The following is a 72,089-nucleotide window of genomic DNA, read 5'->3' as shown; positions in this document are numbered from 1 at the left end:
GGGTCAGGCGAGACTCCGTTGGCCGACACAATATGTCCGAGGTATTTCACCTTGGGCAGGCAAAACTGACACTTGTCGACTGAGATCTTCAGTCCAACCTCTGCAAGACGATCAAGGACTTTGAGAAGTCGCTCTTCATGCTCTTCCAGAGTTCGGCCAAACACAATCAGGTCATCTAAGTAAACTAGGACCTCCAGCAGGTTCATGTCACCCACAGCCTTCTCCATTAATCTTTGGAACGTGGCTGGGGCTCCAGTTATTCCCTGTGGCATCCTTTCGAACTGGAAGAACCCCAGTGGGCAGATGAATGCCGTCTTTTCCTTATCTTCCTCGGCCATGGCGATTTGATAATAGCCACTCCGCAGGTCGAGTACGGAAAACCATTTGCTTCCAGTCATTGAGTCAAGGACATCGTCGATGCATGGAGTTGTATATTGATCTGGGATTGTTCGGCTGTTGAGCAATCTGTAGTCGATACACATCCTTACGCTCCCATTCTTCTTTCGAACAATCACGATTGGGGACGCGTAGGGACTCCTTGACTCCTTGATGATCCCTGCACGCAACAGTTCTTGAAGGTGCTTTCTCACGTCTTCCACGTCTGCAGGAGGCAGACGTCGAGAGCGCTCCCGGAACGGTCTTGTATCTGACAATCGGATCGTGTGCTCTACGTCCTTGGCTAATCCAACATCCCATTCATGGAGTGAGAACACCTGAGACCTTGTGGACAGCTTTTGACGGAGTCTTCCTTTCCACTCTTCTGAGACAGGTGAGTCTCCAAAGTCGATCAGATTAGCATCCAACTCCGGTGCTGTTGTCTTGGCAGGAGTGAGTGGAGTGACAGCGTCAGTCAGGTACATGTGTCCGATGACAGTTCCAACTGGTATGATGGTCTCTGTCAGCGACTCATTTTGGACAAGGATTCTGAAGTGGTTGATGTTCACTTCTTCGCTGGGCACCACCATAGGCTGCAGCAGCAGACCAGCTGGGAGTGGAGCTGTAGGCGATGAGTCAACCATCAGAACTTCTTTGTTAACTTGGTGCTTGAAGTCGACTTTGCAGACTGCACTGCAGTCACCACCAGGAGGTATAGTCAGTGGGCCTGGGCCTTGCCATGTCACATAACCAATATCATCCTCCTCTTCAATGGTTGTTGCAGTACCATGCGGTCTTAGCTCAGTCTCTCTGCGACAAGCTTTAATTCCCAGTGTCTGGGTGATGTCAATGCCCTTCTCCTTACATTGCTGAACCAGACGTCGGACATGACTGGCATTAGTCCCCACGATGACAGGAGTTTGGTCTGCAGTTCGGGGGCTGGGGCAGATAAGAGCGAGGACTGTCACGATCTTGTCAGCACCTGCTACTTTCGCTGGGTATTCAAGATCAACCACCACATAACCGCGGTAGGGGTAGCTGAGGTCAGACTCACTTAGGCCCCAGAGGGCTAGACCAGACACTGGACGTATTTGAACATCAGACAAGTAGGTTTCATACCAGGACTCGAATATAATGGTCACCTGAGAGCCACTATCGAACAAGGCATCACAAGAATATCCATTCACTTTCAGCGGAACAATGCTTGGTGGGCCAATCAAACCTTCAGGGATGCCAGCAGGCTCGGATGTGGTGACAGCACCTTTCTTGACACCAACTTCACTGGTTGTAGTCTCACCAGACTGCTGTTTGGTCACCTTCAACGCCTGAATTAGCTTCTTTATCACCTTGGCTTGATTCTCAGGGCTCCGGCACTTTGTCGCGTAATGCCCGTTCTCACCACACCGATAGCAGAAATTCTCCTCCGACTTCTTCGGTGGTCTCTTTGGGGAGTTGGAGAACTGGTTAGAAGCCTCCACTGTCGAAACTGCAACTGCAGCATCTGGCTCAGTTACTTTGTTCTTGACTTTCTGTTTCATTCGTTTCATTTCTTTCTTCAAAGCAGCTAGTTCAGAGTCTTGGCGGTACTCTGGACCAGGTGGCGTACTCATGTGTGTAGCCTCTGCGTAGTCTTCTTTGAAGTGGGCTTGTTTGGTCACCACTGATGCAACCATTGACTTTAGCTCTTTTAGTTCAGCCTTTAAGTTCTGGATCTCAGTCTGTTTCACATCCACTTCTGGGTTGACATGTACTTGGCGTACTGAAGCACTGAGCTTCTTCCTAGATGCCTCGTATTCCTCTTCAGTGCGAATCTCACTCAAGAGCTGTAGAAATGTTGGCGGAGCAGTCTTCCTTTCACGCAAGCGCAGCTGAATCAGCATCAAGTCTGAGGCGGTAGCACCCCTCAGCAGTTGCTCCAGTCTGGCTTTATCCATGCAGCTAGCAGGAAGGCCTCCTCTCTGTATCACCTTCGCTAGAGACCGCTCTAAGCGTCTGAGGAAATCAGATAGCTTCTCTCCTGATTGCTGTTGCATCAGTCGGAATGCGAAGTAGAGATCATCGCCAGACTCAGCACTTCCAAACGCACTTTCAAGGGCTTCCAAGCACTCTTTTGGACTGGCGTCTGGGCTGGCGTGTCGCACTGCTTTCACTATTTCTAGGGCTGGCCCTCTCAAGCTTCCCATTAGTCTTCTTCTTTTCTCTCTGTCAGAGCAGTCAGTCTCCTCCACCATAAGCCATGCTTGCTCTAGCCAATGGTCAAATGGTTCTTCTCCTGGTGGGGTTGGTAGGACTCCTGAGAACATGCGTAAACGAACATAGTGTCCCCCATCAGACGGTTTGTTTGTCTTGTCCAACAAATCACCGACGGCGCGTAGTATGGATTCAGTGGAACTTGTGGGCGGTTCTGTACTGGGTATTAGTGATTTAAGGTCCTCCATTGTCTTTCCTTCAGCCTGTAGTAGCCCTTTTAGTTTATCATTAAACTCTTCAGCAGCCGCTTGTGCTTCTCCTATGATGATAATAGGCCACGCCTCTCCACCATCAATAGGCACAACTTCAGGAGGGACACTCGGATCCTTAACTGTCTCTTTGGTCTCACACAAGACCATCCGACGGTTCAGTCTTGCACTGAAATTCTTCCCTCTGACACGCACCCGTCCCAAGCACTTCACAGTTTCAAGGGATTCCTCCACTTTGTTGATCTCCACATCTTCTGGGACGATGGTCATCAAGGCATGAGTCACATCTAGGCCCTCGCCACGACACCAGCTCTTTAGCTCTGATATAAGTGCGGTTTGATCCATTTTAATACTGCTTGTAAGTAAACTTTGAACTGTAGCTTTTTTTATTTTTTTAATACGTTAACTTTTTAATTATTAATACTTAGAAATCCAAAATCATCTCAGCAGTGCCTCCATTTTATGTAGCGGTCCCCTCGGTAGTCATGCAGTTGAGGGGAGGGCTTTTGAGTTATTTTAAATAAATTAACTTAACTCTGATTAACTCAGTTTTAATTATCTTGGATTTCTTTTACTAATAAAATGCTCAAGCTGTTTTTAAAACCACACTATCATGAAATGACCTTTTTATGCAGTTTTAACCCAAAGCATATAGTAATAAGCCTTGTTTAACTTCAGTTTTACCTTAGTGCTTACTTGTAACCAAATGGACCCTCTATTCTAAACAGAAATAGGCAATCAAATGAATTCACACAAGTCAGTATATAGAAAAATAGTTCTCAATTATTTAGTTCTGTTTGTGCAAAGATTGTGCAAAAATAGTAAATAGACAAATACAAATACAAAATGTAAACAAGTGCTCTGTGAACACTATAGGTTCAAAACCTTAATAGAAAATACCCCTCTTCTTTCAGGAATATAAAAAGACAACAATACTCTCAAAAATGTAAATAAATACCTTCTCAAAGATATGAATTCAATGTAAACAGTAAACACTCTTTAAGTTACCCTGAGTCACTTAAGGACACCTATGCTAAGTTGTGGGCCCACACACACACACTCACATACACTCACACAAAGACACAGTCCCTTAAAGCCGGCAAAACTATGCTAAGTTCCCCAAAACCTTTAAGTTGCAGGCCTGTTTGTTGCTTGTGTGCGTTGTGGCCTCAAACCAGCAATGGTCCCTTCACTCCTCAGTGATCCAAAAGAAAGATGACGTTTCTGTAGCTCCAAGCTCAGTCACTCACAGTTGTAGGTACAGCAGCAGCATAACATGTGTGCAGTCCAGACAGTCTTCTCATCCCACGTTGCCAGAGAACTTTGAGTGAAGCTCTGGTTGTTCTAGCTCTAACTGGAATGTCCTCTTTGTGTCTTCCAGTCGAAAACAACAGACTACCACATCAACAGTCCAACTGTGGAAGTTAAACTATGTCTAGAAACGTCTGTCCACGTGCAATGAACAGGCACTAAACACACTGAGCTAGCGTTAGCATTAGCGTTAGCATGTCAACACAAACCAGTCACTGAATTTCGTGTAGAACATTCAGTTGCTTCTCCAAACGTGTCGATTGTCCTCTCATTCTGACTGTTGTGTAAACACTCTTGAGACACAACATATACACGCAGGTTTGTGCACTGCAACTTATAATATAAACAGAGTTTATCTGAATAATACTGCTCACTCATTCCGCCTCTTGCGCAACATCTCTCCTCCAACCGTGTCTCTTTCTCCCGTCCGTCCAGCAACACACTCTCTCACTACGTTCCCATACAGAATGTTAACCCCATGAGTGCTGGTATAGAAATAACAGATTCACGTTTCTTTTAAAACAAAAACAAACAAACTCCTATAGAATGTCATAAAGTTACAAAACGTTTTTAAACAAAAACACATCATACTTTTATAAAGGCTTTTAACACTTTTTAAACAAACCCTTATTTAAATGATTTTAATAATAGTTAAGCATAACATATTTCTTAACTGGGTTACATAAAGATTTATTTTCCACCCAAAAACCGGAAGTACACCAAAACAGCTACAGAAACAGCAGAAAGCTCTGAGTCCACAAGACTATGAGGAAATTGTATCATATCATTGCTCCCTATGACAAGTTACACATTTATACTTGTTAAAATCCTAGAAAAGGTGATATGGGGTGTCCTGCCCCTTTAATCACATTCGCATATCAATAGGCCTATTTGACCTGAGCAGTGAGCTTTTTTTTTCAAATGGATTTGGATATGAGTGAATCAATGAATAGTGACTACATAAGCATAGGCAATAAAACAAGTAGTAATAATAATAGTGATAATAATATTATTTATATAATGCTTGCCGTGTAAACGCAGCAGCGAGTGTGAGGGGCTGGGGAACGGATGGAAAGTACATAGTGTTATTAAGGAGGACTCCTTCTAACTCCTAACTATATGGAAGTTAACCTAACGTTAGATCCCATGCTAGCTACTAGCTAGTAGCTTCCCTCGTCAGACAACAGAACACCACCACAGATCGGGTGGAAGCTGCTGATATCACTGCTTGTGCCCGTGGATGGGAAATAAGATTTAAAAGGCTATGGAAGCGTGGATGAAAGCACAGATGTGTGCAATAAAGTTGTGTCGGATCTGCCTGTGCCTGTGTCTGCTGCTCGTGTGTTGTGACTGTCCCTGGCTGCTGATGCATAGTTAATGAGCGTCATAAGCATGCGCCCTTACTGCGCTGGAAGTAGCAGATCTACACGTTATCTACCCGTCGCAATGCACAGCACTTTGGGCTTGTACATCTGTGTTTTTCCCGCAGTTAGTTGAATTATATTGATTCACAACTTTAGGATCGAACCAACGTCCGATGCAGACGCTATTTTCACCGATCCAGACTTGACAGATTTGACACCACTAGTGATTAACATTCCCATGGCCGATGGTTGTTAGAGTCTATTGTTCCGTCGTTGACGCAACAATAGGAATCCTGCAGCTCAGTAGCTAGTGCTTTCGGGCACACCTGGACACATCAAACGGCACAGTAAAGTGCCGCGGCACACAGGTTGGGAAACACTGCTAGTCCTTTGGTCTCTATATAGTCTATGGTAGTCCTTATTTGTGACACATGAACAGCCTTATTATTAAAGTTAATAATGTCACATCAAAGTCTTTATTAAAGTGTTTATTACAGTATATGTCTTCATTCCAGACCAGTGTGTGGAGTCCAGTCTGCAGGTGAAGATCAGTTCTCCAGCCACGACTTTTTCTATTAAACAGGAACCTGAAGACCACCTTAAACAGGAACCTGAAGACCACCTGGATCTCAGTAAGTTTAAATCACTCTGTCTTTATTTGTTTTATTGGTGAAAGTGGGTAGTACTGAGAGTGTAGACATGAACCGATATGACTCTGTTATCGATTGTAGCATTAACAATGTGACTACATTGATCAAAATGTATTATGAATGGGACGACGGTTCGTCAGTAAAAGTATCAATGGGTTCACTGAAGCTTTTCAGTACTACTTAAGTATTAACAGTATTAAATTCAGTATTAACTAACCTGTATTAATCCTAGACTTTCTGCACGTTCCTGTGTGTAAAGAGGAGGTTCCACCTGAAGAGGAGAGGAGCTCCAGTCTGGTCCAGGAGGAACCACAACCTCCACAGATTAAAGAGGAACAAGAGGAGCTACTTCAAAGAGAGGCTGGTGGGTCAATGACTGTTGACTTTTTTCAAATACACAATAAAATAATACTACTTAAAGGACCACTTCACCACTTTTCAACTTATCTTCATTTAATTGGTTCTCACTAATGTTCATGATAAAATATCACCATTCTTTTCCTACTCAGTCTGTGTCTCATAGGAGGGCTGTGGGCAGTTCAGAAACCCATCCACCAGTGATATCATCGATGAGGAATCCAAACTAATAGAAACTGCAGGCTTTCTATTCCTGAAAAGTTGCAATGAGAAAATGATTTTCCTTTGGTCTCACAATAATACAAATCAAAATATTTTCTATTTTAAATCTTGTTTAAAAACAAATCTGCCACTGGTGGATGGGTTTCTGAACTGCCCACAGCCCTCCTATGAGACGCAGGCCAAGTAGGATAAAAAAAGTGGTATTTCATGAACATTAGACCACCGGAGAGACTGTTGACAGGAGGAATGTAGACGGCACCTGGGAGCAGTATGGGTTGGCGCCATAGAGTATATAAAAGGATAGAGACTGATCTGGCGCGAAGCTCCGCCCCCTCCGCTATTCATGTCAGTGGAAGTTGCTCAGTGGTGTTTTGAAGCACCCGGAAGGACCGTCTAAAAACGTCTACTTCCGCATTTGACCACCACATTTTGGTGGTCAAATACGGAAGTGGAACCGAGCGCTCAATGTTAAAGCCCAGCTGCACAGGGTTTCCCGGTCATGAATCCACGGGTCCGCCTGTAGTCCCTCCTCTTACCACTAGGGCCCAGTGCTTCAACGTTGGAGTGCCTCACTGGCCCCTTGGTTGGTGCCCCAGCCTGTGTCCTCTGTGAGCTTGTAGATTGGCTATGTGTGTTACTTTTTGACCTTTGTTTCCCTTTTACAAATTCAATATCATTTTTATTTTCATCTGATGTTTACATTAGCACCTTTTTTTTTTAGCAGTCACAACTAGTGACTGCTCCTTTCAACTGAACAGGACATGGTAAGTTTGATTTGATTATGTGGTATAATGAAAGGTCTTTCTACTGGTGATTTCCACAGAGCACCACAGGGAGGGCTCTACAGTATCTAGAGAGATGGCCTCCAAAAGACATCCAACGTTGTCAGAGGAACAGCCAGAGATGGACCAGAGACATGGACTGTTTGATGCAAGGATGCAACCTGTAGTAAAATTGTACAAGATAGGTATGTAGTGTTTTATTTACTGTGGTTTAAACATGTTGAAGTTGAATACCATTTACAATCAGTGTTGGGAAGGTTACATTTAAAAAGTAATCCCCTACAGTTACAAGTTACTTGCTATAAATTGTAGTCGGTAACGTAATCCGAGTACCACAATTTAAAAAGTAACTGGTTACTTTCAGTTACCTTTGGATTACTTTAATTAGATAAACAAGTTTTACCATTGATAACCAGAGCAGAATGTTGAGCCTATATGAAATTAAGAAAAAACTACAGAAATATTGTTAAATCAGTGGTTCTCAACCTTTTTACAAGTTTTCAAGTACCACCTCAGAAAATATTTGGCTCTCAAGTACCAACATTATGATTATGATTGTGAACGCAGTGAGCACTAACTATAGAAGCTGGCCTAAACTGAACATAACTAAACACATACACACACACACCAAAAAAAGATAACTTAAAAAAACCCTTAAAAAAAGTAGTTAATGTATTCTAATTGTTATTGCAATTTACGAGCTGCGTTCGCTTCCCGCGTTCGCGCGTCTTACTTGTTATTAAAATGTAGTCCTATTCAGCTAGGCACAGGTTCGCACAAAAGGCAAATTCATTCCTAATCATTATAATAATAATTCCTAATCATTATAATAAATATACAAATATAAAGAATATATGTATACAGCCAAAGGCATGCTGTACAAATTGGTAGGCCTATTGAGAAAAAAAAGAAAGGATTTGAGACCATTCTGATACCGATATGGCATTTTTATGGCCGATATTTTTATGGGCCCAGGCCCATTCAATAGTTTTGGAGCCAGAGGGGAGAAGACATGGCCAAAGCATTTCCGGGGGTCTCCAGCCAAAAACATTGAGAACCTCTGTCCTAGACCATAAGGGTCGTAACACATTGTATTATTTTTGTAGACTTTCTGCACGTCCCTGTGTGTAAAGAGGAGGTTCCACATGAAGAGGAGAGGAGCTCCAGTCTGGTCCAGGAGGAACCACAAGCTCCAGAGATTAAAGATGAACAAGAGGACATACTTCAAAGACAAGAGGCTGGTGGATCAGCGTTGACATTACTAGCAGTGAAAAGTGAAGAAGATGATGAGACAGAGCCTGTAGCCGGCACCTCAACTGTACACATGAAAACACAAGCTGATGTAGAGGACTGTGGAACATCACAACCAACTAGTGACAACCAGCTCCTCTCTTCAAACTGTTCTGAATCTGACACTGAAGACAGTGATGACTGGGAGGAGACTAGGGGAGATCAGTCAGCTTTAAACACACTGAAATCACAAAACACACAAAATGTGGGAGGACAGCACACGCTGTCCCAGGACCTGAAGTCCTGGAGTCACACAGGGAAGAAAAGTTTTAATTGTACAGTGTGTGGCAAAATATTTAATCTAAAGGAGAGTTTAAAAACACACATGAGGATTCATACAGGCGACAGGCCATTTTCTTGTACAGTATGTGGTAAAGGCTTTACTCAGGCGGGTAATCTAAAAACCCACATGATGACTCATACAGGCGAAAGGCCATTTTCTTGTACAGTATGTGGTAAAGGCTGTGTTAACACCAGTAATCTAAACACCCACATGATGACTCATACAGGCAAATGGCCATTTTCTTGTACAGTATGTGGTAAAGGCTGGGTTAACACCAGTTGTCTAAAAACCCACATGATGACTCATACAGGTGAAAAGCCATTTTCTTGTACAGTTTGTGGTAAAGGCTGTGTTAACACCAGTAATCTAAAAACCCACATGATGACTCATACAGGCAAAAGGCCATTTTCTTGTACAGTATGTGGTACAGGCTTTACTCAGGCGGGTAATCTCAAAAGACACATGAGTACTCATACAGGCAAAAAGCCATTAGTTTAAGACATATGGTCAGTCTAATCCACTAAAAAGTATTTACATTTTTTTCAGACTTTTTAGCCAGTCTTATTAGTCATATTTTGGAGCGTCGCTTTTTCCATTTAGTTTGTTTATGATTTAAGTTATTTTCAAAGCTGAGCACCCACTGCCTTAAACAAAGGGCAGTCTCCAGAGGAAGCACACTTGTTCTTTCTTTATCTGAATTATATGTATAATCTGACAATATCAACATGACTGAATAAAATACACATTAATAGTTCCTTGTGATGGAGCTTAATTTTATCTTGTGTATGGATCTTATTTTCTATTCAACATGATGGAACTTCATTTTATCTTGCATTATTCCCTCCAGCTCATATGTTCTGGTAGTACAATATGAGCGTCAGTCTGTGTCCACATTTGTCAGTATTTAACAAGTCATATGCATTACAATTCATGCAATAATTATGTTCATTGATATGCAGTAAATGATGGTGCAGTAAAGTGCTCACAAGCTGCTGGGTTTGTGTAGATCAGGGTGTTGCTACATCTTACATAATGTACCATCGGACCATGAAGCCACATATGCATCACATTTAAACGATTCTATTTAATCGTCATTTAATATCAATGCTCCTTTGTCAGGTGTGTGCTGTGAACAAAAGGAATTATTTCACATTACCAAACCAGACATTTGAGGTAAAACTAATATGGCGGGTTATATAGGTTTATATAAATTCCATGCAGCCGAAGCTCTTAACTAACCTTTCGTGCTGTCCAGGCTGCTACACACAGCCTACGTTCTTCCCATCATGATGAAAGTTGTTGTTTTTTGTCCAATCCGCCAGAGGTTTTTGCTGCTCCTCTCGCTGTGTTGGGCTGTGTGCCCCGGAAGTAGTTGGCGCAAATTCACAGATATTGCCTGTCTGCCTGCGGTAACATCACATGAGGGCGATGAAAGTGTTAACAACATCCGTGGCCCTTTTCATTTTGACATGGTAATGAGAACGTAGGCCACTGACATGGACCAAGTTATTGTGGAACACCTTTTATTTCCCCATTAGAAAAATAAGGCTCTATTTTTGTCCATGCTAAACCCCTTATCCCTAAACTTATTTGCCTTTTTTTTTTTTTTTTTTTTTTTGCTATTTTGAAAACACTTTTCTTTTTTAACTATTCAAAATGTTTTTCAAAATGGTAAAAACATAAATAAACTAGAAAAAGTGCCCTTCTGGGCACAGGTCTCCACCAGGAGGATAGGAGGGTGTGTGTGTGATGCTTGGCCTGTTGTAGCGCCACCATGAGGCTGATTTGAAAACTGTCAAGTTGCATTTCTTCCAAAGCCTAGTGGGAATATGCATGCACAGTTTCACCACAATCGGACGCTGCGTTGAGTAGTTGTGGCGATTTGTACAAAACGGGTACAAAGCGGGCTACTCCTGAAAAGTTTAGAAGCCAATCGTAGCCAATGAGGGTGGATTATGAGAAATCAAACAAACCAGTCTTGATCACATGACTATGGAGAGCATGTGTACCGATTTGCGTGAAATTTGGATAAAATCTGAAGGAGTAATATTACCACCTCCTGGTGGCGCTATAAAGAGCAGATGTGAAAAATTCCAGGCAAAGGTTTTTCCTTGGCCTCTAGGGAGTTGGCATACAAAGTTATCCACAGATCCGTGCAGTTAGAGGTAAAAACACTTTTCGGCCAGTTATAGCGCCACCATGAGGCTGAGTTGAAAATGTTCACGTGGCATTTCTTCCTCGGCCTAGTGGGAATGTGCGTGTACAATTTCACGGAAATCACACGATGTGTTCATGATTTGCAGCATTTTGTTTTAAACGTCCCAAACTCTTCTCCCTTCTGGCCCCAAAACTGTGGAATGCACTTCCCGTTGCAATCAGAACTGCAGCATCACTCCCGATCTTCCGCCGTAGTCTGAAAACCCACCTTTTCAGACTCCATCATGGCCCATAGCACTTACCCTACCCCCCTTAGACAGCACTTCTTAGACTTATATAGCATTTGAAACAGACTTATAGCATGTCATGTAGACAGCACAATAAGTGCATTGTATGTAGTCATAGCACTTCATAGTATATAGTGTATAGTAGTCATAGCACTTCATAGTATATATGTACAGCATAGTATAGCATATATGTGTAGTTTATATGTATAGTGTCATTATATAGATATGTTCTAGTTATAGTTTATATGTATAGTGTCATTATATAGATATGTTCTAGTCACGTTCTTAGCTTACGCATGTTTCGCGATAAATGCTTTTTACATATGTGATGTATTCCCATGCTTTTTGTTCTTGCTTATTGTAAGTCGCTCTGGATTAAGAGCGTCTGCTAAATGCCTAAATTGTAAATTGTAAATTGTAAACTGAGCACTCCTGCGAACTTTGGAAGCCAATCTTAGCCAATCAGGATGGAGTCATTCATTGAATGGCTCTAGAGAGACTGTGTACCAATTTGCGTGATGTTTGGACAAAATCTGTAGGTGTACTGTCCAAAAACTTGTTTTGCCCAAAGCGGCCTCCTAGTGGCGCTATAACAGGCCGTTCTGGAAGTTTTGGGACAGAGGTTCGTCATTGGCATCCAGGGAGTGTGTGTGCAAAATTTGGCATCGACCGGGTTAACGGTGCCGGAGATTAGCTGTTCACAGACGGACGGACGGACGGACACACGGACACACGGACTCTCTCCCCATGCCTTCGGCCTGGTGGAGACAATAAAAAAGGCAAAGAAGTTTAGGGAAAAGGAGTATAGCATGGATGAAAATTGAGCCCCCAATGTACAACATTTCTGGTGTGAAATGGCACAAGGTATTCCCACAAAAAGACCACCCCAAAAACCGACAGATGTGCCCTTTTGTGGGATTTGAGCACCTGCCCCCTCAGTGCTCTCTGCACGGCCCTGGCACGCACACATATACACGCACACACGTGCGTGCGCGCACACGCACGCATGCACACGCGCGCGCGCACACACACACACACACACACACACACACACACACACACACACACACACACACACACACACACAATGTTTGCTCTGCGGATATAGGCAATCTACAAGGTCAGAACACATTGCATCGCAACATGTTGTGAGCTTGTAGATCAGCTATTTTCACGATTTGACACATGAAGTAACTAGGGCTGACGATATTAAAAGATGACACAGTTGTAGCAGCTAGATGTCAGTCATTAAGGTTGTTCGTTCCAGAGACTAGGACCATAGGGACTAAATCCACCTTCAGCACATGTACATGTTACTCTAGGTACAGTTAGGAGACCCGTGTCTGATGATCTGAGAGTTCTGATTGGTTTACAATTGATTTGTCAACCTATTTATCAAGATATGGACTCAAATGTTCACCATTTGTTTTCAATGACACACTGTACAATTCACTTGTTGACTCTTATCTATCGTATACTGTGTAGAAGTATGGGGCAAACCTATAATAAGGATACCTTGATCATACCTATAACCTGTTTTTAAAATATTATATTCTAAAGTTCCCAGACTTGGTGAAATTTAAAACTGCACAAATCATGTTTAACCCATTCTGGGCGGGAACCCCTTTTGGTGTGATGTGAATTTACTGTAATAGTTCTCTGTTTGAATGGTAAAGATTGCGCAAATAAACGGAGACAGAAACTTTGTCAAATTATCTAGGTGGGATACATTTATTCCCAGCGAGACATACCATTACAGAAATACATGGAAAAGTCACATGCAATTTGGAGATATAGCCCAACAAGTCTAAATCCAAAATGACGAGGGGTAAAAATCACACTGACTAACAGAAATTGACTGCTTAAATACAAACTAAGTTTATCAATAATAATGGGCCCGAGAGTCTGCCCTTAGTGAGAAAGAGTCTTAACTTACTGACCAACCAGATCGCTGCAGACTCTGACTTTCCTTCTTTACACTGATGTCAATTACACATTACCTTGTTGTCCAAACACTACACACAATGTTCAGTTGTTGCACACACTTCTCACATAAAATCTCATATCAACCTACAACACACAAATAGTCAAATCTCTATACATTCAGATCTGGTGAGCAATTTGCAATCAGGACTGCAGCATAAAAGGGAGCCTTTTGAGAGCCTCTGTTTTGTTGGGTGAACAATGGAGAACCTTGAAGAGATCGACAACCAGAGAAGGAGAGGGGTAAGAGTGAGAGGAGGATGAGTAGAGGAGTAGGTGGACAGAGAGGAGGAGTGAGAGGAAGAGGAGGAAGAGGAGAAAGAAGAAGGAGAACGGTCATATCTGATGAGATTCGGGCAACTGTGGTTGACCATGTGTTCAATCATGGTTTGACCATGAGCCAGAGGGTCCAACCCAATCTCAGCCACTACACAGTTGCTGGCATCATTAGAACATGTTTCTGTTCTATTCCTTCCACCTTCTTCTCCTTTCCTGAATCCTATTGAGGAGTTCTTTTCAGCTTGGAGGTAGAAGGTATATGAACGGAACCCACAGAGCCAGCTTTGAGCAGGCTGGTTTACAGTAAAAAGAATAATTAAAAAAAGCATATTTGTGTGCTGTTTTATGTTTGACTATGAAAAAGTAGGCCTACACGGAGTCATTTTACAATAGGAGAAATGTCTCATTCTCCAGAGTCATTGTCATTCATGTGTGTTCCATTTCTATGATTGTGTTTTCAATTTTTCACTTCATTGTGCTGTAAATGCTTCGTAGTGTGTAGCCAAAGCTTAGTTGTGTGTACTCAATAAATGGTATGTGTGTGTCATTTGAAAATATGGTGTGTACCAAATGAAAACACGAGTTCCATTTTGGGAACAGTTATGAGATTTGATGGCAAAGAGTCATCATGGGAAAGGAGAGTCAGGGTTTAGCATTTTGTGTGTGAGGTTTTCAGTTTTGTGTGTGCAGTTTTGAGAATGTCGTTAGGTTGTGAGAAACGTGTGTTGAAATGTGTGTTAACAATCGTGAAAAACTGTAAAAAGACACACAGACAGCACAGTGTGTGTGTGTGTGTGTGTGTGTGTGTGTGTGTGTGTGTGTGTGTGTGTGTGTGTGTGTGCGGCGTGTGCGCGCATCGCGCTTGTCACATACAGCAAGTTCAGTCAGGAAACTCAGTGCAGTTGCTGCCGGCCGTAAATTGGGCTGCCTCAGCGTCACGTTCTCATTCACATGATTCACTTCATCCATGCAATCACACACTCATTCCAGTTTCATACCGGCTATTTAAACTGGAACTAATTTGCACTGTTCATCCTGCTTGCTTGCTGCTGCACACTGATACTGCTGCTGCACTGCTGTCTGCTTAAACTGTTGCTGCTCACCCTCCATCACCCCAGCTACCAACCTGTCGTTTTGGATCTGCTGATTTGGTACAAGGGATTCGGTGGGTCCATTTACAATTTATCAGAACATTAAAGATGTACAAATATACACTTCTATGAAAAACAGGAAATAAAAAAAAGCATATTTGTGTGCTGTTTTATGTTTGACTATGAAAAAGTAGGCCTACACGGAGTCATTTTACAATAGGAGAAATGTCTCATTCTCCAGAGTCATTGTCATTCATGTGTGTTCCATTTCTATGATTGTGTTTTCAATTTTTCACTTCATTGTGCTGTAAATGCTTGGTAGTGTGTAGCCAAAGCTTAGTTGTGTGTACTCAATAAATGGTATGTGTGTGTCATTTGAAAATATGGCTGTGTGTACCAAATTAAAACACGAGTTCCATTTTGGGAACAGTTATGAGATTTGATGGCAAAGAGTCATCATGGGAAAGGAGAGTCAGGGTTTAGCATTTTGTGTGTGAGGTTTTCAGTTTTGTGTGTGCAGTTTTGAGAATGTCGTTAGGTTGTGAAAAACGTGTGTTAACAATCGTGAAAAACTGTAAAAAGACACACAGACAGCACAGTGTGTGTGTGTGTGTGTGTGTGTGTGTGTGTGTGTGTGTGTGTGTGTGTGTGTGCGCGGCGTGTGCGCCATTCGCACTTGTCACATACAGCAAGTTCAGTCAGGAAACTCAGTGCAGTTGCTGCTGGCCGTAAATTGGGCTGCCTCAGCGTCACGTTCTCATTCACATGATTCACTTCATCCATGCAATCACACACTCATTCCAGTTTCATACCGGCTATTTAAACTGGAACTAATTTGCACTGTTCATCCTGCTTGCTTGCTGCTGCACACTGATACTGCTGCTGCACTGCTGTCTGCTTAAACTGTTGCTGCTCACCCTCCATCACCCTAGCTACCAACCTGTCGTTTTGGATCTGCTGATTTGGTACAAGGGATTCGGTGGGTCCATTTTCAATTTATCAGAACATTTAAAGATGTACAAATATACACTTCTATGAAAAACAGGAAATCATCATATATACAGTTAAATAAAATAAAAAAGGAAACATGGGTGGGGGGACCATTTGTGCACATGCAAAAAGAACGGAAACTACCGCGCCACATGACACCAGCGTCACTGTCAAGCAAACTTACAAACGACAGACTGGCAGCCAAGTAGCATAGCATCCTACTAGCCTACATGGCTAGGCAGGAAGATGGCGCGCAAATAAGCCAAAATCATCTCCCCCTAAAGGAGCAATCTGGACAAAGGAGCAATCTGAACAAGCACAGTCACCTGCAGTGAGTGAAAGCCAGTGACTTCTGGAGACCAGGAGCACTGCAGATCTCATGAACAGGAATGTCCCAGTAGTTCTGGAGACCAGGAGCATTGCAGATCTCATGAACAGGAATGTCCCAGTAGTTCTGGAGACCAGGAGCATTGCAGATCTCATGAACAGGAATGTCCCAGTAGTTCTGGAGACCAGGAGCATTGCAGATCTCATGAACAGGAATGTCCCAGTAGTTATAGTAGTAGAGCTCTGTGATGCTTTATGTCTCAAATAAGTGGATCGCAAGAACTACAACATTAATGTCGACGTTACGGACAAATGCCCGAGGACCCCCTCTAAAACGAGATGATGCATCTCAAGAGGCTTATCCTTTAAATCAGTGGTTTTCAACACTTTTTACATCAGGGCCCATTATTTATTCTGCATTTGAGCCATATGGACCACCATTTGATGACATTTAGCCTCTCAGACCCAAGACTTAGAATATGTTGTTGTCGTTGGATAAGGTTTTTTCAGCAATAAGAGACAACGGGCACACATTGATCAAAATAACAATTCTTCTACATTCTCTAATTGTGTAGACTTCTTGTAAATTAAGTAATGCAGTTGTTTAACAACAATATAATTATTGAGTGCATAAGATGAAACCAAATGGACCCATATCTTGATCCGTATCTGAATACACTTCAACGGTCCAGAGACCCACCCCCCATGCGGTCCCGGGGACGGTTGGGCGATCCGCTCCCGGGAACGGTACACATCATTCACACTACCACAACATCTGCCAAGTGGTCCCGAGTGCGCACCCAGGACAATAGTGTGAATCGCCCCTTAAAGGATGTCTGTCTCTGTTGCTGCTTCAAGCTCTTAAAGGACCACTTCACCACTTTTCAACCTACTTCATATAATAGGTCCTCACTAATAATCATGATAACATGGCACAATTTCTTTCTACTCAGTCTGTGTCTCATAGGAGGGCTGTGGGCAGTTTAGAAACCGTCCTCCAGTGACATCATCATTAGGCAGATTTTTTTTTAAACAAGATTTTTACAAAAAAATTTAGATTTTCATTATCGTGAGAACGATGGCTTCCATTTTTGCATTGCAACTTTACAGGACTAGAAAGCCTGCATTTTCTATTAGCTTGTATTCGCCATCGATGATGTCACTGGAGGACGGTTTCTGAACTGCCCACAGCCCTCCTATGAGACACAGACCGAGTAGAAAATAATTGTGAACTGCCCACAGCCCTCCTATGAGACACAGACCGAGTAGAAAAGATTTGCGCCATTTTTTCATGATTATTAGTGAGGACCTATTATATGAAGATAGGTTGAAAAGTGGTGAAGTGGTCCTTTAAAGGATGACTGTCTCTGTTGCTGCTTAGAGCTCTTAAAACAGGGGTGCCCACACTTTTTGACTTGAGAGGTACTTTCAAAATGACCAGCTCGGCAAGATCTACCAACCAAATAAATGATTATACCATTGCTGAAAATAGTTTAAATATGTACCTGAGGGGGCTTCGGAATAGTAGAGTTCGTGTTACATTCTGTACAGTATAAGACAAATGCACTTGGAATGGGAAATAGAGGGGGAGAAATGTTTTTTTTTTTAATTGTTTTTTTTCTTCAATATATTTAAATGAAATACTCTTTAGGGGCATGTCATGTGATCTACCTGCACAGCCTTTGTGATCTACTGGTAGATCGCGATCTACCTTTTGGGCACCCCTGTCTTAAAACAATGTCTGTCTCTGTTGCTGCTTAGAGCTCTTAAAAAATGTCTGTCTCTGTTGCTGCTTAGAGCTCTTAGAGAATGTCTGTCTCTGTGCTGCTTAGAGCTCTTAAAGAATGTCTGTCTCTGTTGCTGCTTAGAGCTCTTAGAGAATGTCTGTCTCTGTGCTGCTTAGAGCTCTTAAAAATGTCTGTCTCTGTTGCTGCTTAGAGCTCTTGGATAATGTCTGTCTCTGTGCTGCTTAGAGCTCTTAAAGAATGTCTGTCTCTGTGCTGCTTCAAGCTCGCTGCTCCCACATTGTCCAGCTCTGTGACTCCGCTTGACATTCTTATACCGTGTCGCTCCCGCACCATAACGGTGTCAGCGTGACGTCGGACTCAAACACTCAAAGCTTTGAGTGTTTGAGTCCGAGGTGAAGTGTGAAGAAGGAAGTCGATATAAAGAATATAATGAGTTTTGTGTCGAAGATTAAGTCCAAATATGGAGTCTGTGAGGTTGTTCACTCTAGCTGACGTCCTGAGCAACTTGTATCTTTATTTTTGTATTTTTGAGGGGCGCTAGCCCGTCCTACGGTATGTCCAGCTGTGAGGTTGTGTGTAAACACAAACTGTCCCAACACAAACATTAAATGCCATTAAAAATGAATGACTAGTTTTGAGTGTTTGTGGAAACACAAACATTGCGTAAACACAAACATTGAAGACGAAAGTGAGGACGTACATTCTGATTAGCCGGAATGAGATGATGTATGATGATGTACAATGATAAGAGCGCCCCTCACTTCACACAGGTGTGATTTTTTGAGGGCCTCCTATATACAGCTTTTGACCCCACACTTCTCAATATTTGCCATTGACAATGAAAGGAGAAATTAGGTTAAATGTCCGCCAAATATGATGTAAATTTGTGGCAACAGGCATTCTGAATGATTGGCCAGTAGCAGGCTATAAGATGATTCATGATGATGTACGATGATAAGAGCGCCCCTCACTCTGTTTTTACACCTCAGGCTAGGGGGGCTTGAGCCACTGCCCTTTTGCCTCAAAGTGCCCCTTCAAATAAAAAAAAATAAAAACAAATCATAAGATCTTTTTTTTTCTGTCCACATAAGGGCATGTGGGCGGCCAATGGGGGGCCCCGGGGGGCCAATAAGGCTTATGTGGGGGCCAATTAACAAGGGCTTATGTGGGGAGCCAATTAGGGCCATTGGCCCTTCAAGACGAACATTTGACAAGTAGGCCTAATGATAATTCCACTATCATAATTATTATTTATAATTATTATTTATAATTATACTTTAAATGTGCTGGCTGCCATCAGTCAGTTTTAGTTTCAGACTAATGATAACGTATTGCTTATTTTACTGTCCAATGACATGAAATGGCACAAGGGACGGACCCCACAAAAAGACCCCAAAATCGGCGCGCTACGAGCACACACACATGTGCCCTTTTCTGGTGTTTGAGCCCCTGCTCCCTCAGTGCTCTCTGCACGGCCCTACTATAGTGGGATTTGAAGGCAGTTGCAAAACGCAACCCCTGTTACATATTAGATGTATCATTTTAATTTAGTGACAGTTACACACATCCACCACCAGGGGGCGAAAGACATTAAGGCAACAGTGCATGGATCGTTTGTTGCGCATGCGTAAACACTTTGACCCGGAAGCAGGTTGTGCGTGTACAGCGTTTAGCACTGCAGCATGGAGTTTGTTAGCCTTTAGCTCTGTGGTTGTTTTTCATCTTGGTGTGAAATAAACGGATTGTTGCTCAAAACAACGTCTCATAATGGAGGTCAAAACGTGTCAAATGGAGTCTGTACGGATGAAGATAAATGAACACATGACGTCGGTGGGAGAGGACATATTGTGTGTTTTGGACAAACAGCAGCAGAGTGGTGGTGCTGATGTTTGTTGTGTGAAGCTTGATGTCAGAGTGTTTGTGTTGGAGCGCCTCAGTTTGGCTGCTCAGGTCATGGTCAACCTCTTCCAGAGAGAGATGGAGACACTAGAAACTCTGCTGGAGAAACAAAACAAAGTGCTGGACATTGATGTTGATATGGACATCGATCTACACACTGCAGGTTGGTAAACTCTGAACAACACCAGCTCAGCTACAAGTAGCATTAAGCTAGCTGAACTGAAGTACATTTCCCAGTAGCTTCAAGTTCTTTATTGTTACATTTTGTGTTCACTTCAGGTACATAAGAGTAAGTGTGTGTGTGTGTGTGTGTGTGTGTGTGTGTGTGTGTGTGTGTGTGTGTGTGTGTGTGTGTGTGTGTGTGTGTGTGTGTGTGTGTGTGTGTGTGTGTGTGTGTGTGTGTGTGTGTGTGTGTGTGTGTGTCTGATGGGCCTTGCCTATCATTTTGTCATTAAACCCCTCAGTCTCACATTTGTTTTTTTAAGCAATGTGGTCATAAGTGGTATGGCTGACTTGCTACTGCAGCCTAGGGGATATTTCTCATGTTATTTTAAAGGCTTAAGTTTGTTTGTTAATACATCAAAGATCCATAATGGATAAAGCCTTGGCCTGGAAGAGAGGTCATCAGGTGGTCCCCAACCTTTAAAAAAAAAGAAAAATCCCACGATTTTGCAACCCATTTTTTCACCCAGTGTCAATTATCTAATGTAATCCTGGGTGCTACACTTCCTCTGCCAACCTGGGGGTTGGGGGGCAGCGGACTGACCTCATCCTTCCTTCTATGCATGAGGAGTCCAAGCTGCTGCTTTTCACCTGACGGGGGGGAGTTTCCCTGGCCGGATGTAGCACGTGGAAGGAACACGTTATTCCGACCAGTTCCTTTCCCTCCATTAGGCGCCCCGGCTGGCCAGGGGGAGGTAGTTTAGAGACTAGGATTACTGCATGTTGTTCTGTGAGGGTACCTACCCTAGGGGACACGGGGAGAACATGTGAGGGTACCTACCCTAGGGGACATGGGGAGAACATGCAAACTCCACACAGAAAGGCCCTTTCGCCAACCCCGCCTCGGGTATGCGCACTGATGACGCAGAGGAGATAACACGCCCTAGTGTCCCCAGTGGGAATCGAACCCAGGACCTTTTAGCTGTGAGGCGACAGCACTACCGACTGTGCCACCGTCCCCAAACCTTTTAGAGTGTTTCGACCACCACAAGGTCAGCAGTGATTGGCCAAATCACTGGCCCTCTCAACCAGGCTTCCAGCTATTGTCCTTTCTCTATGCCAGAGCCAACAGGAGGCTCCACCTGCCTTGTGTGTTCTTCTGGCATTGCAGGGATTTAGAGGTTTCTAGGACGGTGGTTTGCGACCTGCCTAGGGTTCTACGTCTCACCAGACTATAAGTATGTGCGGTGTGCAACTGTGCATGCATCTGTCCTTGTCCACACTTGGCCTTACTCTGGTGTTATTGAGTCAAGGTGGGTTGTTTGAGCCTTCTCTGCGTCTGTGTCATTGTTGTTGCTGTTAAATCTGTCCTAGTGAGCCTCTCAGTAAGCCAACTATTAGGGGACTAACTATATTGGGGCATTTAAACAGTAATGCTTGTTAGTCACAATGTGGGACAGGGTTTCAATTTGTGGTACTCTTAAAGTCTTGGAAATGAGGGACTGTCCCACTCAAAGGGAGACACCTTGTCTCCGTTCTGTGAGGCCTTCACTGTTTCCATGTGAATCCTGAGATCTACATGATTCTCACTGTTCTATTATAGCAGCTGGGTTTACCTTTTTATCATTGCTGCCGGCCAGAGAAACCTTGTATCTCCGTAATTCAGAAGGAGCTAGTGCATTCTCCGTCCTCGGCGATCAGACGTGGCACTGCCGGGGGTGAGGGGCGGCACCTGCCCGGGAAGGTGGGGGGATTAGTGGAGTTCCGCGGCAATGTCGGTCCATTCCGTGGCCGACGCCGCAACTGCCGATAACAGCCGCGGCTCCCGATATGAGTTACCGGTTAAAAATCACCTGTGTCTTCCCTGTGAGGTTTGGGTTTGGGGTAGGGTGTCAGCGTCGCTGGTTAAAACTCACCCATGGCTCCCTACGTGTGCTGCCGGTTTAAAACAGCCGTGTCTTCCCTGTGAGGTTAGGGTCTGGGGTAGGGTGTCGGACTGCTGCCGCCGGTGCCGGAAAATGCACTCTCTCCCAAAAGTAACAAATAGCCGATCTACAAGATTTTGATCTGATATTTTTGAGTGGTGCAACCTCTCCTATAGACAGCTATGTGTGTCCCTGGGTCCCTGGCTTGCTCTCTGGCTGTGTCCGAGCATGAAAATAGCGTTTGGTTGGTTTTCACCGCCAAGTGTCACTGTTGTGCAGCCACACACACACACACACACACATATTTACTGTATATATGATGATTTCGGGTGTGACAGTACAGTAGAGTACAACGGTCATTTCCCGACCGTTTTGGACGTGGGCCGGCTCGCCGGAACCGGGCCGGTACCCTGGCGTGGGTCTGGAACTTCCGGGAACTCCCCGGGGACGCCCACACAGAGTTGCACCACTCACTTAGATTTTTCCTACTTACTAGAATTTTGAAAAGTAACAGTTTTGGACATAAGAGGTCTCCATCTAGCCTGGGGTCCACCTATGCTTTCTATGTCATAGGCAGCTCCGGGCAGGATCCGCCGGGAGAATCTAGACGCAGCTGCGCGACATGAGACTAATTAATTAGAGCGACAGAGAGAGAGGAGTGTGTGCGTCAATTTAACAAAGGTGCAGACGATCAGAAATCAGCAGAGTGATCGACGTTTGCGCTACTGTATGCCGAATTGATGTGGACTCGTTCCACTTGAAGTGGACTCGATCCGGACTTTTTTTCCCCCCTGGAAATAAAAACGTCTGGGTTTCCGAGGCTAGTCTCCACCTGACGGCAACAATATTATACCTACTATTTCAGGATCATTAATCTGTTGGCTATTTCAAATAGGCCTATGCAATGAAAAAATTACTGCTTGCTAGATGTTCTTTCACTTTGTTCTTTCATTTTTCATTTTTAATTAGTTTGTTTTTTAAAACAGGAGTTTTATGCTGTAGTCCTTTGGTCTCTATATAGTCTATGGTAGTCCTTATTTGTGACACATAAACAGCCTTATTATTAAAGTTAATAATGTCACATCAAAGTCTTTATTAAAGTGTGTATTACAGTATATGTCTTCATTCCAGACCGGTGTGTGGAGTCCAGTCTGCAGGTGAAGATCAGTTCTCCAGCCACAACTGTTTCTATTAAACAGGAACCTGAAGACCACCTTAACCAGGAACCTGAAGACCACCTGGATCTCGGTAAGTTCAAATCACTCCGTCTTTATTTGTTTTGTTGGTGAAAGTGGGTTGATACTGAGAGTGTAAAGATGAACCGATATGACTCGGTTATCGATTGTAGCATTAACAATGTGACTACATTGATCAAAATGTATTATGAATGGGACGGCAGTAAAAGTATGAATGGGTTCACTGAAGCTTTTCAGTACTACTTCAGTATTAACAGTATTAAATTCAGTATTAACTAACCTGTATTAATCCTAGACTTTCTGCACGTTCCTGTGTGTAAAGAGGAGGTTCCACCTGAAGAGGAGAGGAGCTCCAGTCTGGTCCAGGAGGAACCACAACCACAGATTAAAGAGGAACAAGAGCAGCTACTTCAAAGAGAGGCTGGTGGGTTAATGACTGTTGACTTTTTTCAAATACGCAATAAAAAAATACTACTTAAAGGACCACTTGACCACTTTTCAACTTATCTTCATATAATTGGTTCTCACTAATGTTCATGATAAAATATCACCATTCTTTTCCTACTCAGTCTGTGTCTCATAGGAGGGCTGTGGGCAGTTCAGAAACCCCTCCACCAGTGATATCATCGATGGTGAATCCAAACTAATAGAAACTGCAGGCTTTCTATTCCTGAAAAGTTGCAATGTGAAAATGATTTTCCTTTGGTCTCACAATAATACAAATTGAAATATTTTCTATTTTAAATCTTGTTTAAAAACAAATCTGCCTAACGATGATGTCACTGGTGGACGGGTTTCTGAACTGCCCACACAGCCCTCCTATGAGACACAGGCCAAGTAGGATAAAAAAGTGGTAGGCCTATTTCATGAACATTAGACCACCGGAGAGACTGGTGACAGGAGGAATGTAGACGGCACCTGGGAGCAGTATGGGTTGGCGCCCCAGCCTGTGTCCTCTGTGAGCTTGTAGATTGGCTATTTGTGTTTTGTCTTTCTGTCTTTTTGACCTTTGTTTCCCTTTTACAAATTCAATATCATTTTTATTTTCATCTGATGTTTACATCAGGATGGGGACAATTATTTTAGCACTTAGAACAACTAGTGACTGCTCCTTTCAACTGAACAGGACATGGTAAGTTTGATTTGATTATGTGGTATAATGAAAGGTCTTTCTACTGGTGATTTCCACAGAGCACCACAGGGAGAGGTCTACAGTATCTAGAGAGATGGCCTCCAAAAGACATTCAACATTGTCAGAGGAACAGCCAGAGATGGACCAGAGACATGGACTGTTTGATGCAAGGATGCAACCTGTAGTAAAATTGTACAAGATAGGTATGTAGTGTTTTATTTACTGTGGTTTAAACATGTAGTAAAGTTGAATACCATTTACAATCAGGGTTGGGAAGGTTACTTTTAAAAAGTAATCCCCTACAAGTTACTTGCTATAAATTGTAGTCCGTAACGTAATCCGAGTACCACAATTTAAAAAGTAACTGGTTACTTGCAGTTACCTTTGGATTACTTTTAAGCAAACCTCTATTTAATTCGATAAACAAGTTTTACCATTGATAACCAGAGCAGAATGTTGAGCCTATATGAAATTTAAAAAAAGAACTACAGAAATATTGTTAAATTAGTGGTTCTCAACCTTTTTACAAGTTTTTCAAGTACCACCTCAGAAAATATTTGGCTTTTTAGTACCAACATTATGATTATTAAAATCTAGTTCTATTCAGCTAAGCACAGGTTCGCACAAAAGGCAAATTCATCGATACCGATATGGCCTATTCTGATTATGCTACCGATTAATCGTGCATCCCACCAAATATATATTTATATATATATATTAGGGCTTTCAAACGATTCAAAATTTTAATCAGATTAATCACAGTTTGAAAATGAATTAATCATGATTAATCAAATGTCCAAAATATGCCATGTTTTTCTGTATATTGTTGTCGGAATGGTAAGATAACTGTCAGAAGGCGGATACATTTAACATGCATATGTATGTATATGTTATTCTTTATAACAAACCCAGTGTGGTAGGATGGTGTCTTTCACCCGTTGTCGTGCTATGTGATTTGAGCCTCTGCCTATGTAAACTGTGCAGCCTTTTATGGCACTATTATTGCCATCCAGATAGGGCTAGATAGTGCAGAGTCGATGGGATTATGGCATGTATGGGGTGGGTCATCCAAGCATGGATTAATTTTGAATCAAATTAATCTCACAAATGAATTAACTCAGTTAATTTGACAGCCATATATATATATATATATATATATATATATATATATATATATATATAATCCAGCAATGTCATGCTGGATTACCAGCCAAGGTGCCTGGACCGCTAAATTGGCCCAGGCCCATTCCATAGTTTTGGAGCCAGAGGGGAGAAGACATGGCATTTCCGGGGGTCCCCAGCCAAAAACATTGAGAACCCCTGTCCTAGACCATAAGGGTCGTAACACATTGTATTATTTTTGTAGACTTTCTGCACGTCCCTGTGTGTAAAGAGGAGGTTCCACATGAAGACGAGAGGAGCTCCAGTCTGGTCCAGGAGGAACCACAAGCTCCAGAGATTAAAGAGGAACAAGAGGACCTACTTCAAAGACCAGAAGAGGCTGGTGGATCAGTGTTGACATTACTAGCAGTGAAAAGTGAAGAAGATGATGAAGACAGAGAGACAGAGCCTGTAGCCGGCACCTCAACTGTACACATGAAAACACAAGCTGATGTAGAGGACTGTGGAACATCACAACCAACTAGTGACAACCAGCTCCTCTCTTCACACTGTTCTGAATCTGACACTGAAGACAGTGATGACTGGGCTTCACAGTGTTCTGAATCTGACACTGATGATTGGGAGGAGACTAGGGGAGATCAGTCAGCTTTAAACACACTGAATTCACAAAACACACACAATGTGGGAGGACAGCACAAGCTGTCCCAGGACCTGAAGTCCTGGAGTCACACAGGGAAGAAAAGTTTGAATTGTACAGAGTGTGGCAAAATATTTAATCTAAAGGAGAGTTTAAAAAAACACATGAGGATTCATACAGGTGACAGGCCATTTTCTTGTACAGTATGTGGTAAAGGCTTTACTCAGGCGGGTAGTCTAAAAACCCACATGATGTCTCATACAGGCAATTGGCCATTTTCTTGTACAGTATGTGGTAAAGGCTGTGTTAACACCAGTAATCTAAAAACCCACATGATGACTCATACAGGTGAAAAGCCATTTTCTTGTACAGTTTGTGGTACAGGCTTTACTCTGGCGGGTAATCTAAAAACCCACATGATGACTCATACAGGCAAAAGGCCATTTTCTTGTACAGTATGTGGTAAAGGCTGTGTTGCCACAAGAGATCTAAAAACACACATGAGGATTCATACAGGCGAAAAGCCATTTTCTTGTACTGTATGTGGTACAGGCTTTACTCAGGCGGGTAATCTAAAAAGACACATGAGTACTCATACAGGCGAAAAGCCATTAGTTTAAGACATATGGTCAGTCTAATCCACTAAAAAGTATTTACATTTTTTTCAGACTTTTTAGCCAGTCTTGCATTTTTTTATTTTGGAGCGCCGCTTTTTCCATTTAGTTTGTTTGAGTTAAGTTATTTTCAAAGCTGAGCACCCACTGCCTTAAACAAAGGGCAGTCTCCAGAGGAAGCACACTTGTTCTTTCTTTCTTTATCTGAATTATATGTATAATCTGACAATATCAACATGACTGAATAAAATGCACATTAATAGTTCCTTGTGATGGAACTTAATTTTATCCTGTGTATGGATCTTATTTTCTATTCAACATGATGGAACTTCATTTTATCTTGCATTATTCCCTCCAGCTGATATGTTCTGGTAGTACAATATGAGCCTCAGTCTGTGTCCACATTTGTCAGTATTTAACAAGTCATATTCATTACAATTCATGCAATAATTATGTTCATTGATATGCAGTAAAGTGCTCACAAGCTGCTGGGTTTGTGTAGATCAGGGGTGTCAGCTACATCCTACATAATGTACCATCGGACCATGAAGCCACATATGCATCACATTTAAACAATTCTATTTAATCGTCATTTAATATCAATGCTCCTTTGTCAGGTGTGTGCTGTGAACAAAAGGAATTATTTCACATTACCAAACCAGACATTTGAGGTAAAACAAATATGGCGGGTTATATAGGTTTATATCAATTCCAAGCAGCCGAAGCTCTTAACTAACCTTTCGTGCTGTCCAGGCTGCTACACACAGCCTACATTCTTCCCATTATGAGGAAAGTTGTTGTTTTTGTCCAATCCGCCAGAGGTTTTTGCTGCTCCTCTCGCTGTGTTGGGCTGTGTGCCCCGGAAGTAGTTGGCGCAAATTCACAGATATTGCCTGTCTGCCTGCGGTAACATCACATGAGGGCGATGAAAGTGTTAACACAACATCCGTGGCCCTTTTCATTTTGACATGGTAATGAGAACGTAGGCCACTGACATGGACCAAGTTATTGTGGAACACCTTTTATTTCCCCATTAGAAAAATAAGGCTCTTTTTTTGTCCATGCTAAACCCCTTATCCCTAAACTTATTTGCCTTTTTTGTTTTTAGTTTTTTTTTGCTATTTTGAAAAAACGTTTCTTGTTTAACTATTCAAAAAGTTTTTCAAAATGGTAAAAACATAAATAAATAAAAAAGGCAAAGAAGTTTAGGGAAAAGGAGTATAGCATGGATGAAAATTGAGCCCCCAATGTACAACATTTCTGGTGTGAAATGGCACAAGGTATTCCCACAAAAAGACCACCCCAAAAACCAACAATGTGCCCTTTTGTGGGATTTGAGCACCTGCCCCCTCAGTGCTCTCTGCACGGCCCTGGCACGCACACATATACATGCGCACACGTGCGCGCGCGCACACGCACGCACGCACACACACACACACACACACAATGTTTGCTCTGCGGATATAGGCAATCTACAAGGTCAGAACACATTGCATCGCAACATGTTGTGAGCTTGTAGATCAGCTATTTTCACGATTTGACACATGAAGTAACTAGGGCTGACGAGATTAAAAGATGACAGTTGTAGCAGCTAGATGTCAGGGTCGGACAAACGGGAAGTAGCGTGAGGTTCCGTATCCGGTGGGAGTGTGTTCGTGGCAGGGCGCTGAGAGATCGACAGGGCGGAGCGGCTGTCAGCCGGTTGACAGCGACTGTCAGTGTCAGGAGATCTCACAGTGGAGGAGAGGCAGCACGCTCACTAGCAGCAGACGGAGCATTGTTTTCGACTGTGTTTGAATGCGAGCGGGTGTTTCACTCTAGAGGAGCGGTGTGGAGGTTTGAAGAGATTTCTTCAGGATAGACGCTGATGACAGCGGGAGGAGCGGAGAGCACAGCACACTGGACGCTGGACTTGATAAGTACTGCCAAGTCGTGTAGTCACTGGTGATTTTCGCTGGCCTAACTTTGCAAGGCTAGAGCCGTTTGTGTGTTATTAAGAAGGGTATAACAAGCAGGCTGCAGAGGTAGGATAGCCCGGAGCCAGGGAAGGGAGCCGGCTGGCGGGAAGCCAAATGGCTTCCGAAGGGAGGGGGGGAGATGGGGGGGGGGACTGGCAGTCGCAGGGGGCCAGGCACAAGTCAAAGAGAGCAGCACCGAGGGAGGAAAGTGATAATGAGGCTGTACCTGAAAAGCACAGGAGAACAAACAGCCCGGAGGAGCTTATAGTACTGCTCAAAGTTAAGGGGGCTAAACCAGGGGAGCCGGGGTTTAAGGCAGTCAACCCGCTGCACATTGACGTGGCTCTACGGAACCAGTTAGGAGGGGGGTTTGAGGCCAAGATACTGCATAATGGGGTGCTTAAAGTAATCTGTGTGAACACCAAGCAATATGAGGCAACAAGGAAGATGGGGAGGGTGGTGAGCAAAGTGGAGCTGGTGCAAGTGGCACAGAGAGAGAGTGGGGGGAGCAAAGGCGTGGTTTATGGTCTGTTTGCTGGCCTGTCAGAGAAAGAGATCCTGGACAACGTAAAAGGAGGCGAGGTAGTCGAAGTAAGGAGATTCAGGGGGAGGGAGGGGGCCAGGGGGGATCCCCCGGTCCTGCTGACCTTTAGGGAACCCCAGCTGCCAAGCAGGGTGTTTCTCGGGTCAATGGCCTACCGAGTGGCGGAGTACATAAGACCTCCACTGCGGTGTTACAACTGCCAAAGGTACGGCCATGTCGCAGATGCATGTCGAGGGAAGAAGAAGTGCGCAAAGTGCGGGGGGGATCACGACATTAAAAAGTGCGAAGCAGAGGCCCTCAGGTGCCCGAACTGTGGGGGGGACCACACGGCGGCCTACCGGGGGTGTGAGCACACTGTCAAGGCTCAGAAAGTGCAGGATCTAAAGGAGCGGGATAAAATAACATATGCTGAGGCAGCCAGGAAAGTGGCAAGAGAGAGTGACACAGAGACGGGGGGGATGTGAGGCCTGGGAGCCCTAGAGGTGAGCCCCATAGATGCCCCGCTGGGCCACCAGACATGATGGTAATGAGCAAGCAGTCGTTCTTGTGCTTTATAATTGAGGTGCTGGCAGAAGCCAAGGAAATTTTTGCAAAGAAAGGGGTGTCCAACAGCTCAGATATCAGCAGGAAGGTGGCGGAGGCGGCGGACAGGTGGCTTGGGGTCGAGCAGGACCCAGCAGAGCTGCATATCGCCTACGCCATAGGTAAAGGGGAAGGAGCAAGCCAGAGGGAGCCCAGGAGCGGGGGAGAGGACAGAGGCAATGAAGTGAGGGCTATATAGCGCTGCTATGTTTAGTGTACTGCAATGGAACGCACGCAGCCTGGTAAGCAACGGCCAGGAACTGAAGAAGTATGTTGATGGGCTTGATGAGGAGCCGGGGATAATTTGTGTCCAAGAGACGTGGCTACGTCCCTGCCTGGATTTCATAATCCCAGGGTACGAGAGCGTGAGACTGGATAGAGCAGAAATACAAGGAAGGGTGCTGGAGGAGGCAGACACCACACATGGGGGGTGTGCAACCTTTATCAAGAATGGGCTGCAGTATAGGAAAGTGGGGACACATGGTGGACTGGAATGTATAGCTGTGGAGGTGTGGGAGAGCCGGCAGCGCAGGGGAGGGGGCAACGACAGGGGCAGTGACAGCGACAGTGACACAAGTAACCGAAGTAACCAGAACAGTGTGACAGTGATTAATTTTTACAACCCGTGTAAACCCCTGGCAATGCAGGACCTGGACGGAGTAATGGAGAAGGTGAGACGCCCCGTCATATGGGCAGGAGACTTCAATGCACACAACCCGCTATGGGGAAGTAGGCTAAGAGACGGCAACGGTGGCATCATAGAGGAATGGATGGACAGGCACGGGTTGGTAGTCCTGAATGACGGGAGACCAACCAGGTATGATATAGCGCGGAACTCGTCTAGTCACCTGGACCTCACCATAGCGTCTCCCAGCCTAGCTAGAGTTGGGGAGTGGGAAGTAACAGGAAGCAACCTGGGCAGTGACCACTACATAGTGCTGAGCAGGTTTGGGAGAGAGCTGGGGGAGGAAGAGGGAGAGACGATTCCGAGATACAATTTTTCCCAGGCAAAGTGGGATGAGTTTCAGGAGATGGCAGGCCGCCTAGTGGGGCAGGTAGACAGTGAGGGCTCAGTAGATGCGTGGAATAGCTCCCTGTGCTCCATGATCCACGACGCGGCTAGCAGCGCCATCCCGCTGAAACGAGAGCCGAGGGCCCGGAAGCGGGTGCCCTGGTGGAATAAAAAATGCGACCAGGCAGTGAGGAACAGGAACAGGGCGTATAGGAGAGTGAAGAAGTACCCTATGATAGGAAATGTGGTTGAGTACAAGCGGCTAAGGGCGGTGGCAAGGAAGGTGATAAAGGGAGAAAAGAGGAGCTGCTGGAGAGCCTTCTGTGAGGGGGTAGGACCAGAGACGCCGCTGGGGCAGCTGTGGGGGGTGGTACATAAAATGGCTGGAGTATACAGGAAGAGGACCATCCCGGTGCTACAGAAGGGGGAGGCGGAGGCAGTGTCGAGCAGGGAGAAGGCAGATATGCTCGTGGACAGCTTTCAGGCAGTACACAGGTCGGAGTGTGTGGGTGAAGAGAGAGCGAGGAGGAGGGCAGAGATATTGGAAGGCAATAGATGGAAATTAGAGGTTAATGTGGAGAACGACAGCCCAACAAATGTGCAGTTCTCCAGGAGGGAGTTAAGGGACGCCATCATGGCTGGTGGGAATACCTCCCCAGGGCGTGATAGGCTCTCATATGAGATACTGAAGCATGTGGGTGAGCTAGTGGAGGATGAGATCTTGGCACTAGCCAACACAGTGTGGGCGGAAGGGCGCCTGCCGAAAGAGTGGAAACACGCTGTGGTGGTCCCGATTGTAAAACCAGGCAAGGAGGCGTCCGACCCGGGATCATATAGGCCCATAGCCCTGACGGCAGTACTATGCAAAGTCATGGAAAGGATGGTCACTAATAGGCTGGTTTATTTCTTAGAGTCTAGGGGGCTGTTCTCAAACGTCCAGAACGGTTTTAGAGTTGGGCGGTCCACGATGGAGTCCGTCGCAGTGCTGGACCAGGACATCAAGCGGGCCTTTAGGGCCAAAGAGGTGGTGATAGGTGTCTTTCTGGACATAGAGAAGGCCTACGACTCCCTATGGAAGGAGGGACTCCTGATTAAAATGTATGACCTGGGGGTCAGAGGGCATATGCTGAACTGGGTGGGAGATTTCCTAAGGGACCGGACAATACAGGTGCGGGTGGGAGGGGTGAGCTCTAAGAAAGTGGGGATAGAGAATGGCACCCCGCAGGGGAGCGTCATCTCCCCGGTGTTGTTCAACATTATGATCAACGACATCTTTGAGAAAGTAGGAGGGGGATACGGGCTGTCCCTGTTCGCAGACGACGGGGCAGTTTGGAAGAGGGGGCGCAACGTGGGCTTCATCCTAGGGCAGGTCCAGAAGGCATTGCAGGCAGTGGAAGAGTGGGGGGACACCTGGGGCTTTAAGATCTCTGCACCCAAGTCCAAGTATATAATTTTTGGGTTTAAAAGGAAGCTACCAGACCTTGGGCTGACCATGTATGGGTCCCCGCTTGAGAAGGTCAAGGCGTTCGGGGTCTGGTTTGAGGAGCGTATGACCTGGGCGGTGCATATTAGTAGAACAGTGGAAAAGTGTGAGAAACTGTTAAACGTATTGAGAAGCCTGGCGGGGAGTGAGTGGGGGGCTGATAGGGGGACCCTGCACCTGATTTACCAGGCCATGATTAGGCCAGCGATGGATTACGGTAGCGTGGTGTACGGGGCCGCGTCCAAGACAGAGCTGGGCAGGCTAGACGTAATACAGACCAGGGCGCTGAGGCTCTGCTGTGGGGCCTTCAGGACCTCCCCGGTACCGGCCCTGCTCATTGAGATGGGGGAAATGCCGCTATGGCTAAGGCGTGTCAAACTGGGGCTCCAGTACTGGATCAAGCTCAGTGGGAGCAGCCAAACGCTCCCGGCCAGGTGCCTGTTACAGGAGTAGGAGGGAGGCAGGCACGAGCCGTTCATAGCGAGAGTGAACCAGTGGGCCAGGGAGTTAGAAATGGGGCAGGGGGGCATAGCGGAGCACGTAGGCTGGCCCCTAACTCCACCGTGGCTGGCGCCAGAGCTTGAGGTAGACTTAAGCTTCCTCCAGGTGGAGGACAAGGGGGAGGTGAGAGAAAGGGTGGAGGAGTACCTCAGTAGGGCAGCTAGGGGGGGCAAGACACTAGTCTTCACGGATGGGTCCAGAGACCCTGTTAGCAGGAGGGCAGGGTTTGGGGTTTACGTTGAGCAGCTGGAGCTAGAATACAGTGTCCGCATCTCAGACAACAGCTCGGTGTTCACATCAGAACTTATGGCAATATTGTGGGCGGTAAGATGGGTGGAACAGGGGAGGCCAAAAGAGGTGGTCATTTGCTCCGACTCTGCAGCAGCGCTAGAAGCCCTGAAAGGGAGCAGAAGCAAGGCCCGCCCAGACCTAGTCAGAGAAATAGTGAATGTCATGTGCAGAGTAGGGGGGGGGAGTGAGGTCACCTTTTGCTGGGTCCCAGGGCATGCAGGGGTAGGAGGGAACGAGAGGGTGGACCTCCTTGCTAAGGGAGGCCTGGGCAGGGAGGTAGACGTCAGACTACCCCTGGGGAGGGTGGAGCTCAGGGGGCTAAGCAAAGAGGGTTTGGTGAAGGAGTGGCAGGCGGGGTGGGAGAAGGAGGGCAGGGGTAGGCATTTTCACCAGGTCCAGCCATCTGTAAACAGAGAGTGTGGGTGTAACTTTGCGCCACGCAGGGATGCGGTTAAAGTGTGCAGAATGAGGCTGGGGCACTGTGGCCTAAACAAAAACCTACAGCTAATAGGGAAACACGACACTGGGTTATGCCAGTGTGGGCAGCCGGAGACAGTGCGGCACATCCTTTTAGAGTGTAGGAGGTTTAGCACAGAAAGACAGGTGCTCTTCTCGAGGATGACAGAGTAGAGGCTCTTTCTATTTTCTCTTTATTTGGCCACAGTGAGAATCACCAGCTGATTACAAAGGCAGTACTGCAGTTCCTGCATAGTACTGGTGTATATAAGAGGATTTGAGGTGGTGAACAAACAAACCAGTGGAGGGCAGTAATACGCCTAGTAGCGTCTACACTGCCGGAAACCCTAAAAGAAGAAGAAGAAGAAGACAGCTAGCTGTTAGCCTGTTAGCAGTGTGGTTTGAAAAAACAATAATACTAATAGACAGTAAAAGGTTTGAAAACAGTGTGGTCGTTAAGCAGCTCAACCCTGAAACACAGCAGGTAAGATGAACTGATTCACCTTGTTTTTACTACATTTATCTTTTATATTATTGACTCATCTTTTAACATGGAACAACACGACGAGTATTTCTCTCATATCTGATAGTTAGTTATAAATGATTCTTAACAAGCAGTAGTTAATACTAGCAGCAGTAATAATATTGTAACTTGTTATAAACAAGCAGTAGTTAATACTAGCAGCAGTAATAATATTGTAACTTGTTTTAAGGCCACCTACGGACGGCTGCAATTCGAAACTGCCCCCCGTAAAGTCTGAATACCCCACCCACCCCTTTTCCCCTCACTATGGGGTATATCTTGCGCCACCCCTTATCCCTAAACTAATTTGTTATTTTTTTAATATTAAAAAAACCTTTTAAAATATTTCAAATGGCCGATCTACAAGCTCACAATGTCTCGATGTAGATCGATTTTAATATGTTTTTCAAAATAGTAAAAAATGGCGAATACGTTTAGGGATAAGGGTTAACACTAGGATGTCTGAAAAAAATGTACTACTACTATGACGGCTAACGGTCAGGATGACCGTGTTTTTCGTGCTATTTGATTGGCCATTCTCTCCCCCACTCCTAATGATCTTCACACCTCTCTCTGCACCCGTTGACGGCTTGCCATTGTCTTCTAAATGTTACATTCCAACTATAATTCAAGGCAGCAGTTTCAACTCGACAGGACAACTCAAGTTATTTTTTATGTTTTATTTCAGTTTACCAAACTATAATTATAGTGACGGTGTGAGCGCTATATTGAATACCCTTGCGCAGCAAACACTGTCCGACTTTGTATTGAGCCAATTGCTCAGAGTCAGATGAAATACGACATTAGTTATATATTGTCATTTTTATATAGAGGGGGAAACATCGATGTAATTAATATATATTTGATTGATTGTGCCAAAAAAAGGAAAGAGCTGTGCGTGCGTGCAAATCAGAAAAGTTTAGGCTACAGACAAAGGAGTTGGGAGTTTGGGAGCGGCTAGCCTTCTATATAATGCTGCGCACATATTAGCCTATATATATTTTAAAAATACCCAGCATAATTTTTGGGAAAGCTAAGCCTGGCCTAGCCTTACATACCCACCGCCTATGATCGATGTCATTTATATATATTTGATTTATTGTGCCAGTAGAGAGGTCCGTAGCAGCAGCACGGTTTATATATACACCATAGGATAGATCAAGTCATGTGACGCATCACCGCCACAAATAGTGCTACAGCGTTATCTAAAATGCACTTCCGCATACCTCACCGTCAGTTACTTGGATATTTTCTCCCTCTCCACGAGAGAGGGAGAGAGAAAAAAAGAGAGCCGTGATGCGTGGAAATCAGTTCCACTGGTCGCGTGCAAAAAAGTTTACAGACAAAGAAGGACGGACAGAACTGTTCTTCTGACTGACAAAACATTTAGAAGTTCGGGACGTCTATCGGGTTGGACTGATTTCAAACACTGTCATTTTTATTTGGCATCGCGCTGATTCGCGCATCGGCGAGCATTCTCGCTCCAAGGAAATGTCGGTCGGGTCAAACAGACCATGCTATAAACTTTATTATTCCAGGATAATTGATTCATTTTTATCATCACCACCTTACATAATTATGCTATAAAGATGGCGTGTATAGTCAACATGTATTTATATCTATTGATCGAAAAAGAGCAGACATTTTAGTAGAATTATGTCTAAAATCATATTTCCAAAACGTTTCAGATGGAAAAAAAAACAGAGATGGTTTGAATCTAACATTTAGAAAAAGTCATGCCAGGGGAACTTTCTCAGGACTTCATGGGCAAAGAAAATCCACTTCAAATTTTCAAAATCGGTCAGCCAGACCGCTCCGACGCGCTAGTGTTAAGGGTGGCGCAAGATGGAGCCCTAGATGTTTTTCCCCTTTTACCTCCTTTTATGATGATTTCCTGTTTTTGTAAACAAGTAATGCTTTCTGGTGTCGTCCACAGTTGTACTTGAAATGTACTGTAATTCTGCAAACAGTTAAAGGACCACTTCACCACTTTTCAACCTATCTTCATATAATAGGTCCTCATTAATAATCATGATAAAATGGCACAATTCTTTTCTACTCAGTCTGTGCCTCACCGTCCTCCAGTGACATCATCATTAGGCAGATCATCTTTTTTTTACAAAAATGTTTAGATTTTTATTATCATGAGAACGATAGCTTCCATTTTCGCTTCAATCAATCAGTCTGTTATAAATGTGATCCTACATAAGCAGTAGTTAATACTAGCAGCAGTAATAATATTGTAACTTGTCAATTTCTTAATTGATGTTAGTAGGGCATTCCACATTTAGTTGCATAGGAGCAAAATTAATTTAATCCATTGTTTTAGCCTAATCTGGGTTGCATGTGGTTTGTTGAACTCCCTCTGGTGTTGAGATTGTGGACTTCATTTACATCAAGGAAGTATTTCGGTGGTAGTGAAGGTAGTGAATCTTGTAGGCCAGGCCCATTGCAAAATGCTGTACTGTCGTCAACCTAAGCCATTCCAGCGGCAGCCTATGAAAATGAGCAGGGGTGATGTGGGTTCGGGGAGTGAGGGAAAGTAGTAGCCTGACCAGTTTGTTTTGGGAAGTCTGGAGCCTTGTTTTAAGGGGCTTTTGAGGTGCTGTGGTACCAAGAGGTGCATGCATAGTTAATTATTTTGCTGCTATCTATGTTTATAAATGTAGCTAGGCTAACGGTACCTACTGGTGCTATCTACGTTTATAAATGTAGCTAGGCTAATGGTACCTACTGGTGCTATCTACGCGTATGTTCGTAGACAACCGTTTACTCCATATATGAACGTTCCGTCCGTCTGTTTACCTTTTAGCATTGCTCCGGCTAATATGGAGAGCCTCCGACCCCATCAGCGATGGGATTTTTTTTTAAAATCCAGCTCCGTTGAGCCTCCATTATAACATGATTTTCAAAGCGCCGTATCTCCAAAGGTTCGAGAGCTGTCCATGACGATTGTAAATTTTTGAGTTTGTACCGCATCGCTGAGAAAATGTAGCTGGTTGTACTGCTAGCTAAAGGCTGTGTGTCGCTGATGCGAGTGGTGTTGTGGTCCTCACAGAGGCCCCCACCTTCCTGTTTAACCCGGAAAGGAAACAAGCTCCGTAGAGTGGGAGCAGACCTCGGCAGTGGGAGAATTCTAACACTAGATAGCGCTAAAGGATTCAAAGAAACCTTTTACGAGGGCTCCTGTTAGGGTCTTCATGGTGTTTTTGTTGACCAGTGAGAGTGAGGAGATCCTGTATAGGAATCTTGTCTTCATGGTGTTTTTGTTGACCAGTGAGAGTGAGGAGATCCTGTATAGGAATCTTGTTCTTTGGTTAAGTTTTTTTTTTACATTGGTGGCCATTTTATCACAGGGAAAATTAGCCTCCAGGTTGGAACCTAGGTAGGTAATTTCATCTTTCTGTGTGATACTATTGTCGCCCACTCTAACCAAGATGCCACCTGCCTTGTTGAGATTACTATTTGATCCACAGAGAATGGATTCAGTTTTTCCCAGGTGTAATGATAGTTTGTTATCAGCGAGCCAGGTGCAGATTCTACCGAGTTCAGAGCTGAGCTGAAGGCCTTTTCAAGCTGCAGGTTGTCAAAGGTGCAAACATAGTTTGTAAATGAGCAGGATTTGTACTCTGTCCACTGTAATGTTAACACATACATTTTAGTCAATCAGATTTTTGTCTCCACCAGGCCAAAGGCATGGGGAGAGAGTATGTTTTGCACTCCGTCCGTGTGTGGGTCCTTCCGTCCGTCTGTCCGTTACCAGCTAATCTCCAGCACCGTTAACCCGGTCAATGCCAAACTTTGCACACACACTCCCTGGATGCCAACGATGAACCTCTGCCCTGCATTTTCTAGAGCGGCCTATTATAGCGCCACCATGAGGCAGCTTTTGTTTTGTTATATTACTCCTCCTCATTCCGTCCAAAAATCTCGCTACACAGTATCTCTACCGTCATGTGATCAAGTCGGATCTGTCCGATATTTCATATTCCATCCTAATTGGCTATAATTAGCTTTCAAAGTTTGCAAGATTGGCTCGTTTTGAACAAAAATCCTCAAATCATGAACGCAGCATGCAATTTACGTGAAATCTTTCACACACTTTCTTACTAGGCTGAGGATACTTGTGCCCGAGGGGCACTTTCTAGTTTAATTATTTTTTCGACTTCTCCTGGTGCGAGTCGACTTCTCAACAAGTCGACTTGTTGAGAAGTCGACTTTGGTTACTGCCCTATTGTGTTTTGGGTGCACACACCATTGAAATGTAACCCTAACACACCATTGAAATGTAACCCTAACACACACCATTGTAACACATCTTAACACGGTATTGGTTTGTTGTTCCTCACCACACTCCTTGAAACAAAAGTGCACACGCGCACAACCCACTCACACACTTGGAATCCTGAATTAAAAAATTTAAATGTTGGAGAGTTGGGCTAACACCACTAGTTCATTCAGACAACTCGCAAATAGATTTAACCAATATTTATTAGAGAATGAGAATACAAGTGTGCATACAATATTATACTTGGCGTTTGGCTCTGCTGCATTTTCTCCCTGCTCGGTGCGATTAAACACCATCGTAAAACATTAAGAGCAGGGAGATAGATATACAATAAAACCCCCATGGGGAGCATAAATAACAGAGCTCACCGGTGGTGCTGGGGTGGTGGTGGGAGCAAACATCACATAACAACCAGGAACCATATGCAGAGGAAGGCAGGAAGAGCATGCAGACTGGTGAGCTTAAGTAGCTCGCCCAATAGGTCAGCTGACTGCCACATCAGCGAATGATGTGTGGGACTTGCACACGCTTATACACCCACATAGTAATGCAGCATGTTAACCCCTTGAGTATAGTATGCGCCTTGAGCATGGCATGAACCCCCTCGAGTATGTCTGCCTGAACTAACTCTGCAGGCTACGCATCATTAGTCTGGCAGCCAACAGGCTTCTTTTGTTTAAAGCGGGACATTTTTATTGTTTTTTTTTTCCTGAAATATTGTTTATATGCATACATTCATGAGTCGACTTGCTGACCGGCTGACGGTAATGAGCAATTGTTTTTTATAGGAGGATATATGTGACCATACCATTAACAACTTATATAAGTTAAGGATTCTGAATCCATTCCATCCACAAAAACACTCCTTGGGCTAAAAACGGCAATAGCCCAAAATGTGCTGACCTCATCACATTTATGATGACGGCTATGGCCGTTTTTAGCCCAATGAGTGTTTTTTGTGCAAAACGAATGCTTGGAATGGATTCAGAATCATGACAACCCGGGTTGTCATGATTGTCATCGGGTTGCTCATTGTCGTTTCTTTGCTGCTTGTTTACTCCGAAAAATAGTCCAAAGTTGTTGTTTTAGTCCAATCCGCCCAACGTTCAGATGTAAATAGTGATTTATGATCGCATCACACAAGCCATATTATCGCTCGTGGTGAAAACTAAGACATGTCGGCTGCTGCTTGTAAAACGTTTTGCTCCTCCTCTCGTTGTATTGGGCTGTGTGGGCCGGAAGTAGTTGGCGCTTATTCACAGATATTGCCTGGCTGCCTGCAGTAATTTCACATGGACACCAGGGGGGCGATGAAAGTGTTAACATTATGGTAATTGTTAGGGTCTGGCCAAGCCTCGGGCCGACCCAGTTAGGGTAGGGCCGGGGTTTGATTCTGTTTCTTTCATTCGCCTGTATCCTATTCCTTGTCCCAGATGGCATTTTTGGTCCAAACAAGGTTTATTCCACAGCCCAGAGCCGGCGCTGTGATGCGCCTCCATTATGTTTTAGCAGCACCCGCGGTAAACATGGAATGAGGATGCATCGTCACACACCCTAACATAAGATCATAACTTCTGGTCTGGGTTTTTTGCTCTTCAAAATAAGAGTTAAACAGGGAAAATGCTGGCGTGAATTATATCACAAGTTATCAAATGCTGGCGGCCAAAGTGTTTTAAAGCATAATTAAATGTTGACATCATGCCGTATATAGGTAATGGTATGGTCACATATAAGAACTTATTAAAATAAATTGCTCAATACCGACAGCCGGTCAGCAAGTGGACTTATTAATTTAAGTATTTTTAAGTATATAGGCAATATTTTAGGCCAATAAAAACACATTTCCAACTCCCCACCCCTGGCTGCTGGACTATAGGTCTCCAGTTATTAAAGTCCTTCCTTATTCACTTGATTTCAGACCGGAGTCCAGACTGCAGGTGAAGACGAACTCTCCAGACTCATAATAACTACAATACCCATGATGCATCACTCCCAGGTGAAGATGAACTCTCCAGACTCAGCCAGGGACGTTTCTATTAAACCGGAAGCTGAAGACGTTTCTATTAAACAGGAAGACGTTTCTATTAAACAGGAAGCTGAAGATGTTTCTATTAAACAGGAAGCTGAAGACGTTTCTATTCAACCGGAAGCTGAAGACGTTTCTATTAAACAGGAAGATGTTTCTATTAAACAGGAAGCTGAAGACCTTTCTATTAAACAGGAAGCTGAAGACGTTTCTATTAAACAGGATGCTGAAGACGTTTATATTAAACAGGAAGCTGAAGACCAGCCACACCTCAGTAAGTTTCATGTGGAAAAAAAATATTGTTCCTGAAGAAACAATGTACTTTGCTAAAATCTTTCAGAACAGTAATATCCTCTAGTTAGTAACGGTTTAGTCAGTCTTATCTTGGTAGGTAATAGCTCATTTTGTACATGGAAGAAGAATGTATTTACATTTTAGCAATCCAGTGTTGACCATCATGTTATGTTTCTGCTCCTAGACATCCTGCACATGGTTGTGTGTAAAGAGGAGGTTTCTCCTGAACAGGAGAGGAGCCCCAGTCTTCTCCAGGAGGAACCAGACCCTCCACACATTAAAGAGGAACAGGAGGAACTACTTCAAAGACCAGAGGAACTTGTTGGGTCAACATTGACATTACTAGCAGTGAAAGGTGAAGAAGAAAATGATGATGATGAAGAAGAAGAACACATATCTTCCCACTGCTCTGAGATTGAAGTTGAACTTGAATCTGACACTGAAGTCACTGAAGACAGTGATGATTGGGAGACCAGTGAAGACGATGATGACGAACGGCGTGACAAGAATTTCAGTGACTCAGGTTCCCTGAAGAAGCACCAGCGGGTCCACACTGGAGAAAAACCTTTTAACTGTGAACATTGTGACAAGAGTTTCAGTCAGTCAGGTAACCTAAAGCAACACCTTTGTGTCCATACTGGAGAAAAACCTTTTAACTGTGAACATTGTGACAAGAGTTTCAGTCAGTCAGGTAACCTAAAGCAACACCTTCGTGTCCATACTGGAGAAAAACCTTTTAACTGTGAACATTGTGACAAGAGTTTCAGTCATTCAAGTGTCCTAAAGACACACCTTCGTGTCCATACTGGAGAAAAACCTTTCCAATGTAAACATTGTGACAAGAGTTTCTTTGACTCATCTCTCCTGAAGCGACACCTTTGTGTGCACACTGGAGAAAAACCTTTCCAATGTAAACATTGTGACAAGAGTTTTACTGCATCATCTTCCTTAAAAACACACCAGTATGTCCACACTGGAAAAAAACCTTTCCAATGTAAACATTGTGACAAGAGTTTCAGATATTCATCGTATCTGAATTCACATCTTCGTGTCCACACTGGAGAAAAACCTTTCCAATGTAAACATTGTGACAAGATTTTCTTTCACTCATCTCTCCTGAAGCGACACCTTCGTGTGCACACTGGAGAAAAACCTTTCCAATGTAAACATTGTGACAAGAGTTTTACTGCATCATCTTCCCTGAAAACACACCAGTATGTCCACACTGGAGAAAAACCTTTCCAATGTAAACATTGTGACAAGAGTTTTAGAGACTCATCTCTACTGAAGCGACACCTTCGTGTCCACACTGGAGAAAAACCTTACCAATGTAAACATTGTGACAAGAGTTTTACTGCATCATCTTCCCTGACAACACACCAGTATGTCCACACTGGAGAAAAACCTTTCCAATGTAAACATTGTGACAAGAGTTTCAGAGACTCATCTCCACTGACGCGACACCTTCGTGTCCACACTGGAGAAAAACCTTTCCAATGTAAACATTGTGACAAGAGTTTCAGCCGGTCATCTCTCCTGAAGACACACCAGCATGTTCACACTGGAGAAAAACCTTTCCAATGTAAACATTGTGACAAGAGTTTCAGAGACTCATCTCTCCTGAAGCGACACCTTCGTGTCCACACTGGAGAAAAATCTTTCCAATGTAAACATTGTGACAAGAGTTTCAGTGACTCATCTCTCCTGAAGCGACACCTTCGTGTCCACAGTGGAGAAAAACCTTTCCAATGTAAACATTGTGACAAGAGTTTCAACAGTTCAAGTAATCTGAAGAGACACCTTCGTGTCCACACTGGAGAAAAACCTTTCCAATGTAAACATCGTGACAAAAGTTTTACTGCATCATCTTCCCTGAAAACACACCAGAGTGTCCACACTGGAGAAAAACCTTTCCAATGCAAACATTGTGACAAGAGTTTCAACAGTTCAAGTAATCTGAAGTCACACCTTCGTGTCCACAGTTCTCACAGGACAATAAAAAAGATGTCCACTTTAAACGGTGTGACCAAAGTTTAAATAACTCAGGTTACTTGTTAAGACACCATTGCATTCACACCATGGGGTAAAAAAAAGAAAGTTTAAACTATGTGTTCCTGTCTGTCTTGTATTATGGAGACATAATCTTTAGACATGCAGCAGCATCCACTCTTAAATCCCTAGTCTCTGTTTATCACTCATTGATTTGATGTATTACGGGTGATAGCTATGGTAAAACCTTGGTGAGCACACAGACTCCCACAATATGTAATTGTTTTTTTTAATTATTATATTAGTTTTTATTAGGTTTTTTATAGACATGACATACAGGACATACATAACAATGACACATACACCAGACTAGACAATGTATAAAACGAGTAGCAAACCTATCGTGATAAGATAACGGGCTATGAACACAACAATCATAAGACAATCAACAAGAGTACAGCAGCAGGGCATACAGAACATAATCAACAAGAGAGCACAGCAACAGGGCAAACAGGCCAGCGGTTACACAGCAGAGTCAAGGTGAGTTGTAATAGGGCCCCATATATATTCAAATGTTGCTATGCTATCTTGGCAGTTGCATCGCAACCTCTCCAAATGTATCAATGATATAAATTAATTGAGCCATTTAGAGAAACAGGGCACAATGGGTGTCTTCCATTCAGTTAATATGATTCGTTTGGCTACCAATGTACCGAGCATCAGCGTCTGCTGTGTAGTGTATGGCAGCGCGAGGGAGGCATCAGAGCAGCCGAAGAGGGCAGCTAGAACATCAGGAACAATGTTAATACGGTATACTCTTGAGTACCATGCAAAAATATTTTTCCAAAAAAAGATAATCTTTGGACAGGACCAGAATGTGTGGCCCAGAGTGCCCTTGGAGATGTTGCATCTACCACATATGTCAGAAACAGCCGAGTACATTTTGTTCATTTTGACTTTTGAGTAATGTAGTCTATGGATGACTTTAAACTGGATGAGTTGTAATCTAGAGTTGACTGAACCAGAATGGATCCTCCTTAACCCCTCGCTCCATATCTCATCTGACAGCTCCAGGCCAATATCCTCCTCCCAGGCAGCCTTTATATGGTTTGTTGATGGGATAGATAGTTTGGAGAATAGTGAGACACATTTTGAGACAAGTTGTTTGGAGTTGGGATGTTGTTTCAATAGTGCATGTAAACAGTGATCCTGAGGTAAATTTAGAAAATTATGAAATTGATTTTGAAAAAAATGTCTAACTTGTAAGTAGCGGAAAAAAATGGGAGTGTGGGAGAGAAAATACTTCTTTCAGCTCAGAAAATGATGCAAATTGATTGTTTATATATAGATCTGAAAATTTGGTCAGGCCCTTGTCCTTCCAAAGAGCAAAGGCTGCATCTGACTGAGATGGAATGAAGTTGTGATTATGACATATAGGAGAGTGTACAGACAGATTGAGAACTGAAAGTACCTTCTTTATTTGTTTCAAGATTTTAATTTAGTTTCTCAGTACAAAATTGTCTTCCACTAGATGCGCTGGCAACTCTTTTGAGGAGAACAGGAGAGCTGAAAGAGAGCTGCCCTTCACTGCCTGGGATTCAAACGAGCCATTTAGGAGTGTCTGCAGATGATTGAGGGAGCTGGTCTTGCCAATAAATTAAAGCTCTGAGATTGGTGGCCCAGTAGTAGTGTTGAAACACAGGGAGGGAAAGCCCCCCCATTTGTTTGGGTTTCTGTAAGTGATTTTTTGAGATACGGTTAGATTTGTAACCCCAAATAAAAGACATTATTATTGAGTCTATTTTTTTAAAGAAATTAGATGCGAGCTTGATTGGGATGTTTTGAAATAAATACATAAACCTGGGGAGAGAAACCATCTTGATCGCGTTCACGCGCCCTATCATTGATAGCGGCAGGGTTCTCCAATGTTCGATATCTGTTTTAAGTTTCTCTAATAGAGGAATAAAGTTATATTTAAAGAGCAACTTTGGCTTCACTGGGATGGATAAACCCAGGTATGTAAACTGTTCTGTAGCGATCTTAAACGGGAGGGAGTCAAGATATGACTGCTCCAAATTATCAGTGAGAGGAATAAATGCGCTTTTTTGCCAGTTGATAGAGTAGCCCGACAGTTTACCGAAATATTTAATTAAGGAGAGAAGCGGAGGGAGTGATGAGGCTGGATCCATCATAAAAATTAATAAATCATCGGCGTAAAGCGATAATTTACATTCCACGCTCCCAATAGTTATTCCTTTGATGTCAAGATGCTTTCTTATACAAATAGCAAGCGGTTCAAGCATTAAATTGAACAGAAGAGAGCTCGTGCAACAACCCTGCTGCGTACCGCGTTGCAACCTAAATGATAATGATTTATTACTAGGCCTGTCAGTCGATTAAAATATTTAATCGCGATTAATCGCATGATTGCCCATAGTTAATCGCCGATTAATCGCAAATTAATCGCATATTTTGTATCCATTCTAAATATACCTTAAATCAGTGGTTTTCAAGATTTTTCATATCAAGGTCCATTATGTATTCTGCATTTGAGCCACAGACCACCATTTGATGACATTTAGCCTTCCATTTGGTTACCAACTCTCCATCATTTAGCTGGGGACCACCTGGAACCCCCTCAGGGACCACTGGTTCAATCAGAACCACTGCTTTTCAAGTTTTAAATACTCTTATCAACATGGGAGAATGCTTGCTTTATTGCAAATGCCATGGAAGAGGGAAACAAAATCATAAACTCAACTCAACACAGTCTCACACACACACACACACACACACACACACACACACACACACACACACACACACACCCAGGCGAGAGCTCTCTCTCCTGTAAGCACGCACGCACAGTCAGGCTGTCAACATTAGCTTTAGCATTAGCATGGTCTGTGTAGCATCACGCTATCACAACTGACTATGTTTGTCAACCAAAACTGCCAGAGTTTTGCTTTTGCCCAATGCCCAATTCAAAGAGCTTCTGATCTAACACGTTGTGGAGCAAATTAATTAATAACAAGCCCAACGAACGCGACGACTCGAGTGCTCACAGCTCAACTGCCCAGCCCACACTGGTAGGCTACACTCTATCTGCGCACCGGTCCTGCACAGGCTGACGGACGAGTCACTGGGAGAGAGAGTGGGGAGAGAGGCGGGGCTCACTGACTGCCTGCATTCACATGAATGCGTCTCTCAACTATTCTGTCAAACTTCACCGTGCGTTAATCGCGCGTTAATTAAATTAACGCCGTTAAAATGACTTTGAGTTAACGCACGATTAACGCGTTAACTTTGACAGCCTTATTTATTACCGTTAGTCAAAATGGAGGAGGTGGGGGCTGCATAGAGCATCTTGATCAAATTCAAAAATGAGTCACCGAATCCATAATGTCTTAATGTGGCATGCATATATCTCCAATCGATTTGATCGAAGGCACGCTCCGCGTCAAGAGATAGAACTACAGGTTTGTCATTTGGTTTATATTTAGAGTACATTATATTGAATAATCTCCGAGTATTAAAAAAAGAAAAAACCGGACATAAAACCATTTTGATCCTGGTGAACGAGAGAAGACATGTGTCTGGCAAGCCTAGATGAGACCATTTTCGCGACCACCTTTTGATCAAAATTTAGAAGGCTGAGAGGTCTATAAGCTGATGGATCCGTTTCATCCTTACCTTTTTTGGGCAACAGACAGATATTTGCTTCGTAGAACGACTGTGGAAAAATATTACTTTCAATGGAGTGTTTAACCATTCTGAGTAACAAGGGGGCAACGAGATCACTATAAGCCTTAAAGAACTCGCAATAGCCGTCTGGGCCGGCAGCCTTTCCAGTCGCTAGAGCCTTAATCGCGTCTTTAATTTCATTAATAGTAAAATCAGAATCGAGGTCGGCCTTGGCAATTTCATTTACTTTAGGTAGATCAGCAGAGACCAAGAATGACTCAAGCTCGTCATCAGTTGCGTTAGATTTAGCTGTATATAGTTTTTCAAAATGATCTCTAAAGAGATTATTTATATCTTGAGGATTAGTTAATAGCTCACCTGAGGGGGTCTTCAGTTTAAGGATGGACCTGCTTGCCTGAGCGCCACGAAGTTGTCTGGACAGCAATTTACCTGGCTTGTCTCCAAGTTCAAACTGTTTTTGTCTCAGTTTCAGTATCTGTTTACTCACCTGGTCACTCAGAATGGTATTATATTCATATTTCAACTTCATGACAGAATGCAAATCACCCATGGACAAAGAGGATAAATACAACCTCTCAGCAAGCAAGAGCTGCGTCTCGATTTCAGCGAGGCGTTTACGCCTTTCTTTCTTTTTAGTAGCTTCATAAGCAATTATTTTTCCTCTCATCACGACCTTGAATGATTCCCAGAGAATAGAATCAGAAACATCGCCATTGTCATTAAATAGTACAAAATCAGTGATGGCTGCTTTCATATACACATTAAAGTTGGAATCCTGCAATAACAGCGAGTTAAAACGCCAGACAAAAAAGGCCTTGGGAAGGGACCAATTAAAAGACATGATGAGAGGACTATGATCGGACACTAATATTCCCTGATATTTTGTGTTTAGTACGTTTGATATTAATTTAGAATCAATGAGAATAAAGTCGATACGTGTATGTGCTTTATGGGCATGGGAAAAAAACGAGTATTCTTTATCAGTAGGATGCTGTATTCTCCATATATCAACTAAGTTAAACGATTTAATCAAATTGTTCAGGGTACAAGCAATGAAATGAAATGAAATGAAATGAAATGAAATGAAATCTATATTTACCCAGGGTATCTGGGCTAAGCTCAAGAACTTGTTTCCAGCCAGGCCCTGCTCATAGAACACATTTCATCGTAGTGGTTGATGCCTTGTTCAAGGGCATTTCAGCGGTGGTAATTTTAACGTGTCGGACGGCTGGTTCGAACTGGGAACCTTCCGGTATCTAGACCGCGCCGCTATCCGTTCGGCCACCGCAGCCTTACTAGAAGTAAAAGGGCGTGTTGATGACCGGTCAAGATAGCCATCCAGAATTGCATTGTAATCGCCACCCATAATCAAGTTAGTGGAGTTCAAATCGGGTAGTAAATTAAAAACCCTCCGAAAAAACTCAGGGTCGTCAGAATTAGGACCATAAACATTAACGCAAGTGATAGGGATATTATTGATTTTACCGGAGACTATCAAGTATCTACCATTAGGATCATCAACCAGGGAAGATAATTGAAACGGTACACATTTTTTAAATAATATAGCAACACCTCTAGCTTTGGATGAGAATGTGGATTGATAGACCTGTGAAAACCAATTTGCTTTGAGTCTGCTCTGATCAGATGGCTTAATGTGCGTCTCTTGTAAAAATATAATGTCAGCTGTTAGTGATTTTAAATGTGAAAAAACCTTCCCTCTCTTGACTTGTGTTCCCAATCCATTTACATTCCAGGTGACAAACTTCAACGTTCCAATATCTGTGTTATTAGTCGTACTCATAGCGGCAAGTTGGGATAGATATGACACACGATAGGCATAATGTTACTCGTTTTAAATAATACAGTATATATGACACATAATACAGTCTGGTACACATAACATAAACCCCCCCTCCCTCCCCCAACCCACATCCCACATGAAAGCCAAACGAGTTGGCAGTGCCCCTGCCCCCATAATCTAAACGACACAACTAGGCAGTCGTATAGGTCCGGTAGGACCATTAGACCGCACTACTTTGGTCTGGGGAGCGACCTACAACACAAGTCTACAGTAACGAATTCACTGCACAACCGTGCATGTTTACTATAGGCTAATTACTTAACCCAAATATGAAAAGAAAAAATGTAATTGTTTTTAGATCGTTTTGAAATTTGTCTTATCTTTTTATTTGTAAACCTATGTAATTCACATGTATATCTTTTGTTTTTCTTTTCCTGATCTTCTGATGTATTGTGATGTTTTTTCTATATGATATTGTATTACTCGACGACACTGAAAATGAATTTGATTACTCGGTGTAACTTTGAGAATAAACAAAACTTGAATGAATGAAAAATGAGCTCACTGGGAGGATCAAATTAAACAGCTGTATATTCGTAGGGAAGTCGATAGACAAGGATAATATTATGGATTATTATACTGCTCCTATATTTCAAAACAAATATGGGTAAATTCTCCTTCTACAGCACGGCCAACCAGGCGTGGAATGCCCTGACCCCTACCCTCACAAAATGCAGATCACTTACATATTTTAAAACAGGCCTGAAAGTCCACCTTTCAGCAGGCCCAATGGAGAGGAAATGATCACTTCTCTTTTAATCAGGTGACCACGCCCCCTCCTAACTTTCTCCCACTCTGTACATTTAGTGTTTTATTATTTCCTGTAATGATATATTTTGTTGTTGTTGTTTTTGATGATATTGATTTTTTTTGTTGAGGGGCGCTAGCTCCTCCTATTGAGCTTTGTCTTTGTGTGAACACAAACACGATGATTTGATTAGCTGATATCACCCATAGCGATGATTTGATTGGCTGATCATCACCTCATAGCAATGATTTGATTGGCTGATGTACATATTGAGGATAAAATTGTGAGTGCAGAAAAGTGAATACGCTTAAAGTGATTGGCCGAATGACATTTGTGATGATTTGATTGGCTGAGCATGGAATGTGATGTATGATGTGATAAGAGCGCCCCTCACTTCACACAAGTGTGATTTTTGTTGTGGTTTTGTGTTTGAATCAGTGTTTGACTGAACTCTGTTGCTGTTTTACATTCATGTCTAATAATCTATTCAATCAATCCTGTCAATAGAGGCCTCCATTCTCCTGATCTTTTGTTTTTCTCCTCATGTTAAACCCTTAAAGGACAACTTTGGGGTTTTTCAACCAAGGTTCATGTTTTAGGTTATTAGAGAAAGTAAAAGATGAGTGTTATATATTTTTTTCATTTGCTGCTTTATTTTGTTTAAACACTTTTAGCTATTTTTGGCAGGGGGCGGGGGCATTCGAACAAGAGGGTAAATGTATTTGTTTTACCAAATCGCACAGCGATTTCTTATTTATTGTTTTCTATAGTCCTAGACCCCAGGAAATTACATCTGGCCACAAAAGATCACGGGATCTATTGAATGTGAAGAGGGAGGTGACAAACTGACATTTTGGAAAACAGTGAATTTTATTCCAAATACTATAGGGATTCACAGTTATTGAAATGTTAGCCCATGTCCGAATATAAACAGCTTCTATGTATTTTTATTTTAAAATATCGGCTAATGTAGAAAATTCATTGTTAACAAAAATGTCTTGAATTAAAAAATAAAGTAAGTAAAACAATGAGTGTTCAACAGTCTGGCTGAACCTCTACCTAACCCAACTCCTGTCACATCTACAACAATTTGTTTGAAATCAAAGCCCAAGACGTTTCTGTTTACTGCTGCTTTTTACTGAGGTGTATGGGTCTGTATTCAGTTTGCTTTTTATTTTATTCTTATTTTTCTATTCTAAACCAATAGTTTTGATTGTATTCAAATGTCCCTTTATTGTGAATGCATCACCCTTTACATTGCTCTTAATGATGTGTGTGTAAAGCACACTGCCTTCCTTGTTGAAATGTACAAATAAACTTGCTTACTCTAACGGGCAAAGCAGTGCTGTAACTTCATTACATTGTTTTGTAAATCAACTCCTAAATCAAAATATTATTAGACAATGAATCAATAATTTATTCAAGAGTACATTCACCTTTTTGATCATTAGAATGAAAGAAAATCACACCCGTGTGAAGTGAGGGGCAATCTTGTCATCAAATGTCATCATCTCATTCTGGCCAATCACAATATGTATGGGTCCTCACTTTTGTCTACAATGTTTGTTCTTCCAGGTGGTCCCCAGCTAAATAATGGGGAGTTGGTAACCAAATGGACCCTTATCAGATTTAAATGTTTTACTTTCCATTTTCCATTTCATGCTGCAAGATATTTTGAACTGTTAGATTTTATTCATAAATGGTTTCTATAAGTTTACATTTTAAAATGATTTAGTTTAGTTAGACTTTGATGTGATCACAGTATTCCACTGTATTACACTGTACCATGGCTCCCCTTAGTGGCCGTCTATGGTACGTGCACCGTGCACGCTTCCAGCAGCAGCAGCGCTGTACTGCGCATGTGCACTGTTTGTTGACACTTTAATTAATATACAAAGAAAAGTAAAACGTTTGTTTTGAAAACATTGTCGTCGTTAAGCAGCTCAACCCTGAAACACGTCTTCAAGTTATTGATGAAAAACTAATCCAGGGACAAAAGATCATTAATTCACATGTACATTGTTTTCTGATTAATTGAAAATGGAGGACCATGATGCAAACAAGTCTTAGTGCTTTTTATGGTTTTTATCCTCGTAGCAGTATGTAGAATATGTAGCCATTCTACATCATGTGAATACAGTTTACAATCAATCAATGTTGTAAATGAAATGCAATTATACGTCATATAAAATTATGTGAAACCAATCAAATTAATGGTTTTTGTTTACTTTAGCGGTTACTCTTATTCTGAAGAACTCAGCCACCGGAAATCTTATCTTAGCTGACTCGACACTGGTGATTTGTCCCTCCCGCAGAGAGAGGTGTTACGGTGAACTTGGTGACCTGACGAAATATGTGACCGTCTTGTGGACGACATAACAAATAACTCACATGGTGATCTTTAAATACGAGCCTGCCTAAATACCGATAGGTTGAACTTTGCTGATAAACAAACCGCAGTGATTTACGTTCGGACACTGACGTCACGTGACGTCTAGAGACGATGGTCACACATTTCAGCAGGTCACCAATGTCACCGTGACGTCACACCGCCATGCTGGACTGACCGAGTGGCTTTGGAATTCAGCTCTAAGAGACGGTGTTCCAGAAGCTTCATTGAAATCTACACTTTTCAGGTACAAATTGAGTATTGATGCTCCTGAATGGTTGAACACATTGTTATGATATCTTGTTTGTGTTCAGATTAACATTCTGACCGAATATGGAGTGGTTTGGAAATGCTACGTTAGCTAGAGGCTAGCTAACAAGGGACTGGACGTGTGGTCAGCTAGCATTAAGCTACTGAGATGCTTTTGATTGATTGAAGTGTTTATTAACTGTATGCAGAATGGGTACATTTCAAGCACAGTAACTCAATGCAAAAACTGTTAACTGTGGACGACACCATAATATAGCCTTACACTTGTTTACAAGAGGGTCCAGCAGAATGTGGGGGGAGGAAGTTAACATTTGTGACATGACAAGCTTGTAAATATTGACTTTCCATGTCATTACATACTACTTTATTCACTTAGAATGGTGCAGATTTGCTCAGTTCATACTTCAAAGGACTTTAGACCACCAGAGAGATGGGTGGCAGCCGGAATGTAGACGGCACCCGCCTGAGTGAGGGGTATGATGTTGAGAGACCCGAAACCCCATTGACCTCAGGATAAATCACTGAGGATACGTCCCAGGTGCATCCATGCAATGTTTTTTTAGTTATAGTTCTTCTATTTATAGTGACTCATAGGAATAGACTATGTGACAACCAGGTATAGTCTGGTGACCACCGGAGAGACGGGTGGCAGCCGGAATGTAGACGGCACCTGGGTGAGCAGTATGGGTTAGCGCCCCAGCCTGTGTCCTCCGTGAGGAGGAAGCCCAACAGCCCTCGGTGAGGCCTTTGGGAGGGCCATGCAAGCAGCAAGCGGAACCGCAGCACCATGTCCCTGCGGAACCATTGCCCACCACTCCTGAATGAACTGTCTGGTGCTGGGACTCTGGTGCAACGCACAGGTCCTCGCTCTACTCCTGGTGAGCGCAGGAGTGGACCTGGTGAGACGTAGGAGGGGCCCGGACAGGAGACAACCCACAGAGCCTAGTCCCTCCATGCGCCAGAAGTGTACCTCCCAGCCCTGGCAGAGTAGTTCTGGAGTAGTTCCAACGGATTGTGGGCCCCTGGTTTTGCCCTTGTGGGACTGATTGAGGGTAGCTACTGGGACGTAAGTCGGGACTTGATCACTCCCGGCTGGGTCGCCTGAGTGAGGGGTATGATGTTGAGAGACCCGGAACCCCGTTGACCTCAGGATAGATCACTGAGGATACGTCCCAGGTGCATCCATGCGATGTTTTTTTAGTTATAGAAGGAAGGATTTTATTGACTGAACGTTCTATCAAAACAATCAAGTATCAAGCAAATGTGCACTGACGGCGCACAGAACCGTGGATGCATAACAGCCAATCACTCGTCATTTAATTAAACCACATACACATTTATATAATCCATGAGGTTTCTATTTTAATTGGGTGTCTAGCTGGTCATGTCATGATTTTTTTTATATATCACTATTAGTATAATTGTATTGTAATCCATCTACAACCTAGTAGTGAGCTTGCAGATCAGCTATTTTCAATAAACCGATTTAACAGATTACCAATCTCTAAAAACAAAAACAAAAAATCACCCGATCTACATTGTATTGTATCTTGTTAAAGTGTTCTTGATTAATGTATGAATTGGTTTAAATTAACACCTAGAACATATTCAAAACAAAAAACAAATATCGCATATATATATATTAAAAGTATATGAAAGCCAACTAATGCTTGGAATGGATTCAGAATCATGACAACCCCCTAGTTTGACACATCACATGCTACTTAAAGCATAATGAAATGTTGACAGTTGTATGGTCACATATAAAAACGTATGTGGATTCAATCATTTATGTAAGTTATAGGCAATATTTTAGGCCAATACAAAAAAAACAATATAACAAATGTCCCACTCCCCACCCCTGGCTGCCGGACTATAGGTCTCCAGTTATTAAAGTCCTTCCTTATTCTCTTGATTTCAGACCGGAGTCCACTGCAGGTGAAGACGAACTCTCCAGACTCATAAGAACTACAATACCCATGATGCATCACTCCCAGGTGAAGATGAACTCTCCAGACTCAGCCAGAGACGTTTCTATTAAACAGGAAGATGAAGACGTTTCTATTAAACAGGAAGCTGAAGACGTTTCTATTAAACAGGAAGCTGAAGACGTTTCTATTAAACAGGAAGCTGAAGACGTTTCTATTAAACAGGAAGCTGAAGACGTTTCTATTAAACAGGAAGCTGAAGACCAGCCACACCTCAGTAAGTTTCATGTTCTCTTCCTTTCTTTAATATGTTCTGTTCTGTGGGGCTGCCACATGTCTTATTTTCACTGGACAACAATGGAAAACTAGAAAATATTGTTCCTGAAGAAACAATGTGGGCTGGCTGCAAGCCAAAACATTGTAGTATAAATTAGTGATGGGAGATTAATCTGCAAACACATCGGTATCGGCCGATTTGAGTTATTTTTAGATTAATCTGCATCAGTTTGATTAATCAATCAGACCGATTAATTAATCGGTCCGTCTTTACAAATAAACAAGCCCAAAGTAACAGCTTGATCAGATCTACAAGCTCACAATATTAAATATAACGGTATTTAAGTTAAAACTGATTTGCCTATACTAAGCCTGCAGTGCAGACACCCTGTTATTTTTCAGAATGGACAAAATAATTATAATTTTTCAATACAGAATGAGATCATATCGACATCGGTAATATCGGTTATCGGCCATAACGGCAATTCATTACATCGGATATCGATATCGTCCAAAATGTCTCATCGGCACATCCCTAGTATAAATAGTACAAATTCAGTTTGACTTGGTATCTCTGTCCGTGTGTTGTGTGGTTGAGGGATAGTTCACTAAGTATAGAGTGTTTAAGTACAGATGGTGTAGATTTGCGTCCTCCGGCTAATCAGATTGGGAGCACCTGTTTCCATTCTCCTAATTGTCATCAGTTACACACCTGCTTGCATAGCTGATGGTAGTCAGGGGGTGGAGGGGTATGGGGGGCAGGAGTGATGGGTGTGGGGTGCTCCCCCTGGCTCATGGGGTGGAGGGGTATGGGGGGCGGGAGTGATGGGTGTGGGGTGCTCCCCCTGGCTCATTGGGTGGAGGGGTATGGGGGGCAGGAGTGATGGGTGTGGGGTGCTCCCCCTGGCTCATGGGGTGGAGGGGTATGGGGGGCAGGAGTGATGGGTGTGGGGTTCTTCCCCTGGCTCAGGGGTGGAGGGGTATGGGGGGCAGGAGTGATGGGTGTGCTCCAGTGAGCTTGAATGTAAATACCAAGGATTCGTCATCCACGCGTCACTGACTGTGGTTTATAAACTGCTTCGAGTCCACGTTACTTCCGTGTAGCGTAGCATAACAGTGACGTCACTGTCGAATCCTTTGTATATTTACAGTTCACGTGTGTTCAGAGCAGCAGCAGCGGAACAACAACAAGCTGTAGCCTATTTTGTCACGTTTGAGCTAATGAAACACCACATGGTACAGGATTATTATTTGATGTCAAAACATTGAACTGATCAGAACACAATGTAACCCATGTCAAGTAATGGGTCACTCTGCATTTTTAACCAAAGTTTTCCACATGAAAAAAGACAATAAAGACAAGAAAGATAATCCTACTATCCTTGTTGATATAACGCCATTTAGGTCAACGATATGACATGTTGATAACATAATATTATAGCAGCGCAGCAGGTAGGCTACTTAGGCCAGTCAACGATCTTCCCCGTGGGTTAGGTTTTGGTACGCTGATGCGCAGCCCCCCCGTTTGCCCCAGACACACAGTTAGACAGACTCACAGACACCCAGACACACAGGTAGACAGACTCACAGACACATTTACAGACGTATTATGCTTGTTGATATAACATATCATTATTCATTTTGGTGTTAAAGTAACTAAATATATTACTTCACAGTATGTTGCTAAAATCTTGCATTTCCAGAACAGTAATAATCTGTAGTTGGTAACGGTTTAGTCAATCTTATCTTGGTAGGTAATAATTAATTGTGTACATGGAACATGGAAGAAGAATGGATTTACATTTTAATAATCCAGTGTTGACCATCATGTTATGTTTCTGCTCCTAGACATCCTGCACATGGTTGTGTGTAAAGAGGAGGTTTCTCCTGAAGAGGAGAGGAGCCCCAGTGTGCTCCAGGAGGAACCAGAGCCTCCTCACATTAAAGAGGAACAGGAAGAACTACTTCAAAAACCAGAGGAACCTGTTGGGTCAACGTTGACATTACTAGCAGTGAAAGTTGAAGAAGAAAATGATGATGAAGAACACATATCTTCCCACTGCTCTGAGGTTGAAGTTGAACTTGAATCTGACACTGAAGACAGTGAAGACAGTGATGATTGGGAGGAGACCAGTGAAGACGATGATGACGAACGGCGTGACAAGAGTTTCAGTGACTCAGGTTCCCTGAAGAAGCACCAGCATGGCCACACTGGAGAAAAACCTTTTAACTGTGAACATTGTGACAAGAGTTTCAGTCAGTCAGGTAACCTAAAGCAACACCTTTGTGTCCATACTAGAGAAAAACCTTTCCAATGTAAACATTGTGACAAGAGTTTCAGTTGGTCATTTGGCCTGAACAGCCACCAGTATGTCCACACTGGAGAAAAACCTTTCCACTGTCAACATTGTGACAAGAGTTTCAAACGGTCACATGACCTGAACAGACACCAGTATGTCCACACTGTAGAAAAACCTTTCCAATGTAAACATTGTGACAAGAGTTTCAGTTGGTCAGTTGGCCTGAACAGCCACCAGTATGTCCACACTGGAGAAAAACCTTTCAAATGTAAACATTGTAACAAGAGTTTCAAGTTGTCATCTTACCTGAAGAAACACCAGCGTATCCATAATGGAGAAAAACCTTTCCAATGTAAACATTGTGACAAGAGTTTCAAGTTGTCATCTCACCTGAAGCAACACCTTCGTGTCCACACTGGAGAAAAACCTTTCCAATGTAAACATTGTGACAAGCGTTTCTTTGACTCATCTCTCCTGAAGCGACACCTTCGTGTGCACACTGGAGAAAAACCTTTCCAATGTAAACATTGTGACAAGAGTTTTAGTGGATCAGGTCACCTGAGGACACACCATTATGTCCACACTGGAGAAAAACCTTTCCAATGTAAACATTGTGACAAGAGTTTCAACTGTTCAAGTAATCTGAAGAGACACCTTCATGTCCACACTGGAGAAAAACCTTTCCAATGTAAACATTGTGACAAGAGTTTCAGAGACTCATCTCTCCTGAAGCGACACCTTCGTGTCCACAGTGGAGAAAAACCTTTCCAATGTAAACATTGTGACAAGAGATTCAGAGACTCATCTCTCCTGAAGACACACCAGCATGTCCACACTGGAGAAAAACCTTTCCAATGTAAACATTGTGACAAAAGTTTTACCGCATCATCTTCCCTGAAAACACACCAGAGTGTCCACATTGGAGAAAAACCTTTCCAATGCAAACATTGTGACAAGAGTTTCAACAGTTCAAGTAATCTGAAGTCACACCTTCGTGTCCACAGTTCTCACAGGACAATAAAAAATATGTCCACTTCAAACGGTGTGACCAAAGTTTAAATAACTCAGGTTACTTGTTAAGACACCATTGCATTCACACCATGGGGTAAAAAAAAGAAAGTTTCAACTATGTGTTCCTGTCTGTCTTGGATTATGGAGACATAATCTTTAGACATGCAGCAGCATCCACTCTTAAATCCCTAGTCTCTGTTTATCACGCATTGATTTGATGTATTACGGGTGATAGCTATGGTAAAACCTTGGTGAGCACACAGACTCCCACAATATGTAATTGTTTTTAGATCGTTTTGAAATTTGTCTTATCTTTTTATTTGTAAACCTATGTAATTCACATGTATATCTTTTGTTTTTCTTTTCCTGTTCTTCTGATGTATTGTGATGTTTTTTCTATATGATATTGTATTACTCGACGACACTGAAAATGAGTTTGATTACTCAGTGTAACTTTGAGAATAAACAAAACTTGAATGAATGAAAAATGAGCTCACTGGGAGGATCAAATTAAACAGCTGTATATTTGTAGGGAGGTCGATAGACAAGGACAATATTATGGATTATTATACTGCTCCTATATTTCAAAACAAATATGGGTAAATTCTCCTTCTACAGCATGGCCAACCAGGCGTGGAATGCCCTGACCCCTTCCCTCAAAAAATGCAGATCACTTACATATTTTAAAACAGGCCTGAAAGTCCACCTTTCAGCAGGCCCAATGGAGAGGAAATTATCACTTCTCTTTTAAACAGGTGACCACGCCCCCTCCTAACTTTCTCCCACTCTGTACATTTAGTGTTTTTTTATTTCCTGTAATGATATATTTTGTTGTTGTTGTTTTTGATGATATTGATCTTTGTCTTTGTGTGAACACAAACACGATGATTTGATTAGCTGATCATCACCCATAGCGATGATTTGATTGGCTGATCATCACCTCATAGCAATGATTTGATTGGCTGATGTACATATTGAGGATAAAACTAGTGAGGGCAGAAAAGTGAAGACGCTTAAAGTGATTGGCCGAATGACATTTGTGATGATTTCATTGGCTGAGCATGGAATGTGATGTGAATGTGATAAGAGCGCCGCTCACTTCACACAAGTGTGATTTTTGTTGTGGATTTGTGTTTGAATCAGTGTTTGACTGAACTCTGTTGCTGTTTTACATTCATGTCTAATAAACTATTCAATCAATCCTGTCAATAGAGGCCTCCATTCTCCTGATCTTTGGTTTTTCTCCTCATGTTAAACCTTAAAGGGTCACTTCACCCCTGACACAACCTGATCTTATTTTAATGATGTTTAGGACACTAGAAACACTTTTCCTGGGTTTTTGTGTGCGCAATCCCTGTTTTCAGATATCCTGGTCAGGAATTCATTTTATCTACGTCAGAATGCTCATGGCCCCTCCCCTCCGGACTACAACAGTCTAACCTCGCGTCACCTTAGAGTATGCGCGTCACCTACACACGGCTACACCTACACCTGAAGACAGCCCAGAGGGGTGTCCCTAGTCTTTACTCCGTTCCACCTACAACCCCAGGCCACCCCCACCGATGCATTCCTCAGATTGTTTGTTTGTGTATTATCATGGCGTCTGCATTGCAGAGTGATACTGATAGCACTCCATGGACAATATTTATTTGAACCGGAATACACAGAAGATCAACCCCAGCGCAGATGAAACGAGCATGCAGGGCAGCCTGGCCCTGGATATTTTTTACTTGATCAAGTAAGTATTTCTGTAGCCCTGAAACATGATTGTCATAAGAGCGTCATGTAAACCATGGCTAGGCATTTCTGCAAAGTGTAAACATGATGTAAACTTGCATAATCTAGCAATCGATTGCTTTAATGTGAGAGTTTTATAAAGTTAGGGTAGTAGCTAGGCTATGTATGTGTATAGTTCAGACTGTTCAGTGTCGTAGTACGTAGACTTGTTTCAAGATTCCAGTTCATAGACACAGCCATGTTCTATCCTATCGTTATGTTGGGTCCCGAAAATAGAAGGTCTACAAGCTCACAGCGCATCGCGGATTCGACACTTTGTGAGCTTGTAGGTCTGTTATTTTCGGTGCACCAACGTCATGCATGCAACATGTATAAATCAGGCTTCACGTCGGATAGATGATGATGGCCATATTGTTTTCATTTACAGGAGTCAGGACTGGAGGACAGACAATACGGATGTCGTTTTCAGCCAAACGTGAGAGGAACTGCTGCATCGGAGGGAAGAGTTGTGTTCACCTTATAAATAAGAACATTCCCTTTTCCAAGCCTTCATGTCATCATTTCAAAACTTGGAAAACAGCTATAATGAAGTTATCTAATAAAACGTTTACATGATGTACACCTGCTTGCTGCTCATTGACTATATGTAAAGAATGAAAAAAGGTTGCACCCCAAATTCCATCTAGTGTTCATTTGAACGATTTCATTTGGCAGAAATGGCATATTGCATAACGTGTTGTACATTCTCTTCATGTAATCATTTTGCTGGGGATTGCTTACCATACAGTTGAACTACAGTAAAACATAATGTAACAATATCCACTAATTAAAAGCATGATGATGACACGTGGTTACAACGTTACAGTGAAACATGTTCTCTGAAATTATTGAGTCGCACATGAATATGAAACGTAGGCTACGTTTTGTTTTATTATAAAATGCATTATATCTCCCTTCAATATCAATCACAGACTTTCTTCATGGTGTGGGAATGACGAAACAATTGAGGAAAAACACGTTTGTTTATGCTAATTTATATATATTTAGTTTGCTTTGCTATAAAAAGCTACATGACCATTTTCAACCGTAACGCAGACAGCATCGATGCGGCTGCAGCGGCTCTGTCTAATTCCTGAAGAGTGAATACTTTCTTCCAAAACAAATCTAATGTCCAACCGTTTACTGGTTCAAGAAAAATGAGAAGCAGACTTCACGTTGTACAAGAAAGAACACATGGCTTCATGTCGTGTTGTTTAGTCATCCACTCGAAAAAGGCTAGCAAAAAGTGGTTTGTTATTATTCTTGCGAAAATGCACCCGCAGTGAAGGTTGCCAGTTCTTTGACTTTGTGAGAGAAATAAGCAACCATGTCCATGCAAAGTGCAAACAAGCCTCAAAACAATATGCACATATATTTTTGGTTATTTATATTATGTGCCTATTAGGCACATAAGCCGGCTATTTAAAAAAATAATCTTGAGTGTATAAAGTGCAAATGTGGAATATCTTTGAAACATTTTAACAATTGATTGATTGATTGAAAATTGTATTAACAGTTTGCAGAATTACAGTACATTTCAAGCACAAACTCAATACAAAGGCTGTTAACTGTGAGTGGACGACCCAATTAAGCATTACACTTGTTTACAACAGGGTCCACCATGTTCAATTCATCAAAACATTTAGAGACATACAAATAGACACTTCTATATAGACAAAGAACAGTACAGGAATTCATCATAATGGAGGTAAAAAGGGAAAAGAAACATATACAGTGAGGGGAAAAAAGGGGGGGCGGTGGGGGGGGATTCAGATTTTACGGGGGCCAGTTTCGAATTGCAGCCATCCGTAGGTGCCCTTTGAGAGCGGTTTTGAAGGAGTCAAGGGATTCGCATGTCTTAATGACTGTTGGTAGGGCGTTCCACATTTTGGTGGCATAGGAGCGAAAATAATTTAGTCCCTTGTTTGTGCCGAATCTGGGTTGAACATGATTCGTTGCACTCCCTCTGGTGTTGTGGGTGTGGACTTCGTTAACATTAAGGAAGTATCTACACAGGTACATGGGTATCTTGGTGGAGTATCGAATCTTGTGGACCAGACCCATTGCAAGATGCTGTACTCTGTCGCCGACCCTAAGCCATGCCAGTCTGTCAAAGTGGGCAGGGGTGAGGTGGGTTCGGGGGGTGAGGCCAAGTAGGAGCCTGACCAGTTTGTTTTGGGAGGTCTGGAGCCTAGTTTTAAGGGCCTTTGAGGTGCTGTGGTACCAGGAGGTGCATGCATAGTCAAAGAAGCCTTGTACAAGGGCTCCTGTTAAGGTCTTCAAGGTGTTTTTGTCGACCAGTGAGGAGATCCTGTAAAGGAATCTTGTTCTTTGGTTGACTTTTTTGGAACCTAGGTAGGTAATTTCATCTTTACGTGTGATAACATTGTCACCCACTCTAACCAAGAAGCCATTTGCCTTGCTGAGATTACTATTAGATCCAAAGAGAATGGATTCAGTTTTTCCCAGGTGTAAAGATAGTTTGTTATCAGCGAGCCAGGTGCAGATTCTACCGAGTTCAGAGCTGAGGGCATTTTCAACCTGCAGTTTGTCCCTGTCCGAGACCAGCAGTGCCGAGTCATCTGCGAACAGGAACAAGTTGCAGTCACAAGCTGAAGTCATGTCGTTAACATATATTAGGAACAGTAGAGGCCCTAGTATGCTTCCTTGTGGAACGCCACAGCTCACTGGGAGGGGGGGGGACAGTGTTCCGTTCACTTCCACCATCTGTGCTCTCCCCTCCAGGTAGGATTGCATCCAGCTCACTGATGTGCTATCGAAACCAATTGCTTTTAGCTTGTTAACCAGTATGGAGTGGTTCACTGTGTCAAAAGCCTTTTGGAGGTCCAGCATGACCATGCCGCAGTATTTGCCAGCGTCCACCTCTTGTTTGATGTGGTCGCTCAAATAGAGAAGGCATGTGTCAGTGGAGTGGGATGTTCTGAAGCCAGATTGGAACTCGTACAATAATTTATTAGTGGCAAGATACTTTTCAACCTGTTCATAGACTATTTTTTCCATCACTTTCGAGATGGAGCTTAGAATAGAAATAGGGCGGTAGTTGCCGGGGTCTAATTTACTCCCTTTCTTGTGCAGGGGGGTTACTTTGGCCAGTTTGAAATCTAGGGGGACCTGTCCCTGTTTGATGGAGAGGTTTACTATGTGGGTGATGATTGGAGCTATAGAGATGGCTGAGTCTCTGAGAAATTTGGAGGGAATATTGTCATGGCCAGTGGCCTTGTGGGGTTGGAGGGCACTCAGTTTCTTAAGTACCTCATCAGTTGTTACCATAACTAATTTAAAATCGTCTTTACAAACACCTAGGTTTCTGTAGAAGGTTTTAATGTGCTCTACACCAAAGAGCCCAGAGTGGGAGGGCAGATTGTTAACCAGCGTTGTTGATATGTTTGTAAAGAAGATGTTCAAGTAGTTGGCCACATCAAGCTTGTCAGTGATGAGAGTGTTGTTCGCTTTAATGTTTATGTTTGAAAACCTGGTTTTCAGTTTCTGACTATAGCCTAATTGGTTGTTGAGTAGCTTCCAGAGCTCTCGAGGATTGTTTTTGTTTTCCTCAGCTTTATTATTAATGAAGTTACTTTTGGCATCTAATACAGGGCTCCATGGCACAAATTACGTGGAAAAACACTTTTAGCTATTTTTGGCAGGGTGCGGGGGCATTCGAACAAGAGGGTAAATGTATTTGTTTTACCAAATCGCACGGCGATTTCTTAATTATTGTTTTTATAGTCCTAGACCCCAGGAAATTACATCTGGCCACAAAAGATCACGGGATTTATTGAATTTGAAGAGGGAGGTGACAAACTGACATTTTGGAAAACAGTGAATTTTATTCAAAATACTATAGGGATTCACAGTTATTGAAATGTTAGCCCATGTCCGAATATAAACAGCTTATATGTATTTTTATTTTAAAAGGTGTATGGGTCTGTATTCAGTTTGCTTTTTATTTTATTCTTATTTTTCTATTCTAAACCAATAGTTTTGATTGTATTCAAATGTCCCTTTATTGTGAATGCATCACCCTTTACATTGCTCTTAATGTTGTGTGTGTAAAGCACACTGCCTTCCTTGTTGAAATGTACAAATAAACATGCTTACTCTAACGGGCAAAGCAGTGCTGTAACTTCATTACACTGTTTAGTAAATCAACTCCTAAATAAAAATATTATTAGACAATTAATCAATCATTTATTCAAGAGTACATTCACCTTTTTGATCATTAGAATGAAAGAAAATCACACCCGTGTGAAGTGAGGGGCAATCTTGTCATCAAATGTCATCATACATCATCTCATTCTGGCCAATCACAATAGGTATGGGTCCTCACTTTTGTCTACAATGTTTGTTCTTCCAGGTGGTCCCCAGCTAAATAATGGGGAGTTGGTAACCAAATGGACCCTTATCAGATGTAAATGTTTTACTTTCCATTTTCCATTTCATGCTGGAAGATATTTTGAACTGTTAGATTTGATTCATAAATGGTTTCTATAAGTTTACATTTTAAAATGATTTAGTTTAGTTAGACTTTGATGAGATCACAGTATTACACTGTATTACACTGTACCATGGCTCCCCCTAGTGGCCGTCTATGGTACGTGCACCGTGCACGCTTCCAGCAGCAGGAGCGCTGTACTGCGCATGTGCACTGTTTGTTGACACTTTAATTAATATACAAAGAAAAGTAAAACGTTTGTTTTGAAAACATTGTCGTCGTTAAGCAGCTCAACCCTGAAACATGTCTTCAAGTTATTGATGAAAAACTAATCCAGGGACAAAAGATCATTAATTCACATGTAGGCTACATTGTTTTCTGATTAATTGAAAATGGAGGACCATGATGCAAACAAGTCTTAGTGCTTTTATGGTTTTATCCTCGTAGCAGTATGTAGAATATGTAGCCATTCTACATCATGTGAATTCAGTTTACAATCAATCAATGTTGTAAATGAAATGCATTTATACGTCATCAAATTAATGGTTTTTGTTTACTTTAGCGGGTACTCTTATTCTGAAGAATCGATCAGCCAACGGAAGTCTTATCCTAGCTGACTCGACACTGGTGTTACGGTGAACTTGGTGACCTGACGAAATATGTGACCGTCTTGTGGACTTGACATAACAAATAACTCACATGGTGATCTTTAAATACGAGCCTGCCTAAATACCGCTAGGTTGAACTCTGCTGATAAACAAACCGCAGTGATTTACGTTCGGACACTGACGTCACGTGACGTCTAGAAACGATTGTCACACATTTCAGCAGGTCACCAATGTCACCGTGACGTCACACCGCCATGCTGGACTGACCGAGTGGCTTTGGAATTCAGCTCTAAGAGACGTTGTTCCAGAAGCTTCATTGAAATCTACACTTTTCAGGTACAAAATGAGTATTGATGCTCCTGAATGGTTGAACACATTGTTATGATGTCTTGTTTGTGTTCAGATTAACATTCTGACCGAATATGGAGTGGTTTGGAAATGCTACGTTAGCTAGAGGCTAGCTAACAAGGGACTGGACGTGTGGTCAGCTAGCATTAAGCTACCGAGATGCTTTTGATTGATTGAAGTGTTTATTAACTGTATGCAGAATGGGTACATTTCAAGCACAGTAACTCAATGCAAAAACTGTTAACTGTGGACGACACCATAATATAGCCTTACACTTGTTTACAAGAGGGTCCAGCAGAATGTGGGGGGAGGGAGTTAACATTTGTCATTTGGGAGCCCTGTTGTGTGACATGACGAGCTTGTAAACAGTGACTTTCCATGGCATTACATACTACTTTATTCACTTAGAATGGCGCAGATTTGCTCAGTACATACTTCAAAGGACTTTAGACCACCGGAGAGATGGGTGGCAGCCGGAATGTAGACGGCACCCGGGTGAGCAGTATGGGTTAGCGCCCCAGCCTGTGTCCTCCGTGAGGAGGAAGCCCAACAGCCCTCGGTGAGGCCTTTGGGAGGGCCATGCAACCAGCAAGCGGAACCGCAGCACCATGTCCCTGCGGAACCATTGCCCACCACTCTTGAATTAACTGTCTGGTGCTGGGACTCTGGTGCAACGCACAGGTCCTCGCTCTACTCCTGGTGAGAGCAGGAGTGGACCTGGTGAGACGTAGGAGGGGCCCGGACAGGAGACAACCCACAGAGCCTAGTCCCTCCATGCGCCAGAAGTGTACCTCCCAGCCCTGGCAGAGTAGTTCTGGAGTAGTTCCAACGGATTGTGTGCCCCTGGTTTTGCCCTTGTGGGACTGATTGAGGGTAGCTACTGGGACATAAGTCGGGACTTGATCACTCCCAGCTGGGTCGCCTGAGTGAGGGGTATGATGTTGAGAGACCCGAAAACCCCATTGACCTCAGGATACATCACTGAGGATACGTCCCAGGTGCATCCATGCGATGTTTTTTTAGTTATAGTTCTTCTATTTATAGTGACTCATAGGAATAGACTATGTGACAACCAGATATAGTCTGGTGACCACCGGAGAGACGGGTGGCAGCCGGAATGTAGACGGCACCCGGGTGAGCAGTATGGGTTAGCGCCCCAGCCTGTGTCCTCCGTGAGGAGGAAGCCCAACAGCCCTCGGTGAGGCCTTTGGGAGGGCCATGCAAGCAGCAAGCGGAACCGCAGCACCATGTCCCTGCGGAACCATTGCCCACCACTCCTGAATGAACTGTCTGGTGCTAGGACTCTGTTGCAACGCACAGGTCCTCGCTCTACTCCTGGTGAGAGCAGGAGTGGACCTGGTGAGACGTAGGAGGGGCCCGGACAGGAGACAACCCACAGAGCCTAGTCCCTCCATGCGCCAGAAGTGTACCTCCCTGCCCTGGCAGAGTAGTTCTGGAGTAGTTCCAACGGATTGTGGGCCCCTGGTTTTGCCCTTGTGGGACTGATTGAGGGTAGCTACTGGGACGTAAGTCGGGACTTGATCACTCCCGGCTGGGTCGCCTGAGTGAGGGGTATGATGTTGAGAGACCCGAAACCCCGTTGACCTCAGGATAGATCACTGAGGATACGTCCCAGGTGCATCCATGCGATGTTTTTTTAGTTATAGAAGGAAGGATTTTATTGACTGAACGTTCTATCAAAACAATCAAGTATCAAGCAAATGTGCACTGACGGCGCACAGAACCGTGGATGCATAACAGCCAATCACTCGTCATTTAATTAAGCCACATACACATTTATATAATCCATGAGGTTTCTATTTTAATTGGGTGTCTAGCTGGTCATGTCATGATTTTATTTATATATCACTATTAGTATAATTGTATTGTAATCCATCTACAACCTAGTAGTGAGCTTGCAGATCAGCTATTTTCAATAAACCGATTTAACAGATTACCAATCTCTAAAAAAAAAAATTAAAAAAAATAAAAATAAAAAATCACCCGATCTACATTGTATTGTATCTTGTTAAAGTGTTCTTGATTAATGTATGAATTGGTTTAAATTAACACCTAGAACATATTCAAAACAAAAAAAACAAATATAGCGTATATATATTAAAAGTATATGAAAGCCAACTAATGCTTGGAATGGATTCAGAATCATGACAACCCCCTAGTTTGACACATCACATGCTACTTAAAGCATAATGAAATGTTGACATGGTTTTATGGTCACATATAAAAACGTATGTGGATTCATTCATTTATGTAAGTTATAGGCAATATTTTAGGCCAATAAAAAAAACCAATATAACAAATGTCCAACTCCCCACCCCTGGCTGTCGGACTATAGGTCTCCAGTTATTAAAGTCCTTCCTTATTCTCTTGATTTCAGACCGGAGTCCACTGCAGGTGAAGACGAACTCTCCAGAATCATAAGAACTACAATACCCATGATGCATCACTCCCAGATGAAGATGAACTCTCCAGACTCAGCCAGAGACGTTTATATTAAACAGGAAGCTGAAGACGTTTCTATTAAACAGGAAGCTGAAGACGTTTCTATTAAACAGGAAGCTGAAGACGTTTCTATTAAACAGGAAGCTGAAGACCAGCCACACCTCAGTAAGTTTCATGTTCTCTTCCTTTCTTTAATATGTTCTGTTCTGTGGGGCTGCCACATGTCTTATTTTCACTGGACAACAATGGAAAACTAGAAAATATTGTTCCTGAAGAAACAATGTGGGCTGGCTGCAAGCCAAAACATTGTAGTATAAATTAGTGATGGGAGATTAATCTGCAAACACATCGGTATCGGCCGATTTTAGTTATTTTTAGATTAATCTGCATCAGTTTGATTAATCAATCAGACCGATTAATTAATCGGTCCGTCTTTACAAATAAACAAGCCCAAAGTAACAGCTTGATCAGATCTACAAGCTCACAATATTAAATATAACGGTATTTAAGTTAAAACTGATTTGCCTATACTAAGCCTGCAGTGCAGACACCCTGTTATTTTTCAGAATGGACAAAATAATTATAATTTTTCAATACAGAATGAGATCATATCGACATCGGTAATATCGGTTATCGGCCATAACGGCAATTCATTACATCGGATATCGATATCGTCCAAAATGTCTCATCGGCACATCCCTAGTATAAATAGTACAAATTCAGTTTGACTTGGTATCTCTGTCTGTGTGTTGTGTGGTTGAGGGATAGTTCACTAAGTATAGAGTGTTTAAGTACAGATGGTGTAGATTTGCGTCCTCCGGCTAATCAGATTGGGAGCACCTGTTTCCATTCTCCTAATTGTCATCAGTTACACACCTGCTTGCATAGCTGATGGTAGTCAGGGGGTGGAGGGGTATGGGGGGCAGGAGTGATGGGTGTGGGGTGCTCCCCCTGGCTCATGGGGTGGAGGGGTATGGGGGGCGGGAGTGATGGGTGTGGGGTGCTCCCCCTGCCTCATGGGGTGGAGGGGTATGGGGGGCAGGAGTGATGGGTGTGGGGTGCTCCCCCTGGCTCATGGGGTGGAGGGGTATGGGGGGCAGGAGTGATGGGTGTGGGGTTCTTCCCCTGGCTCAGGGGTGGAGGGGTATGGGGGGCAGGAGTGATGGGTGTGCTCCAGTGAGCTTGAATGTAAATACCAAGGATTCGTCATCCACGCGTCACTGACTGTGGTTTATAAACTGCTTCGAGTCCACGTTACTTCCGTGTTGCGTAGCATAACAGTGACTTCACTGTCGAATCCTTTGTATATTTACAGTTCACGTGTGTTCAGAGCAGCAGCAGCGGAACAACAACAAGCTGTAGCCTATTTTGTCACGCTTGAGCTAATGAAACACCACATGGTACGGGATTATTATTTGATGTCAAAACATTGAACTGATCAGAACACAATGTAACCCATGTCAAGTAATGGGTCACTCTGCATTTTTAACCAAAGTTTTCCACATGACCAAAGTAATTTCTGAAAAAAGACAATAAAGACAAGAAAGATAATCCTACTATCCTTGTTGATATAACGCCATTTAGGTCAACGATATGACATTATGTTGATAACATAATATTATAGCAGCGCAGCAGGTAGGCTACTTAGGCCAGTCAACGGTCTTCCCCGTGGGTTAGGTTTTGGTACGCTGATGCGCAGCCCCCCCGTTTGCCCCAGACACACAGTTAGACAGACTCACAGACACCCAGACACACAGGTAGACAGACTCACAGACACATTTACAGACGTATTATGCTTGTTGATATAACATATCATTATTCATTTTGGTGTTAAAGTAACTAAATATATTACTTCACATTACTTTTTTAGTATGTTGCTAAAATCTTGCATTTCCAGAACAGTAATAATCTGTAGTTGGTAACGGTTTAGTCAATCTTATCTTGGTAGGTAATTAATTGTGTACATGGAACATGGAAGAAGAATGGATTTACATTTTAGTAATCCAGTGTTGACCATCATGTTATGTTTCTGCTCCTAGACATCCTGCACATGCTTGTGTGTAAAGAGGATGTTTCTCCTGAAGAGGAGAGGAGCCCCAGTGTGCTCCAGGAGGAACCAGAGCCTCCACACATTAAAGAGGAACAGGAAGAACCACTTCAAAAACCAGAGGAACCTGTTGGGTCAACGTTGACATTACTAGCAGTGAAAGTTGAAGAAGAAAATGATGATGAAGAACACATATCTTCCCACTGCTCTGAGATTTTAGTTGAACTTGAATCTGACACTGAAGACAGTGAAGACAGTGATGATTGGGAGGAGACCAGTGAAGACGATGATGACGAACGGCGTGACAAGAGTTTCAGTGACTCAGGTTCCCTGAAGAAGCACCAGCATGGCCACACTGGAGAAAAACCTTTTAACTGTGAACATTGTGACAAGAGTTTCAGTCAGTCAGGTAACCTAAAGCAACACCTTCTTGTCCACACTGGAGAAAAGCCTTTCCAATGTAAACATTGTGACAAGAGTTTCAGTCGTCCAAGTGCCCTAAAGACACACCTTCGTGTCCATACTGGAGAAAAACCTTTCCAATGTAAACATTGTGACAAGAGTTTCAGTGCGTCAGGTGAACTGAACAGACACCAGTATGTCCACACTGGAGAAAAACCTTTCCAATGTAAACATTGTGACAAGAGTTTCATTAGTTCAAGTCATCTAAAGTCACATCTTCGTGTCCATACTGGAGAAAAACCTTTCCAATGTAAACATTGTAACAAAAGTTTCAGTCATTCTAGTTCCCTTTGGTCACACCTTCGTGTCCACACTGGAGAAAAACCTTTCCGATGTAAACATTGTGACAAGAGTTTCAGATCTCATCTCTCCTGAAGCGACACCTTTGTGTCCACACTGGAGAAAAACCTTTCCACTGTAAACATTGTGACAAGATTTTCAAGGATTCAAGTGATCTGAAGAGACACCTTCGTGTCCACACTGGAGAAAAACCTTTCCACTGTAAACAGTGTAACAAGAGTTTCAGGGAGTCATCTCACCTGAAGAAACACCAGCGTATCCATACTGGAGAAAAACCTTTCCAATGTAAACATTGTGACAAGAGTTTCAGTCGTTCAAGTGCCCTAAAGACACACCTTCGTGTCCATACTGGAGAAAAACCTTTCCAATGTAAACATTGTGACAAGAGTTTCAGTGCGTCAGGTGAACTGAACAGACACCAGTATGTCCACACTGGAGAAAAACCTTTCCAATGTAAACATTGTGACAAGAGTTTCATTAGTTCAAGTCATCTAAAGTCACACCTTCGTGTCCATACTGGAGAAAAACCTTTCCAATGTAAACATTGTAACAAAAGTTTCAGACATTCTAGTTCCCTTTGGTCACACCTTCGTGTCCACACTGGAGAAAAACCTTTCCAATGTAAACATTGTGACAAGAGTTTCAAAAATTCAAGTGATCTGAAGAGACACCTTCGTGTCCACAGTGGAGAAAACCATTCCAATGTAAACATTGTGACAAGAATTTGACCTCATCATCTTCCCTGAAAACACACCAGAGTGTCCACACTGGAGAAAAACCTTTCCACTGTAAAGATTGTGACAAGAGTTTCAACGTTTCAAGTAATCTGAATTCACACCTTCGTGTCCACACTGCAGAAAAACCTTTCCAATGTAAACATTGTGACAAGAGTTTCAACAGTTCAAGTCATCTAAAGTCACACCTTCATGTCCATACTGGAGAAAAACCTTTCCAATGTAAACATTGTGACAAGAGTTTCAACAATTCAAGTGATCTGAAGAGACACCTACTCACACCTACTCACCTACTCGACGACACTGAAAATGATTGATTACTCAGTGTAATTTTGAGAATAAAAAAAACTTGAATGAATGAAAAATGAGCTCACTGGGAGGATCAAATTAAACATCTGTATGTTCGTAGGGAGGTCGATAGACAAGGACAATATTATAGATTATTATACTGCTCCTATATTTCAAAACAAATATGGGTAAATTCTCCTTCTACAGCACGGCCACCCAGGCGTGGAATGCCCTGACCCCTTACCTCAAAAAATGCAGATCACTTACATCTTTTAAAACAGGCCTGAAAGTCCACCTTTCAGCAGGCCCAATGGAGAGGAAATGATCACTTCTCCTTTAAACAGGTGACCACGCCCCCTCCCAACTTTCTCCCACTCTGTACATTTAGTGTTTTATTATTTCCTGTAATGATATATTTTGTTGTTGTTGTTTTTGATGATATTGAATTTTTGTTGAGGGGCGCTAGCTCCTCCTACTGGGCTTTGTCTTTGTGTGAACAAAAACACGATGATTTGATTGGCTGATCATCAGCCCATAGCGATGATTTGATTGGCTGATGTACATATTGAGGATAAAATTGTCAGGGCAGAAAAGTGAAGACGCCAAAAGTGATTGAACGGAATGACATTTGTGATGATTTGATTGGCTGAGCATGGAATGTGATGTATGATGAAAGAACTTCACACAAGTGTGATTTCTGTTGTGGATTTTTGTTGGAATCAGTTTGACTGAACTCTGTTGCTGTTTTACATTCATGTCTAATAAACTATTCAATCAATCAATCCTCCATTCTCCTGATCTTTTGTTTTTCTCCTCATATTAAACCTTAAAGGACAACTTTGGGGTTTTTTTCAACCAAGGTTCATGTTTTAGGTTATTAGAGAAAGTAAAAGATGAGTGTTATATATATTTTCAATTAAGTGGCTTGTGTTAATCAGTAGATCAGTAGTGTAAGTGAGTGGATGTGTGGTAAATGTAATGTAGGGTGTTGAATGGTGCAAACAAATGCTGCTGCTCTCATGGAAGGAGAGAGAGAGAGACCTGGCTCCCAAGAGAAGACAGACTATGCACACACTGCACACAAGTGGGCAGCGGTGGCCGAACGGTTTGCAGAGCGGTCTTGTTATCGGAAGGTCGCCAGTTCGTATCCCCGGACCGGCATGTTTAATTACCACCGCTGAAGTGCCCTTGAGCAAGGCATTGAACCCCTACCATGAAATGTTCTATGAGCAGGGTCTGGCTGTAAACAAGTTTGTCGAGCTTAGTCCATTCACCCTGGGTAAACAAAGAACTTTGCTTTGCTTTTTACAAAACGAGGTAGAGACTGAGCTACACTTCCTAACCGTCTGTCCACTGTACCAAGACATCAGAGACATGTACTCCCCTGCACGGATTACAATCACCCAAGGAGAGTTGGAAAACCACCAAATGTTTAGGTCTATAACATGTTTAAAACATTGAAATACTGCTGTTAACTTTCAAAAGTATAAAACGTCTCGGATGTATAGGCTAACTATCTCTGACAGAAAATGC

At 42.9% G+C, this 72,089-nt stretch overlaps 3 protein-coding genes and 1 long non-coding RNA gene across 4 annotated transcripts in view; all 4 read left to right on the top strand.

The window, feature by feature from the left end:
- LOC306919402 (uncharacterized protein) overlaps positions 1-28,439 on the top strand; it is a gene marked incomplete at its 3' end in the record, with an annotated part of 342,672 nt that extends 314,233 nt beyond the window's left edge. Inside the window, exons 3-10 of the mRNA XM_079532190.1 lie at positions 6,025-6,141; positions 6,392-6,523; positions 7,562-7,683; positions 19,906-20,017; positions 23,073-23,189; positions 23,460-23,561; positions 24,329-24,450; positions 28,305-28,439. Of these exons, the coding sequence (XP_079388316.1) occupies positions 6,025-6,141; positions 6,392-6,523; positions 7,562-7,683; positions 19,906-20,017; positions 23,073-23,189; positions 23,460-23,561; positions 24,329-24,450; positions 28,305-28,439 (959 nt within the window). The remainder of the gene's footprint in view (positions 1-6,024; positions 6,142-6,391; positions 6,524-7,561; positions 7,684-19,905; positions 20,018-23,072; positions 23,190-23,459; positions 23,562-24,328; positions 24,451-28,304) is intronic.
- A 5,447-nt stretch (positions 28,440-33,886) lies between these two features.
- LOC306919401 (uncharacterized protein) lies at positions 33,887-49,352 on the top strand (the record flags this gene model as incomplete). The annotated part of the gene is made up of 4 exons (XM_079532189.1): positions 33,887-33,953; positions 40,199-40,580; positions 40,785-41,930; positions 49,342-49,352. Exons 2-4 carry the CDS (start codon positions 40,259-40,261, stop codon positions 49,350-49,352), a joined length of 1,479 nt encoding a protein of 492 aa, XP_079388315.1. The 5' UTR covers positions 33,887-33,953; positions 40,199-40,258.
- A 2,083-nt stretch (positions 49,353-51,435) lies between these two features.
- Positions 51,436-58,280, top strand: LOC306919448. Its single transcript, XR_013789529.1, has 3 exons — positions 51,436-51,539; positions 53,484-53,767; positions 55,615-58,280. It is a non-coding gene; the product is annotated as an uncharacterized lncRNA (long non-coding RNA).
- A 5,877-nt stretch (positions 58,281-64,157) lies between these two features.
- LOC306919295 (uncharacterized protein) lies at positions 64,158-71,328 on the top strand. The gene is made up of 3 exons (XM_079532099.1): positions 64,158-64,250; positions 66,661-66,890; positions 68,765-71,328. Exons 2-3 carry the CDS (start codon positions 66,719-66,721, stop codon positions 69,607-69,609), a joined length of 1,017 nt encoding a protein of 338 aa, XP_079388225.1. The 5' UTR covers positions 64,158-64,250; positions 66,661-66,718; the 3' UTR covers positions 69,610-71,328.
- Positions 71,329-72,089: the final 761 nt, after the last annotated feature.

The sequence above is a fragment of the Electrona antarctica genome, assembly GCF_951216825.1.
Source record: "Electrona antarctica genome assembly, contig: scaffold_25, whole genome shotgun sequence".
Taxonomy (NCBI): Eukaryota; Metazoa; Chordata; class Actinopteri; order Myctophiformes; family Myctophidae; genus Electrona; species Electrona antarctica.
Note: the sequence above shows the minus strand (reverse complement) of the source record. Positions and strands in the feature narration are given on the sequence as shown.

What these genes read in the sequence shown, in the direction of transcription:
- LOC306919295 (XM_079532099.1), top strand. Translation starts at nt 66,719, where the DNA reads ATGATGCATCACTCCCAGATGAAGATGAACTCTCCAGACTCAGCCAGA. An exon ending in TGAAGACCAGCCACACCTCA is followed by an intron (nt 66,891 to 68,764) that starts GTAAGTTTCATG and finishes TTCTGCTCCTAG; the next exon opens with ACATCCTGCACATGCTTGTG.